The sequence below is a fragment of the Podarcis gaigeae genome (assembly GCF_964106915.1).
Source record: "Podarcis gaigeae genome assembly, chromosome: 7".
Classification (NCBI taxonomy): Eukaryota; Metazoa; Chordata; class Lepidosauria; order Squamata; family Lacertidae; genus Podarcis; species Podarcis gaigeae.
Genome location: NC_139683.1, coordinates 30,132,874 through 30,204,573, shown reverse-complemented (window position 1 = coordinate 30,204,573; position 71,700 = coordinate 30,132,874). Strand labels below are relative to the sequence as shown.

The 71,700-nt window shown below is 42.8% G+C and overlaps 2 protein-coding genes across 2 annotated transcripts; one reads left to right on the top strand and one right to left on the bottom strand.

Moving 5' to 3' along the window:
• Positions 1 to 15,013: 15,013 nt before the first annotated feature.
• Positions 15,014 to 40,555, top strand: ZBTB10 (zinc finger and BTB domain containing 10). Its single transcript, XM_083747696.1, has 5 exons — positions 15,014 to 15,994; positions 26,846 to 27,737; positions 35,192 to 35,329; positions 37,971 to 38,143; positions 39,204 to 40,555. The coding sequence occupies exons 1-5, from the start codon at positions 15,029 to 15,031 to the stop codon at positions 39,507 to 39,509; spliced, it is 2,475 nt and encodes an 824-aa protein (XP_083603822.1). The 5' UTR covers positions 15,014 to 15,028; the 3' UTR covers positions 39,510 to 40,555.
• LOC310848601 (uncharacterized protein) lies at positions 40,428 to 67,964 on the bottom strand. The gene is made up of 11 exons (XM_083747928.1): positions 67,865 to 67,964; positions 64,585 to 64,674; positions 57,916 to 57,994; positions 56,283 to 56,397; positions 54,832 to 55,016; positions 52,589 to 52,743; positions 51,979 to 52,141; positions 50,352 to 50,510; positions 48,706 to 48,873; positions 42,524 to 43,648; positions 40,428 to 42,382 (listed from the first exon to the last, which is right to left on the bottom strand). Exons 2-10 carry the CDS (start codon positions 64,668 to 64,670, stop codon positions 43,481 to 43,483), a joined length of 1,278 nt encoding a protein of 425 aa, XP_083604054.1. The 5' UTR covers positions 64,671 to 64,674; positions 67,865 to 67,964; the 3' UTR covers positions 40,428 to 42,382; positions 42,524 to 43,480.
• Positions 67,965 to 71,700: the final 3,736 nt, after the last annotated feature.

Here is a 71,700-nt window from a genome sequence, read left to right as displayed (position 1 = left end):
AAAATAAGCTTTGTGTTGAGGAGCCAGGCATTCATCTGAATGCACGTTTTGACTTGCTCCGGTTAGTCTTTCCCTCATAGTGGAGAAGTGATAAGTTTTGCTGATTAAAAAAAAAGCTACACACACACACACAATTAAGAAAATGGATTCCTCACATTTACCTGCCCAGAATCCAAGGTCACCTTTTGAAGCCCTGAGTGCCCCCAGGCAGGTGATGAGCAGAAAATGGTGGGGGGGGGGGTTTCGAATGTTTTCTCCATGCTTTCTACCACCCCTATATTCTCTTGCATGTCTTTTCAGAGTACCTTATTTTCCCATGCCTTTTAAATTCCAGCTTATTGCTACAACCTGTGCTTTTCTGATTTTACTGCTCTGCAGGTTTTGTTAGTTTGCTTGAGACTGTAGCCTTTGCATTATTGTTTGTTTGTTTGTTTGTTTGTTTGTTTGTTTCCTTCTCTGGAAATAGCAATATTGAAAAGAGGGATTTTTTCTTATTTTTAAAGGACTGTTTTAAGAGCAAGGAACGAAACAGTGGGTTGTACATAGAATCAGTGGGACCTGCACCTTGTCGTGTGGAGTGTTTCTGCTGTCCTAAGAACACACCTGCTGATCAGGCCAATAGTCCATCTGGACCAGCATCATCTTCTCACAGTAGCTAAGCCCTGGGAAGCCTGTAAACCGGACCTGAGTGCAGCAGTGTTTTGCCCACCTGCAGTTCTCAGCAGCCGACCTGCAGAGGTACGATAACTCTGACAGCAGAGATAGAACAGAACCAATCATGGCTGGTAGCTACTGAGAGTCTTACCATCCATGAATTTGTGTTGTCTTCTTCTTTGGCAATCACTTGTAGCCGAGTAAGATTGTCTTCCATGAGCACAGTTTTAACAGTGAGTCCGTAAGTGACTGTGGAGGCCAATTCTGGATCCACACTTCCTTCCACAGTGGGGACATAGGTTTCTGGGTGGGAGTTGATCACGGTGAGGGTTTGCCAAGCGTGCCTTCCTCTTAGCACGTTTCTCCCTTTCGTCCTGACTTCAAGCATCTTCAAAGCCCATGACACCTTTGGTAAAGGCTGTTCTCCAACTGGAGTGCTCGCAGGCCAGTGTTTCCTGGTTGTCAGTGTTTATACTACATTTTTTAAGAATTTGCCTTGAGAGAATCTTTGAACCTCTTTTGTTAACCGCCGGCATTACGCTTTCCATTTTTAAGTTTGAAATAGAGTAGTTGCTCTGGAAGACGATAATCAGGCATCCGCAAAACATGACCAGTCAAACGAAGTTGATGTTGAGGAATCATTGCTTCGGCACTGGTGATCTTTGCTTCTTCCAGTATGCTGGCATTAGTTCACCTGTCATCCCAACTTTTCAGAGATACCGTTGATGGAATCTTTCGAGGAGTTGGAGATGGCATTTATAAGTGGTACACATTTCACAAGAATACAGTAAGGTTGATAGTACAATAGCTTTGTAATCAAGCATTTTGGTTTCCCTGCAAATGTCCTGGTCCTCAAACACTCTGCACTTCAATCGAGCTCAGGCAATGCTAGATTTGTGTAAAAGGTAAAGGTAAAGGGACCCCTGACCATTAGGTCCAGTCGTGGCCAACTCTGGGGTTGCGGCGCTCATCTTGCTTTATTGGCCGAGGGAGCCGGCGTACAGCTTCTGCTTCCGGGTCATGTGGCCAACATGTGGCGAACCAGAGTAGCACATAGAAACACCGTTTACCTTCCCGCCGGAGCGGTACCTATTTATCTACTTGCACTTTGACATGCTTTCGAACTGCTAGGTTGGCAAGAGCAGGGACCAAGCAATGGGCGCTCAGCCCGTCGCAGGGATTCAAACCGCGAGCTTCTGATCGGCAAGTCCTAGGCTCTGTGGTTTAACCCACAGCGCCACCCGCGTCCCTCTTAAAGCCACCTGAGTTGGTGACTATCAGTACCCCCTGTGGGAACAAGTTCCATAGTTTAAGCATGTGCTGCATGAATAAATGCTTCCTTTTATCTGTCCCAAACCTTCCAACATTCAACTTTGCTGGATGTCCTCAAATTCTAGTGTTAGGAGAGAGGGTTGAACCATTTTTCTCAATGCACTTTATCCATGCTGGGTATAATTTTATAAACTTCTGCCATGCCACCTCTTCTTCTCTCGTCCAACCTTCTGCAATGCAGGAATCTCAGCTAAAGCATCCATGACAGATGGCCATCCAACCTCTGCTTTAAAATCTCCAAGGAAAGAGAGACCACAACCTTCTAAGGGAGCCCGTTCCACTGTTGCACAGCTCTTCCTGCAACCTTTCTCATGGGGTCTCTCCACCCCCTTGACCATTTTGGTTGCCCTTTTCCAGGATATTCCATTCCATTCTTCCTTCCCATCCCCAGTGTCGCACCCCCTGCCCCAACAGCAAGCCAACATTCAGTGCCCACTGAGCAGCCTCAAGCATATGGCTTTGATGATGTACTTAGTCTGGCAGAGGATGCGGTCTAAATATATTTGTTCTTTGGCAAATCATGGGCTTTTCCCATGGGCTTTTCCCAAGCTCACTGATACCATTTTGGGGACACTCAGATAACTAGGTTCATTTTTAGCATATTTGGTGATCTAATGTAGGAGGTGAGATACCAGGGGAAATTGCATATTAACCAATTCCCACCCCCCACCCCAGCCCAAGGTAAGATACTGATTAGCTTTCAGTGCTTTTGTTACTTGATAGAGCGCTGTTATGATCTTAGAAATGTAAATGAATTCCAATTAAGAACAGGAACATCTCCAGGGAAAGTTCAGTGACAGGCAACTGTAGTGCCAGGGGAGGATATAAATGATGAAAAGAGACTCACAGTCTTCAGGAAGACTGACGCGTTAGAAAACAAAAATGAAGACAATGGCTGCGTTGTGCTCTTAAGCTGGATCGAGAAGACGTTGACTCGACTTCACTTAGCAAAGTTATGGATTTAAGTTCTTAAGTAAATACTAAGGTCAAGGAGTTGTTTATACCAAAGTTCATCTTGGATCCTTGAAACCAGTTTTCAGAGCACAGAGAACAAATGTAGTATTAATTAAAATAAACCAATACCGTGCCTTCTTTTTTCTTTACTTATTTCAATGATTTATAACTGTGCCATGGGGGAATCTCTCGCAGACAACTGCAATGCCTGGAGACAGGCCGCCAAGTTGTGTATCCATAGCATTGACCAAAGGAGAAATGACCACTGGGAGGAGCACAGAGAGAAGAAATGTCATGGTTAATCTACAGCAGCGCAACCGGATGCCTTCATCTACCCCAGCTGCAATGAAACATGTCTCTCCTGTATCAGTCTCTATAGCCCCAGCAAGCACTGCAACTATCCAACAGCTTGACTTCACCCCTAAAGGCACACTCCTCCATTGTCTCCCAAGACAGACGGATGCCAGCACACATATAAACTGACCAACATGGCATTGTCTAAGTGGTGTGTATGTGCAGATTATTTCCCCCTCCTTGGTATGAAGGACCCACAACCAGCACCAAAGGCACCTGAGGGAAGGGCTTTGGGAGAACAAAAAGCGATTTCCCGGCCCACTTAAATCCTAGCACATCTCCGGTTAGAAACTGAGCACAGGCTGATGGGAAGTTGTTAGTTATATATAGCTGGAGTCTAAGCACATCCACTACCCACCAAATAGCCCAGGGAACACCATCCATTCAAGGCTGGGCTGGTTGTGGACAATTTCCAGGGGTCCCTCTTTCCTCCTCTTTACCTGGTAGAAGGTACAGGAAATCTGCATGTACCCCCAGGCGTGCCAAGTTGGGCCCAACATTGGGGGAGAGGGCCATCGCACATGCATGATGTCACACTTGCAATGCCATTCCCCCAGTCTGGACAGGCCTGCTGGGACAGTGAGAATGAATGATACAATACATGTGATTAATTATATGCATCTTTATGCGCTCTGTGCCAAGTACTTCCCCCATCTCATGTGATTGTGGGCAAGGCAGCTGCTGGTTGTCACATAACCTTAGAGGGTAGATGTAGTATACAAAGGGAAGCAAATTTTGTCCCATTGCATTAAAGACATGGGCCACTGTTGTTGCTGCTGTTTTGCCCCAGTCCTTTCCACACTTACATGGAAGTTAGACCTATTGCACTTAATTGGGCAGACTTCTGAGCAGAGAATGTGCCATGAAGCTAGTGTGAGTGCTGATATTGCTTGTGTTTTGGAATTCTGCGCTGCTTTCTCACTAATGTTTCGTCAGGAGCCAACTGGGAGAGTTCATAGCTCTGAGAAAATTATTATTATATTTATTATTTGCTGCATTTCTGTCCCACCTCTTTCTTCAAGGAGCTCGTGGAAGTGTACATGGTTCCCCCTCCTCCTGATTTAATCCCTCCTCAACAACCCCGTGAGGTGGGTTAGCCTGGGAGACCTTTACTGGCTCAAGGTCACTTGGGGAGCTCCAGTGTCTCCCAGGGCCTAGCCTTGACACTCTAACCATTACAGTGGTACCTCGGCTTACAGACGCTTCAGGTTACATACGCTTCAGCTTACAGACTCTGCTAACTCAGAAATAGTACCTCAGGTTAAGAACTTTGCTTCAGGATGAGAACAGAAATCATGCTCCAGCAGCGCCGTGGCAGTGGGAGGCCCCATTAGCTAAAGGTACCTCAGGTTAAGAACAGTTTCAGGTTAAGAACGGACCTCCAGAACAAATTAAATTCTTAACCCGAGGTACCACTGTACATCACACTGGCTCCCAAACTGTGCTTGTCTTATAAAAGGTTGAGGAGGGACGTCACGAAAGGGCAACAAATTGTTCATTATTCTATTTGATGGTGTTTGTGTTTTAACTGCTGGGTGATGGAGAGAGGGGAGCTTGTAGGATTTTCTTCTTCAGGTGTCAAGTTGGCGGGCCTTGGATACTGTGCACCTTGATTTGTTGGTGGCACTATATCCTGCTCTACCTCAGGCGGCAAAATGCCTTGGGCTGGCGCTGAAACCAAGCTCTGGGTCTCTGATTCAAAAGAGAATGAATCACATTCCAGGTTCTTAAATGGTCCTTTGTTGTTTAAGCCTCTTTTTATGTTGCTGCAGAAATAATCCATTATGCACCTAAGAAGTTTGGATATCTCCCTTTAAAAAAAAGGGGGGGAGGAGACTGTGCCAAGAAATACTGTACTTTTTACAAATAGTGTAAGTCAGTAGTATTATCATTTGTCTCTAGGTGGGGCAGTAGAGTTAAACCGAAGTGAAAGAACATTCATTCTGAAAAAGAAAGTGAGCAGCAAATGTGTCAAAAATATATTGATATTATTTCTCTGTCTGTGTGTGCATGGAGAGGAGAGCATGAGATAATATGTTTTTGTTTTTCCCCCTTTAGTTCTCAAACATTTTTGTTACTGATAAAATTATATTTACTTTTCCCCCACTAGCTAGCGTATGCGCTGGTGTTGCATGTGTAGTGTGAGATATGGTTGTCCCAGTGTCATGGAAAATTGTCCACATCGTTAATGACATTGCTTCTCTCCCCTGTAGTGCCCGTAGCACTTGTTGACCTTTAAAAGTTTGTTTTTTAAAAAATATTTATTTAGAGACTGTGTGCTTCCCCATTATCCCATGCGATCATGCCTGTGGCCTGGCCGTTGAACATGGTGTGCAATCTATTGCCAAGGCTTACTCTTCCTCTGCAGTAATATCCACCACTTAGTGAACATTTTACTTTTCTAAACATTGCTTTGACAGCTGAATCTCCCTCCTTTCAACACAGGTATGCACATGCTTTCTCAAAACATAGGAAGCTGCCTTATATCTATTTGAACCCTTGGTCTATCTACCTCACTATTTTCTACACTGACTGACAGCATTTCCCCAGGGTTTGAGAGAGAGAGAGTGTGTGTCTTCCGGCCCCATCTGGAGTTCTTGAGGGTTGAACGTGGGGACATGCTACTTGACCACTGAGCATCTTCCCTTGAACACAAGCAGGACTGTCCTCTTCCTAGCAACAAGACTGTCACCTAGACAGCCCATATTTCTTATACGGGAACAAAAAATAATATTACTAGTACTTGTTCAGCACTAGAACTAGTATAGCACAACTCTAAGAAAGAAAAATTTACTTTTATTCAGTGCAATCTTGTACGTTTCTACTTAAAAGTTCAGGTCAACATTGAGGTCAACAGGACTTACTCTTAGCTAAGTGGGCGTACGATTGCAGATGAAATCATCTAGAAAGGCCTTTGTCCTCTATTGTGCTCTGGTCAGTTCCTCTGCTTAATTTCATCTGGCCAGCCACTCCTTAACACAATAGGAGCCAATCTAGTCTAGAACACATGAGAGATCCTTCCTCTATCATACTGTGCCAGTATGCCATACACATTAAAAAGAGATATCCTAGATGTGTTTACTCAGAAGTAAGTCCCATTGGGTTCAGTTAAGTGTTTCTGGATAGCAGCCCCAATCTCTCATATGCAGTCTGTCTATACAGTAGGCATGCTGTGGAAAAATTGTGGCAAGCATGAGATAAGTGAAAGTACAAATCTGGCAAAAAAAATTTAAAAAATGAACTGACTAGGGAAATATGAGTTTTATTCACTCAAAGTTTGTGTTTTCTTTCCAGTGTGGTGCTCTTGTTGTAATGCCACTAGTTTGTCCATAAGTATAGAGTCCCATACCTGTGAAAGCCAAACTCAAAGAGATTTACATTTAGAGTCCTCAAATAAAGGTAAAAAGGTAAAGGTACCCCTGCCCGTACGGGCCAGTCTTGACAGACTCTGGGGTTGTGCGCCCATCTCACTCAAGAGGCCGGGGGCCAGCGCTGTCCGGAGACACTTCCGGGTCACGTGGCCAGCGTGACATCGCTGCTCTGGCGAGCCAGAGCCGCACACGGAAACGCCGTTTACCTTCCCGCTGGTAAGCGGTCCCTATTTATCTACTTGCACCAGAGGTGCTTTCGAACTGCTAGGTTGGCAGGCGCTGGGACCGAGCAGCGGGAGCACACCCCGCCGCAGGGATTCGAACCGCCGACCTTTCGATCGGCAAGTCCTAGGTGCTGAGGCTTTAACCCACAGCGCCACCTGCGTCCCCATGAGAGTCCTCAAATACTTGCAATTAAAAATCTGGCAGCAGGCAACAAATGGTTAGTAAGGTCTTTATCAGGTATTCCTTGGGCTTCTAAAGGAAAATAATATAACCGTGCTATTTGGTGGTCTGATTGGACCAGGCATTTCATAATCTTACTTATGGGCTGGAAAACGTTTTCCCAAAAGGGAACAATCTTTAACTTATATTAGGAAAAATTGCCCATCCCATCCTAATAGTATGCTAAAAGACATTCTGAAGTTTCTAGCAGAATTTAGTAGTGGGGGCGGGGGGGGATCTTTGCTTGGACACCAGTGTAAACAGTCTTGTAATATGGACCCATTTGCAGTGGTACCTCGGGTTACATACGCTTCAGGTTACAGACTCTGCTAACCCAGAAATAGTACCTCGGGTTAATAACAGAAATTGTGCTCTGGCGGCGCGGTGCCAGCTGGAGGCCCCATTAGCTAAAGTGGTGCTTCAGGTTAAGAACAGTTTCAGGTTGAGAACGGACCTCCAGAACGAATCAAGTACTTAACCTGAGGTACCACTGTATTATGTTACCCTGACCAACTTTTATGCCTGATCCTTTTCATGAGAGAGAACATATCTACAAGGAAGATGTCTAAGACAGCTTTCCAAATTCAGAAAATGAGGAAAAGAGGGGACTCGTCCTTTCTGCAATGCGATCAAGCAGACAAACCACAGGTAATTGAATTAATGTCAATGTTAAAAAGGGAGTGGGAAAACATCCATCAGCAGTAAACCCTGCAAAACAAGGTACATATTAACATAACAACAAAACGGGGAAGCCTTTATCACCAATGCTTAGCAAAAAATAGCACAATCCTGATCCCATTAAATTCAAAGACTAATAGGATTAAATCTAATGTATCTGACACACTTCTGCACAACAATGGTCTTTTGAAGGATTTGATGATCTACAGCCACAAACTTACATTAAACCCATCCCTTACAAGTGAATGAATCCAATGTTAATTCACTCTAGGGCATTTTCGAAACAGAGGGTTTTGAAACCAAAGGGCTGTGGCAGCCCCCATGCTGATAGCTACTGCTAGTCCATTTAGCTGTGGGGCAACAGAATCAGCACTATGTGGAATGCAGGAAGTTGCCTGGACTATTCTGCCCTTTATTGGATGACAGTTCTCCAGGGATTCAGGCAGAGGGGTGTTTCACATTGCCTGCTACCTACCTAATCCTTTGAACTAGAGATGCTAGGAACCGAACCTGGGTTCTTCCACATGCAAAGCGTTTGCTCTCCCCACTGAGCTATGGTCCTTCCCCAGTCAAGAGATTTGTGGTTTCCTGGATGTCAGACTGCAGGTTTTAGATTGCATATTTCATTATTCCACTACAGGAAACCAAAGGCTGCAAGTAAACAACAACAACCAAGCATATATGAAAGACGGATTCCACCAGACATGCTATTTTATTTCTGTATGCAGTGATATTCCTGCTTCCTGACCACTATTTTAGAATGACCACCTTCACTCTGAATAACACAGCCACAGGAAAAGCTTCACTACTTGGTTCTGTTAATTGTAGCCATAGCAGAGATTAATGTATGCAGCATAAGCAGCAGGGGGTGGGGGGGGGAAGAATTACTGCAGGACCAGTTCTTTTTCTCCATGCTATATTCTCTTGGGAGAAGAAGAAGAGGAGGAGGAGGAGGAGGAGGAGTTTGGATTTGATATCCCGTTTTATCACTACCCAAAGGAGTCTGAAAGCGGCTAACATTCTCCTTTCCCTTCCTCCCCCACAACAAACATTCTGTGACGTGAGTGGGGCTGAGAGAAGTGTGACTAGTCCAAGGTCACCCAGAAGCTGCATGTGGAGGAGTGGGGAAGCGAACCTGGTTCCCCAGGTTACGAATCTGCCGCTCATAACCACTACACCACACTGGCACACTGGGAGCACTGTGTTGCTTTTCCTGCTTCCCGTTTGGTGTTGTGATTGCTGATCTGGTCACTGGGGAGGGGCTACCTGGACAATGCAAAAGGAAGAAGAATAGTTATTCAGAAAAGAAGAGCACAAGATTCTTAAGCTAGTGGTGGTGATGGAACTCCTGTAATTCTTGATTACGCCTGGTTTTTTTTAAAAAAATCATTTTCATTCCGATTTCTTTCCTGGTCTAGCCACTGAAACTGCTTTGGTTGCTCTGGAGGATAAGCTATGTCATGAGAAGGACAAGGAGAGTGCTTCCTTGTTATTTCTCTTGGACCTCTTGGTGGCTTTTGATCCCATCCACCCTGGTAGACTTCTGGAGCAGCTATCTGTGATGTGGGATGTGGGAACAGTTCTGCAGTCTTTCCATACCTACATGGATGGACATTTCCAGAATATGGTGCTGGAACTATTGCCCTTCCAGAAGGTGGTTATGAGCGACCACAGTCTCTCTTTTTTGTCGCCCATGTTTCATGTGACCAAGGAGATGTGAATCAGTCTCATCTAGGATGGGATTGGGCTCTGCATGAAGGACCAGGCTGACAGGTTATTACAAATGGTTTCAGAGAACTAGCCCTGTGCCAACTGACCTAGACTCTCTGGGAAGGGACTACTTTGACCAGTACAGTTTTATTATGTTCTATGTGAAATGTAATATGGAGAGAGACAGGGCAATGAAGTGGTCAGACAATGGTCATTAGCCTTGATGGCTATGTTCTACCTCCTCTGAGCCACCAGACCATTTCTCCCCAACCACATCCCATGTGTGGCGCAGGATGTAGCTACAAAAGAACAACAGGGATCTTAAAGTGAGCTCCCGACTCTTCTTTTGCAAGCAGAGCCTGCTGACGGCACTGGTCACCTGATTAACACTGACAACAAGCCCCACTGGGATTGGCTGGCAAGTCCCAACTGCAGCCAAGGAAGCTCACTGTAATTCAGTTCATAGGGGCATGTTCTTCCTTTTACCCTCTCTGCCATCTATAGACTCTCCTTCCCTTGCCAAAGCCCTTGGAGCAAGAATTGCCTTTTTGTTTCTTACTAATAAGAATCATGTGATCAAGAATCATGGAAGAGGGATTCCTGTAGTTGTGAGTTAACAGGACTGCTGAGTAATAAATGGCACACTGGAGCGTAATAACTGTCCCAAAAATGCTATAGAGAGAGGGATTTTCTACTTCCAGAAATCCTGAAACGTGAGTGGAGCTGATGTAGCATTGTGGCTGAGAGAATGAGCTATGAATTAGGAGATTCCTCCTTCAAACTTGCCTCTGCCATGAACTCATTAGGCACATTTAGGCGAATCTCTGCCCTCATCCCTTCCTTATCTCCCCCGCACCAATATGCTTTAAAAAGGAGATAATACAGTGGTACCTCAGGTTAAGTACTCAATTCGTTCTGGAGGTCCATTCTTAACTGTTCTTAACCTGAAGCACCACTATAGCTAATGGGGCCTCCCACTGCTGCCGCGCCGCCGGAGCACGATTTCTGTTCTCATCCTGAAGCAAAGTTCTTAACCTGAAGCACTATTTCTGGGTTAGCGGAGTCTGTAACCTGAAGCGTATGTAACCCGAGGTACCATTGTACTGACTTGTATTGCAGAATGTTGTTAGGATTGCAACTAGATAATATCTTGAAAGCACTAAATGAATGCCAGTTATTAATAGATTGAAAAATAAGTACCGGTATTAATTTTCTTACAAACTGAAACTGGCCTACATTCATTTTTAAAAAACTCACTTCCTCATGAGTAGCCTGATATATAGAGCAATGAAAAACATCAGAGAACTTGTTTGCTAACAGCACAGTATGTATGCTTACTAAGTCTCAGTAAGTTAAATGGTGCTTATTCCAAAGAATAATTGTTCAGGAGTGCAGCCTAAATTGTTAGGATGAAATTTTTATTCTCGGCACAGCAATCTACCTTAAAACTATGGTGTTAAAGTTCATTGCAATGTCCAAAAAAGAAAAAGCTGAAAAGTTAGTGGCTGCTTAGAATCCAGTTGTGGCTTCTAATATCTGGGGAGGCATGGGAGATAGTGAGTTTGGAGTAAGTTCATGAGGTGAAACCTCCTACTCAAAATTACTTAAATTATTTGAATAGCCATTGTGTAGGAGGCCTAGCATTCCATTATAATTAATAGGCCAGCTGTTGTTCCAGGATACAGATTAGAGTACACAGGATCATCTGACTTTTTAGACCGAGGTTTTTTTCATGACCGAGGTTGAAACCAACAGGCTGACAACATGAAATTGAAGGAGAAATTCTGGGGGGAGGGGTGCCTTTGTGTTCATGAAGCAATTGTGTACATTGTGATGAAATATTGCATCCCTGGGTGTTTTGCATGGAACCGTAAAACACTCTGTAGAATGCTAAGAGAAACCATGTTTCAAATTCTAATACTGTATCTAACTTACCTGAAGAATTTTAGTGTGTTTATAAGGGTAGAATATTTAAACATTAAGATCATAATTGTGTTGACTACTATGCAGAGCATACTTTACCCCAAAATGTTTTCCCCACTTTAGAACTGCTTTCATTATAGTCATGCAGATGTATGCAGATTTAATCAGTTTTAAAAACCAAATAATCAACTAAAATGTGCATGATTACTGAACTTAGATTATTAGCAATGGTGAAAATTGCAACAAATCATGTGCCATGAAGTAAACTACTGCCTCTTGAAGATGCTCATCACAAACCAGTTAGGGCAAATCCATTATGGTTTTGAAACTGGGTGGACGGGTATCCCAGCAATAACTTCTCAGGTGTGCATGCACACCCTAGTTATTTCATCTTACACTTAACTCCACTCTCCTTGGAAGTCCATACCACAGACAGTCACTATTGAAGCCCTGTACAAAAAGACCAGCTTGGCTTCTGCTCAAGATTCCCGAAGCATGTCCTTGTATCATGCAAAAAAAGTATATTTTTCCCCTTCAAAAGTATGATTTTTCTCCATATGCATATATTTTGATTAATTTACATGAGTTCTGCCATTTCATTTCGTTATCTAAAATGTATTTAATTAGATGAATGCCCTAAGGTGGGTCATGTGTGAAGGTTGCTGACATGATATAGAAAATGTAATTGAATGTAAATCCAATTCATTTCAAAACTGAATGCACATTTTAGTCATACTATTTGTTTCATTCAATTTTCAAATACCACCACCAACAAATGATTTCCAGAATCACATGACACCCATATGTGAAGGAGCAGCTGCTCCAGTTAAGATATTTAATGAAGAATAATAGAATCATAGAACTGTAGAGTTGGAAGAGGCCCCAAGGTTCATCTAGTCCAACCCCCTGCAATGCAGGAATCTCAGCTAAAGCATCCATGACAGATGGCCATCCAAGCTCTGCTTAAAAACTTTCAAGGAAGGAGAGTCCACAACCTCTCAAGGGGAGTCCATCAGCTGTTACTGTCAGAATGTTCTTCCTGATGTTTAGTCAGAATCTCTTTTCTTGTAACTTGAAGTCATTGGTTCAAGCCCTGCCCTCCAGAGCAGAAAAAGCATGCTTGTTCCCTCTTCCATTTCACAGATGGCTAATGTTATATCTCCCCTCACTCTCCTCATTTCCAGGCTAAACATACTCAGCTCCTTCAACCATTCCTCATAAGCCTGTTTGCAGATCCTTGATCATTTTGGTTGCCTTCCTCAGCACACATTCCAAGTGTCAACATCCTTCTTAAACTGTGGTGCCCAGAACTGAACACAACATTCCAGGTGTGGTCTGACCAAGGCAGAATAGAGTGGTACTATTCTTCCCTTGATCCAGACACTATACTTCTGTTGAAGCAGCTTATCCTGTGCTTGTTTTGCTCTTTCCTTTTCCCTTAGGTCTTGTATCTATTAGATTGTGAGACTGTGGGCAGGGACTGCCTTATCTTTCCATAACTGCACCACTAGAAGGCAGGTGCTTCATAAGTGCATATTAACAATGACTATTTGAAAACAGCGTGGCTCCCCAAAGGTAATGCAAAATCCCCCCCCCCCCGCCTTGTAAGAGACTATACCTTGTCCGGAAGCCCCCCATTACAATTGCCAATATTTGTATTTATCTAACCTAATTTAATTTATTAATAATATGCCAGCTATAACCATCCATAAAGCAGAGAAAATATTTTTGGATGCGTATCTTCCTTAGAAATGTGTTATTTTTTTTAAAAAAATCTAAGTCTCTGTTTCATTGAGCAATGCCTTGGTCGGAGAAAGAAAAGTCTCATTAGAATAACCAGCAAAGCAGTATTTGGTTAGCTACTGAATGGCCCGCTTCTGTTTTCCTTTCCGCCTAGCGGGAAACTTTGGAAAACGGGCGGCTGATGCTTTGAAACATTACAACACAACGGAGCGGCGCGCGCTTTGTAACTTTTTTATCCGGCTTCTGGCAGCCTCAGCCTTATCCCAAACTTTTATTTTCACCAAAACTTCTTCATTTCCACGGGCTTCGGCACTCGCAGCCCTGCCGGGGACCCGGCTGCAGCCGCCGCCGAGGAGGCTCTCCTTCCGGCTCTCCCTCCCCCGCGCTGGCTTAGCAACCCCGTCGCAACCTCTCGGGTCGCTGGAGTGTGTCAACTCCGGTTTCGAAGGCTGCGCAGGTCGCAACACGCCCGGGAGAGAAGCGCTTCGGTTGGCGGCGAGTGACGCAACGGCCGCGCGCGCGCGCGTGTCAATAGAGCAACCCTGACTCGCAGCAGCACGTGCATGACCTTTATAATTAAATTCCCCGTTTCACAATAAGCGCAATAGAGGCACTCGGGGCGGTGCATTTGCAAAAAGTAATTATGCCGGGGCCTGGCACCGGAGCTCGCTGAGCAGCCGAGGCGTCGTAGCCCACGGGCAGCGTTTCCAAAACACTGCGCGCGTTCACACCCTCCCACACAGACCCGGCGGAGCGGCTTTCAGAGGCGGGCGCCGGGTTCAAGGGCGCAGCGAGGCTCTCCCACTGGGCACTGTGTGTGCTCTGAGGGAAGGAGATTAGCAAAGCCTGTTGTGCACTGTGTGTGTGGGGGGGGGCGCCTTGTTGTGTGAGCGCTTCTGAGGGGGGAGCGTCGTTTTCGCTTATCGCCCAGGGCGGGGTGCCGAGATGGCTCTCCAGCGAGCCGTAACCGAGGAAGGTTTCGGTGTCCTCAGGGCGGGGTGTGTGGGGAGGGAGGGAAGGGGAATCGGGGCGGGGCGCGGCGCGGCCCACGGTGTGGTGGGCGAGTCAAGATGTCCACGTCTGGGCGCTGTAGGGCGATGATGTCAAAGGGGTGGGAGTTTCGCCTCAGGAGGGTGGAGGGCCCTCCCTCAGCGAAGGGGCGGGCACAGCCGCGCCGCGTCTTTGGGGACGGAAAGGTGTTTTGTGTGGAAGGGAGTGGGAGGGGGGCGCTTTGACGACGACGACGACGAGAGGGGGACGCAGCGCACGGAAAGTCCTGCCAACTCGTGGCGAGGCGGGGCGGGCGCGCATGACGCGAGCGCGCACTAAAACCTGACACTCGCCAGCTGTTCGGGCTCCTCCTCGCCCCCTCCCTGCCCCCCTTCCTTCTCCCTCTTTCTCCTCCCCTCCCCCGCGGCGTCGGCGGCTGCTGCTGCTGCCGCCGCCGCCCCAGTGCATTGTGGGCGCAGTCCGTTGTTCATTTGCCATTCGACCTGGGCCGGGGCCTGCTGGGGCGGAAGGGCTGCTGCTGCTGCTGGGGCTGGCGGAGTCGGATCCATTGTGGGGGAGAGCGAGCGCCTGAGGAGAAGGAGGCGGCGGCGGCGGCGGCCACACGGGCTAGAGAGCGCCGGGATAAGATTTCAGCCTCCCCCCCCTCGCCCTTATTCCTTTTTTTTAATTACTCGGGAAGACTGACTGGAACCTAACCGCGAAGGCTCGCTGCCTCCGTCGTCTTTACCCGTCACCGCGGTCGCTTAGGAGGGGAGGGGGGGCGACAGTTGGGCGCGCGGCGGGAAGAGAGAGGGAGGGGGCGCGAGAGCGGTGGGGAGGCAGGCGGGCGGGGGGCGCGCGCGCGCTCGCCCGCCATGTTCGCCGAGATGAACCGCAGGACCTTGGCGTTCCGGGGGGGCGGCCTGGTCAGCGCGGCCGCCGCCGCCGCTGTTGCGGGAGGCGGCGGCCCGACGGCCAACGGGGGCGGCGGCGCGAGCGAGGCCTGGGTCCGCCAGGAGGCCGAGCAGCTGAACGGCCAGGGGGTGGAGGAGGAAGTGGAGCTGGAGACGGTGGAGTTCGATGTGCCTGAGCTGGAGGCCACGGACGCCGCCGGGAAGGACCTCCTGCTCTTGCCCACCACTCCTCCGAACTCGGTGGGCGCCGACGCGCCGGTCGCTGCTGCCCCGGTGGGCCCCATGTTCGCCGAGAGGAACCGCCGGACCTTGGCCTTCCGCGGCGGGGGCTCGGCATCGGCGAACAATGGCTGCGAGGGGGCGGCCTGGCCGCGGCGGCCGTTGAACGGGCGGGGGGCCGGCGGCGGTGGCGAGGAGGAGGACCTGGAGCTCGTGGGCGTGCTAGAGGGGAAAGACCTGGTGCAGGACGGGGGGTCGCTGAGCGACAGCAGCGAGGACGAGGAGGACGGCGAGGGGGGCAGCCTGGGCGATGGCAGCGGCGCCGAGGGCGGCAGCTGCAGCAGCAGCAGGCGGTCCGGGGGAGACGAGGCGGAGGTCAGCAGCGTGGGCGCGGGGGAGGGGGAAAGCATCCAGCACTTCCCGCTGGCGGCCCGGCCCAAGTCCCTCCTGCAGAAGCTGCACGTCTCCTTCCAGAGCGCCTGGCTCAAGGAGTTCCCGTGGCTGCAGTACTGCCAGCAAACCGGACTCGTGTCCTGTGCCTGGTGCGCCGCCGCCGCCTCCACGAACACCTCCGCGGACGGCGGCAGCAACGGCGGCGGAGGGCACGACGAGCTCTGCAAGGGCACTCGCAACTACAAGCGCGCCCTGCTTCTCAGGCACCACATCTCCACCGAGCACCGCCTGAACGAGCCTGTCACTGCTGAGCAGGTCAGTTGAATCAGGGAAGGGAGGGGGGAGCAGTGTTTTCGATGGGGGGGTGGCGGCTGGTGTGGGGGTCAGGGCTGGGGGGGGCTTCTCCTTTGGGGAGTCTCGTGCGAGGCAGCGTGCCCACGTGTGCGAGCTGCTTTAAATGGATTCTCCTCTCCCCTATAGCCTGGGTTTGAGGGCACATTGTACTTTGTTCACCTTCTGTCTCCAGTAAGCAGATTATTCTGCCTTCTGTTTTCAAGCTGACTTGTCTGTTAGTTTTGTTTAGAAGCTTTACCGACTGCCACATAACCTTTTAACATTGTGAGCTGCCATAATGTTTACCTTGTATAATAGCTTCCTGTATGGTAATTACTTGTTTCTCCAATCTATTTCTCCAATGTAAAAGATGGGAAAGACACAAGTAAGGTTCTCCTGGCCAGCAGTAACCTCTGCAGTTGATCCCTGTGGAAATGTAAAGTGCACATTTGTCTTTGTACCACCACATAGGCCCTGGATCAAGATGCATATATGATGCTTTAACACAGAGCGCCCTATGCTTCAAAAACACAAATAACCACAGTTGGAAAAATCTGTAAATGATACTGAAATTTATTTATTGCATTATATCCCACCTTTTTCTCCAAGGAGCTCAATATGATGTACATTGTTCTTTCTGCCCTCATTTAATCCCCACAACAACCCTGTGAAGTAGGTTAGGCTGAGAGGCAGTGACTGGCTCATGGTCACTTAGTGAGCTTCATGGCAGAGTGGGGATTTGAACCCTGGTCCCCCAGATCCTAGTGTAACACTGACCACTACACCACACTAGGTCTAATTGTCTGAAATGAAACTTTGAAGAGTTCTCAGTTTTGTGAAAGGTGTAATTCACCCCCACACAAAGACAGCAGATAGTTTATAAATAGTTCTGAAGGATGCTTTGAGTGGCTTTCATTATCTTCAGTGCAATGGTTATGTGTAGAATATTGATGAAACCAAGTGAGTTGCATAGAAGCTTTTATGCAGGTTTGCAATATTACATTAATTTTTTAGCCTACTCCAATAGGAATATTCTGTATTCCTAGATACTATCAAACTTTAGAAATTCCCTCAGCTTTCCGGATGTAAAACTGATACTGAAATTAGTTGCACATGACACTTTTGCATCTGCAAACCTGGATATAGATGATTAAATGTCTACATAGTATGTTTGGTTCTACATTTATTAAAATAGTGGTGAAGTAGAATTTTTTACATTTCTAGGAATTCAGAATAGCATTTCTAGTTTCATAAAAATAATTTAAGATTGGTTAGGAGAATCAGCAAAGGGATATGTGAATGAAACAGATGCCCATGTACATCTGAATCATGCGGTCATCTGATGGTTGTGCACATTCAAAGTCCCGTTATTAGACGGGACTGGAGCTAGCTTATGGCTAGTGACTTGGCCTAAGGCAAGGGTAGGAGCCCCGGGGCCTCCAGATTTTGTTGCTCCCAGTCAGTATGACGGAAGTTAAACAGCCCAGCAATCAATGTCTGAGGGCCCACAGGTCTTCCATTCCTGGCATAAGACAGCACAAAGATCTTCATAACTGAGAAACTGAAATTGGCCATGTGGAAAACAGTGTTCAAAGTTATGGCAGTTCCACTAAAACTTGCGTGCATATTACAGAATATATGTAACCACAACACAGTCTTTTCCCACCAGTCCATGTCTTGGTGTGAGTGTGCCTCTTACCTCATTTGGGTTAGTAGGGCAGTACTAGAGAGGCTGGAATGGGTATAGGGCTTGTGCATAGGCCGGCTCCAAAACATTCTCATCTGGGGGGCCCCATAAGTAGACTTTCACCCTAAGCCAGCACCTCCCCCCCAAAAAAAATCACTGGTATGTTCTTGCCTCCTTGCCAGAACCAGTGAGTGCTGGACAGATGAGCTGCATCTGACCTTTATCAACACACTCCTGCCTCTTCTCTTCTGGACCAGTTGCAATTGAAGAGGGAGCTGGGGAATGGGCAGCACATTACCTGTTGTTGACAGGTGCTGGGAATGGAGGTGGTTGTTGTGTCTGCCCCCCCCCCCCCCCAATTGGTGGAGAGATGGGAGGGAGAAATAGAGGAAGCAATACTGGCAGTTCCTTTACAACTCCAGTCTCAGGATTAGGGCAGGGAAATCTCTGTACAGGTGCCTAGAGGTAATTTATGAAGCAGAATGTAGACACCTCTGCTTTCCTGAGCTTGGAGCTGGAAATAAGGATTGTTTTCACTGTGTTTGTGCTTTGTTTTTGAAGATGCTTTCCTCAGAACAGTACAATATTTGGTACTTAAGGGGCAAGGTCATAGTAATGATGATTGGCTTTGAAGGCCAGCTTAAATTTGTGACCTTCTCTATTGACTTCTGTCTTCGTGTGCTACTTGTTCCTACTGCTTTTAGCATGGATAGTCACTTAGGCTTTAAGCACTATTGAATAAATGCCTTTTCAATGTTATAAACTTCTAGGTTTTCCTGCTTGAAACTTTTGTGCTGGAAAAAGGACAGTATGCCTTTCAAACACCCAGAGCTTGGTTTGGTGCTTTCTATGCACTGTGCATCTTTTCAGTCTTTTAACTATAGAATTCTTCCCTGTGATTAAAGGAAAGGAAATATTCACTGGTGGCTGTATTTGTATCAACTTGCTGAAAAACAGCTGAAAAACTGTTTCTCATCTGTAGCAGTACTGATCTTAATGAATAGAGTGTTGGAGACTAGTGAAAGCAATGTGTCCTACAGAGTATGTCCTTAAACATTAGCATTTCAATAGTTAACGTATTCTAATTTCTTTATAACAGCTATTGTATTTCAGCACTGAGATAGTGGTGGGTAACAGCTGTAGTTTCAAGTTTACAGGAGTCTCAGATATGGGAAGTCATTGTTCTGATTCCTTCTAAATGACTTGAATACATTTTGCTTGGGAGATATTTTCCATAAGTCTTATATCTCTTTCTTTCTATTTGAACTTTAGTGGTTATATTTTTCCCTGTAGGTAGAATATCTGGGAAGCCTAACAAATAATTTCCCCCTCAAAGTAAAACATGAGCCGCTCCAATTAGTGTAGTTGTTGCTTTCCTTATTCCATACTTAATTATGTAAAATGCAGAAGTTTTCCTCATAGCCATGCCAGTTGGGCTGATGGGAGTTGTACTCCAAGGCATTGTGAGGGCAACAGATTGAGAAAACTGGTTTAGACTCATGCAGTGGAGTATATGGGGTATAATATTTTAAATAGGCACAGGAAGCTGATCTCTCTTCAGTTTAAGGATCCCGAAAATAGATGTAGGGCGTTAGTCTCCAAATCTCTTGGGCTTGTGTCTGAAGATCTGTTTGAGGATTAGGTTGTTAAGCTAATTAAAATCCTCCCGTTTGCACATCTTATATTTCACCTTGCATTTCACAGACATTTGAGGGAGCAGCAGTATAAAATATCAATCTGAATTTTCTTGTAGAATGTATGGAATCCATTCACTTGTTTCCCTTTGTCAAATGTCTAGGTAAAAACTTTGCCTTGTCTAGAAAAGGTGATGTGTGATTATCACAACAGCACATTACAAAGAAAATTTCATTATGCTTTTTTTAAATGATGATTTTCAGTTATGAGAAGTAAGACAAGTAGGATTTCTGTTCTCTTTCCAGTGTAGCACTTGGAAAAGCGCATGGCACACTTCTGCCTGAATATGTAGGCTTTGTGCTCAGCAGGAGCTAAAGTTCTTTAACTTGAAAACTAAATGATCTTCAGCTTCTGTTACTATCATCTTTGCTTCTAAATTTCTAGTGCCTAGGGTTCATGAAGCTGTGTGTTTAGTTAGCTTAGTGTAAAGAACAGACCCAACCCCTTCCCTGTCCATGCATTGTAAACCACTTCAGAAATCAGACACGCAATAACAACAATACTTGTGAAATTGCTTGGGTGAAATCCAGTGTTGCATGGATGAACTTTCCCTTCCTCCTCTCTAGCCTGCACACACAGCAGCCCTTCCTGCTCTGGAGAGTCCCCAATTCTGTATTAGTTTGTGGGGCTGCAGGGGAGAGAAATGGTAAGTCCTACTGCTGTGGGCAGTATCCAGAGAAGTGGATTTCTGGCTGTGCAGGAAAACCTCCCTCTCCTTCCCCCCATGCATTCTCCAGATCTGTTCTGGGGGAACTCCCAGAACACATTTGGGTGCACATGGAGAGGAGAAGGAGAGGAAGTGTCATCGTGCAGCCAGAAATTCTATGGCTAATGAAACTTTGTTGGATACCATTCTCTGTTTGCAGACTGACAATTAAATGTTGACCTTTGGGTACACTAAACATAGCTGTGTTTTATTTAATTATCTATTCTATTCTATTCTATTCTGTCATCCATCATTAAATATTTCCTGGCTGGTTTTTTTTTTTAATTAAACTACAATATATAATATTTAAAAATGTCAGTAATTAATAAAATACAGCAAAAAAAACCAACTCCAGTTTTCTAGCCCAAATATGACTGAGTCACAAGGCTTGTTAGTGGCTGGAAAGCAGAGGTGTGGTATATTTATACCCTGTGCATTTCTAATGAAATTGTACACCTGTGTTTTAATATTATCTATTTTTTATGTAGATGTCTTGGCATACATATCTGGAGAGGTGCAGTGGGGTGTAGCTATCCTGTTTAGCTGAAATTCTAGGGCTCCAGTCTTGTAATTTGTCTCTTGGAAGTAAGCACCATTGAACTTACTGGGACTTGCCTCCAAGACATGTATAGGATTGTGATGTAAGTAACTGTATCACATATTAAAAAGTTAAAATGTAAACTGTAGTGGTCAACAGTGTAGTATAACTGCTAACTTCAGAAATAAAAAATAGATTTTTTAAAAATTAAAAATGTGGAAATCACAGATGAAGACCAGCACTGACATGAAATTATTTATATTGTTTCTATATAATTGGGTGTGAAGAAAATATTTCAAAATCTGCCATAGTTTTAAGTGTCAGCTCTTTGCTGGGATTGAAAATAATCCCATCAGCCTTGTTGACTGTTTACCTTTAAAACGTATGTTGACTTGAGGATTCTGAATGAAAAGGAGCATTTTGTCTTGGAGGGAAAGACTGGTAGAATAGGTTGCAACTTTTTATAGAAAAATATTAAGTATAATCAGAGTTAGAAATCCGCCAGGTGCATTTTGTGACTGGAGCAGGTCTAACTGACCACGTGGAGATCTCTGGACGCCAGATGACATCTCCATCTGGCTGGCCTCTCCAGCTTTCTTAAGCAGGTAAACAGAAGAGCTTATTTATTGTATTTATATCCCACCTTTTTCTCAAAGTAGTTCATGGTTTAAACCCTCCCCCCAGTTAATCTGTACAACAACCCTGTGAGGTAGGTTAAGAGGCTGTGACTGGCCAAAGGTCACCCAGCGAGCTTCATGACTGAGTGGGGATTTGAATCCTAAGCTCCCATGTCTTAGTCCAGCACTTTAACCCTACACCCCCCTGGCTTCCTAGGGTACTACTGCTATGGGGCAGCTATATAAATTAAACAAACAAAATGTCACTTAGAGAAGGATCTGAAATACTTTTTTGGAAGCTTGAATTTGTTTTATTCTGGATTGTTTGATTTGATGTTTTAATGTGTTGTAAACCGCTTTGAGATTTTTGCTTTAAAATATAAAGTGGTATAGAAATGAAAGGAATAATAATAATAAATTTCATTGCATGAAAAAATGGTACCTAGACATTCCATTGTGGCAACTGTAACCTAGAGTTAAGGTGCCATCTTGAGTTTCTAACCCTGTTACCAATTATAGATTTGTACCTTGCCTTTCAATTGATTAAGTTGCATAAGAAATGAACAAATGTAGGTCAGCTTGCAGAAGAAATGAGTAAATATAGGTCTTCCCAAGACCATAGGATTAGGCAGTAAATGGTAGCTCAGCGGTTTTGGCTTGCTGTTGATTTGTCTGCACATTAACCTAGGACCACTGCCTCGCTGATGTGGGGATCCAGGGCACAGCCCTTCAATGGCTGCGCTCGTTTCTCTCTGGTCGGGGACAGAGGGTGGCACTTGAGGGGGGGACTGTCGTTGTGCCACTCCTTGGTGTGTGGAGTGCCGCAGGGTGCGATACTCTCCCTGATGCTTTTCAACATCTTTATGTGCCCCCTCACACAGTTTTTCAGGTTTTTCCCCAGCAAGTTGATACAAATCAACCACCAGTGAATATTTCCAGCTGTGGTTGGATGGTTACATGGGAGCCAGTTGAAGTTAAATCCTTCGAAAACAGAGGTCCTTTGGCTGGGTCAGGACGATATGGGATTGAGGGGCCAACTCCCATCTCCTGCTGGGGCACAATTAGTGCCAGGGCCGTCTGTTAAGAGTTTGGGTGTAATCTTTGACACCTCCCTTTCTATGGAGGCGCAGGTTGCAGATATAACAAAGGCGGTATTTTTTCATCTCCGCCAAGCTAAGCGGTTGGCTCCTTACCTCTCTTGCCCTGACCTAGCCACTGTGATCCACACGACGGTCACCTCCAGGCTTGATTATTGTAACTCACTCTACGTGGGGCTGCCCTTGAGACAGACCCAGAAACTCCAGCAGGTGCAGAATGCCACGGCAAGACTCCTTACGGGGTCCTTGCCACGGGATCACATTCACCCGGTGCTATACCAGCTGCACTGGCTGCCGGTGGAGTACAGGATCAGGTTTAAGGTGCTGGTTTTAACCTTTAAAGCCCTATACGGCCTAGGACCCTTGTACCTATGCGAACGCCTCTCCTGGTATAGTCATACCTCGGGTTGCAAACGTGATCTGTGCGGGAGGCGCGTTCACAACCCGCAACGCTGCGCATGCACGTGATGCGATTCGGCACTTCTGCACATGCACGTGACATCATTTTGCGCTTCTGCACATGCATGAGCACCGAAACCCAGAAGTAACCCGTTCTGGTACTTCCGGATTCGGCACAGTCCGCAACCCGGAAATGCACAACCCACATAACCTGAGGTATGGCTGTACGTCCCACAGAGGACCTTACGGTCTTCAAATAAAAACATCTTGGAGATCCCGGGCCACAGGGAGGTTAGGCTGGCCTTGACCAGAGCTAGGGCTTTTTCTGCCGTGGCCCCGATCTGGTGGAACATTCTGTCACAAGAGACTAGGGCCCTGCAGGACTTGACATCTTTCTGCAGGGCCTGCAAGATGGAGCTGTTCTGCCAGGCCTTTGGTCAAGGCACAGCCTGACCCCCTCTCTCCTTCTGTAATCCTCATAGGACCCTAACACAATGGTTGCCATTAATTTGATTCTGAATTGATTTTAGAATGTATTTTAATTAATTGACTATGTGATTTTATGTACACTGTGCTATTTCTACTTGTTGTTAGCCGCTCTGAGCCTGGCTTTGACCGGGGAGGGCGGGATACAAATAAAAATTTATAACTACTACTACTACTACTTACTGCTTGCTGGATTCTTACAAAGAATTCTGGTATTGGGCAGTCTTTTGGTAATTGATCCAAGTTCAGACATGAGTTGACAATTTGGGATGTCCTGAGCGGTCTTCTTCTTATTCACCATTAGGCTTGCCTGCATCTTCACTAGTTAGCATTCATTATAGTTCAGCATTAGAGCTGCCATGGCATAGTGGTAGTTACTGGTAATCATAGCTTGTTTTAATACAGAGAATGAGCCAGTTTCTAATCCTATTTGGCAGTTGGGCAGGGTTCTGAGCCACTCTTACCACAAGGTATAGCCCGCCCCTTTCCAGGTGCAATCAAGATCTGCTATTGCTCTTCTCGCACCCCACAAATTGGTAATTGGTAACTAAATTTCTAGAAAATACCTTTGGCACATGAGTTTTTAAAGAAGAATTGTTTGGCATGATACTGGTTTAGAATCACTTTTTACAAAGTATAATAGAATTGTAGAGTTGGAAGGGACCTTGAGGATCATCGAGTCCAACCCCCTGCAATGCAGGAATATGCAACTGCCCCACATGGGGATAGTTCTTACATTAATAGTAACTTTTTTCAGGTGCTATATTGACACTGACATCAGGTCTTACTTGTATTTTTGTCGCATGTTCTCCAATATGTATACTGATATTTTAAAAGAAGAAATAAGGTAATCATAAAGACTTAACATGAACGATAATGCATAATAAAACCACTAAATATCTATTGCTCAAGCATGGGGCACTTTGGGAACAAGCCAAAGTCAGGTTTTGGTTGCTGAATCCTGAATTAATTGTGCTCCAATTAACAAATGCATTGCTTACATTGTCATACATTTTCAGCTATATCCTATTACCAGCTGTATCAAGTTATTAGATGATACAGCAGTTACTGTAACTGGGTTCACATCCCAGCCTCTGGCTTTATACCCATCTATCAACATGGGTTTGTGTTGCTAGAGCAACCACCAACTTCTGGTGTGTAGAGCTGCTGCACAGGACAGATTAGGCTAAAAGTGTGCATGACAAAGGTGAAATTGATGTAGCATTTTGCAGCAACTAACAGTTGCCTTCAGGTGAGTATCAAAGGCGTATGTGTGTGCTACGTTACTCTCCCCGCCCCAGTCCTCTTTCTGCCTAAGATACAAAGAGTTCTAGCCCCATTGCTTTTGAGGGAGTGTTAGTTGATACCCATAATTGTGTTAACTGAGATTATTGGTTTGGTAGGCAAAGACAGTGGAATCATCTATACTTTTTCTGGGTGTGTAACTTGTGCAAGGAAGAAAGGCACCACTGACTATTAATTTGTGGGATGGAGGATGAGGGTGAGAGGAGCTCCTCTTGTGAGGGGGCTCTGCTGTGTCAGTAAACTCTGAAACAGGCGCACCTTCAACTTTGGATCCACAGGATCAAAAGCTCCACGGATCACTAAAAGGGCTTCATCCTTGGTTACTCTAGCCTGGAGCTAGTATAGCAAAAATTAATTTAAAAACAGCAGCACATGTGCACCCTGGCCGATGTGGGTCAGCAGGGCTTTGGATGTGCCAGTGGATCTACTGCTCCACTCCTTCCTGGCTCCTTATTATAACTGCTTTGTTAATCAAGATATAAAATTGTCCTATCTATATTTATATAAATATTTCCTCTCCAATTTGTTAGATAGGACTAAGGTGGCAGGCTAGCTAAGAATTCAGCCCATAAATTTTGGAGGAAAGCTTGTGAAAAACCTTGGGTGCAGAGAGAACAGGGAATATATACTTGTTCACTGTGCTAGCTAGGAATGAAGAGAATAGGAGGCTGGAAAGAGATAGGAAAAAATGCTGTTGATTTAGAACACCTGGGAATATTGCTCTCCCCTTTTAGTAGTTCTGTTAGCTAGTATATGTGAGAATTGCTTTGTTGGTGCAAGTGAATGAGGCTTACGAGAGGCCCATTTTGGGCTCTTCTTGGTGTTCCTGTTTTGAATCCATAGTTCCTGGCTTGGAAGGGAAATATTGTAGGCTGTATCATGAGGAGTAAAGAATGGCCAATGGACTTATGCTGGGACTATCTAGAAGTGAAGCAGGGATGAGTAGACACTCCTTGCAGTGTGTGCTTGGATGAGTTTTATTTCTATAACAAAGGATTAATACCTTATTTTGAGGTCATTGGATGAAAGAACTGAGATAATGCTCATCAAATTTGCAGATGACACCAAACTTGGAGGGGTAGCTAACGGTGTTGAATAAAGAATTGGGATTCAATATGACCTTAGCAGAGTGAATGGAGAACTGGGCCCAAACCAACAATGTGAATTTCAGTAGGGACAAAAGTAAGGTTCTGCACTTAGGAAGGCAGAAGCAGTAGCACAAATATAAGATAGGGGGAGACTTGGCTTACTACAGTACATGAGAAAAGGATCTAGGTGTCTTGTGGACCACAAGCTTAACATGAGTCAACAGTGTGATTCAGCAGCAAAAAAAGCTAATGCTGTTCTAGGCTGCATCAACAGAAGTATAGAGTCCAGATCAAGGCAAGTAATAGTCCCTTTTTATTCTGCCTTGGTCACACCACACCTGGAATATCGTGTCCAATTCTGGGCACCACAGTTTAAGAAGGATGTTGACAAACTAGAATGTGCAGAGGAGGGCAATCAAGATGATCAAGGGTTCTGGAAACCAAGTCTTCTGAGGAGCTGTTCAAGGAGTTGAGTATGTTTAGCCTGGAAAAGGGGAGACTGAGAGGAGATATGTAGGCCATCTTCAAATAACTAAAGAGCTGGTGGAAGATGGAGCAAGCTTTTTTTCTCCTGCTCTGGAGGGTAGAACTCAAACCAATGGCTTCAAGTTACAAGAAAGGAGATTCCAACTAAACATCAGGAAGAACATTCTGACAGTAAGAGCTGGTGGACTCCCCTTGAGAGGTTGTGGACTCCCCTTCCTTGGAGGCTTTTAAGCAGAGCTTGGATGGCCATCTGTCATGGATGCTTTAGCTGAGATTTCTGCATTGCAGGGGGTTGAACTAGATGAACCTTGGTGGTCCCTTCCAACTTGTGATTCTAAGTGCAATTGCATTCTTCAGTGAGGGAACAGTGCCTATTTCTTCTAAGCAGCTGGAAACAGCATGAGGTTGTGTCCTTAATATAGCTTATCTGCTTGTTATCAAAGAGGCATTTCTAATCCAGTTGGTAGTAAAGTATATCACAGAGTCAAGAAATAATGAGTTGAAATAGTTGAGAATCCTTGATTTGTGTTGGCTGCATGATACCACTTTTTAAGTGTATGTTTTGTTAAACTGAATGATGGGGCGGCTGTGTGCTGAGCACTAAACAAAATACTTATTTAATTGGGAAGTTAGAAATTAAAAAAAAAATAGCCTTATTCATTTGGAACTTAAAACTAAAAAGTCAGTACTTAGATGCTAACTTCTTAATTTCTTCATTTTCAATTACAGGAATCTGAAGTAACATCGGAATTGGCTAATGAGAGAGATTGTGATTACAACATTAGGCCAAATGAGAACTCTTACTGCTATCAACTATTACAAGAACTAAATGAGCAGAGAAAAAAGGGCATTCTTTGTGATGTTCATATTGTAGTAAGTGGAAAGGTCTTCAGGGCTCACAAAAACATCCTGGTTGCAGGCAGCCGTTTCTTCAAGACTCTATATTGCTTTACAAACAAAGAAAGCCGTAACCAAACCACTGTTACCTACTTAGATGTTGTTGCTGTTCAAGGTTTCTCTGTCATCTTGGACTTCCTATATTCTGGCAACCTTGTGCTTACAAGCCAGAATGCAATTGAAGTAATGTCAGTGGCCAGCTACCTTCAAATGACAGAGGTTGTCCAATCCTGTCGCAATTTTATCAAAGATGCCTTAAATATAAGTATAAAATCAGAAGCCCCAGAAGCTGTCGTTGTGGATTACAATAGAAGGTCTGTTAGCAGGGATGGATTGTCTTCAAGGGATCAGAAAGTTGCTAGTTTTTGGGCCACACGAAATCTTACTAACTTGGCAAGCAGTATAAAAACTGAAAATGATGGCTACTGCATAGATGAGAGCCAATCTGAAAATTACCAAATGCATGATTGGGTCCAGGACAGCTCACCTGAAACGGCTGAAAATGAATCTCAAGGTGAGGGAAAGGTGTTCGTATGGAATGATATGAGCTCACAGGGACAATCGCTTCAAGAACCTGGAAAAGCAAGAAGGAAAAACCAAACTGCTAAAAGGTTTGTTTACAATATACCACCCAATAATGAAGAAACATTAGAAGAATGTGCAGCTACTCAATCATCGGTCCAATATCCAGAAGAAGACTTGCAGTTTATCAAAGAAGAAGCAGGTAAATACTAGTAGCATAGTTATCCTAAGCACCATGGTTTGTTATATTCATTGACTTGTCGTAAGTCTGTTTAGAACAACCTCTCACGTGGAGTAAAATGTGCTGTCTGGGTGTAAACTTGTTCCTCTATAACACACTTTTCCAATTTAGGCTAGTTTAATTTTAAAATTAGATTTACTTTATTGTAGCAACCGCTTTGTTCTGTGTTTTAGAAGTGATACATTTAAGGTAGTGGTGCCAAGGACTCTTAAATAATGCTTCCTTTGCTGTGCTGCTCTGAGACACTCGAGCCTTTTATAAGTAAAAGCGGGAATAGCAGTTGGTTTTATAATTTGATTTAAAATGGGCCAACCCTTAAAGGGAGATGGTGGGACAACCTGACTTTTCAGTGCCACAAAAGGTGTAGATGTTGTTTGCTTCTGAAAGGCTGCTTCCTTTCATAGTTGCCCACTGCTTCAGCATTCTTAAGTCACATAGGTAATTATTTTATATTGGTTATTAAATTTGTTTTTCCAAGATCACATATTTAAGGAGAAATTACTGGATAGGCATCTTAACACCATTTCTGTGTTTTAAATTATAATAATGGTGAAGATTTTGACTTAATGACATGACCAAGATTGTGGAGCAATTTTAAATGTTCTAGCTTTCCAGTCCTATTGTGTTTGCACTTTGTTCTGAATAGGCTACTATTTCATCATATGGGTTCCTGGCATTATAGCTCCTGACAGGGTTCACATTACCACCAAAGACCTTTTTATCTGCAGGGGTGCGGCAGGCTTATGTATTTTTCATTTTTTTGCCAATTAGAACCAGTTTCTAAGAACAAACTTTTGGCTCATGTTAGCATGTTCATTGATTTGGTGTATATTTCCTCATTAGACCAGTTACTTTCATGTCCTACAGAAGATGGAAGAGTCTGAAACACTCAGGAGTACATTGTTTTATATAACAATTATCAGGAAGCATTTGGAGCAGTGGAGTAGAAAAATCTGTAGAAAAGTTTCCAGTATCTTTTTCTCATGCAAAACGTTCTGTGTTATAAATTTTTTAGTAACATTGATTGTCTGTCAGTTGCAAGTCCAGTACAGTGGTACCTTGGTTCTCGAACTTAATCCATTCTGGGAGTCCATTTGATTCCCAAAACTGTTCAAAAACAAAGCCGCGGCTTCCAATTGGCTGCAGGAGCTTCCTGCACTCAAGTGGAAGCCCCATCTGACATTTGGTTTCTGAAAAACATTCGCAAACCAGAACACTTAGAGGTTTATGGCATTGGGAGCCAAGCTTTTCGAGTACCAAGGCACCACTGTATTAGGCAAGCTCCCCAGTTCAACATTAAACATGCTAAATTAGAATAATTTTCTAGGGCCAGAGTGGGGAACCTTGGGCCACAGGGACAAATGCAGCCTTCCAGGTCTCTGTATGTAGCTCTTGAGTCTCTGCCCAGCCACACCCCTCATTCACCCTCCTTCTCACCTTTAAGTGTTCTTGCCTAGCTTGCACGAGTCCTTGCACTCTGATAATACTTCTTCCTTGTCTGGATGGAGGATATGTAAGTGTGTTGAAACTAGCCCATTAGCCATCTGATATCTTGCAATGATCTCTAGAGCTCATGTGAAATCTTCCCTGAGCCAGGTTTTTCTGTCTTAGAAAGAGCTTTTAAGGCAAAGCTTTCCAAACTGTCCTGAAATGTTGTGTTGGCTGCACTGTCATGCAAATGCTCCCCGCTCTCCTCCTCAGGCTGGAAAGGGGTTAGTTAACCTCCAATTTGCTAGTAACACTGAATTACTGTGTTACAAAATGATGCATGTCTACAACGTGTGTCACCAACGTAAAAGGTTTGGAAAGTTCTGTTTTAAGACCTCTTCCTTGCTTACTGGGCTCTGAGAAGGTCTCACACAGGTAGCGATGGTCGTGTGGGGGCAGTTCTGGGGTCGTTCTGGCTATAGGTGATTTCGGCTTTTCGTGCAGTTCCTGGAACCTACCCCCCATGCAAATTGTGAGTCATCTGTACAACACATTTGCTCATATAGTGCTTCTCAGTACACACTCAAAATATTTACTCTTGCTAAATCCTAGGTTGACTTGCCGACTTAACTGCATGAGTATATATTCAGGCCATGATACAAACAGTCCTCAAGAATGAGACTACATTCTTCTGTCCCCTTTATGTTGGAGTATGACCTATCGGAATAGTCTATTTGTATAGTATCTGTCAGTAGCTATTTGTAGTATTGCAACAAACCGCTGTTTATTTTGCATGCCTGCAAAATAAAGATAAAATTAAATCTATCTGTTTTAAATTTAGTTGTTCAGGCTGATGAAATATTCATAGCCAGAAGGGTTCACTCGGGTTTTTAGTAGACAGGCATTTGATACCCTACCCATTTTCTATGGCTATTACATGCTGACTTATTTATTCAGACTAAATGTGTGCTAATTTTTTACCTTTTTTTTTTTTTTTGCTTTTCTTGTTCTGAAAATTGCAAAGCTCATGCAGCTGTGCCTTGAGTGTTCTGTGCATTTAAATGTTTAAATCATTTTCATTTGTACATTCACATGGATATATACAATGATGTAGGTCTTTAAGGGATTCTGTGAGAAAATTAAGCAATTGACATGTAAGATTACTTTCCATGTTGCTATTACTTTTAACTTGAATAATCCATCGTCTTGTACTTTCTTGTTCAGAGATTAGCTTAATATGCAACATCCCACGGTAATATCGGTACCATCATTCTTTCCGTGGTATCTGTCCTTAGGGTAGGTTAAAACGTTTATAGATTCCAGAACACATCAAAAATCTATGAGAAAACTTAAACATTTTTACCCACTGAGCCTGCAAACATTTCCATATCGCCACCAATAGTGACCATAAACTGAATTCTATCAGTGACCACACCTACTGAGGAAAATAATGCCTACTAATCCAGATTTCCAGCCTGAAATATGGAGGTGTAGGTGTGTTTTTTTTATAAAAAAAGAAATATGTTGAGCACAGGAGACAACTGGTATTTAGAGGAGGAATGGGATCTTGTGTCTCATTCTGCTTTGGAGAAAGTCTGAAACAGTTTCTTCTACTTTTAGTCTTTGTATCTGGTGCAAAAGGCAAGTGTTCAGGCAATGGCCATTTTACGCTTGTTCAGTGCACACATGCATTGCTGCAACCCAGAAATGGTTGGGCAAAGGGGTGGGGTGAGGGGGGGCTTCCGTGGGGGGGGCAGGAACTCAACCCCTGCACAAATTGGGGGTTGTCTGTAATTTGTTTTGTTACAAGTGTTTGGTAGCAGTAAGAGAATTGCATTCCATCAGACTTTCTACATATCTTAGCACACAGAGAGAAGAATTATTTAGAAGAAGGGAAATAGTAGCATCTCATTTTATATGTGAGAAACCCACACATTTCTTTCCGAAGAAAAATGGGCAGGACAGTGCTGACCTGAAAGCAAGGACTGATCCACAGCTAAAATTTCTGGACACCTATGTTTTCTGGTGTTTCTAAACAGGGATGACCTCTTCTTAACAATTATTAAGCCCTGGCTGGATAATTCCTACTAATATGTATTTTTGTATGAAAACTAATACATAAATCGGAATCTAATTCTGTGGTGGAGAGATGGCAGGGTCAAACCTATGCCAGTTATAGATTTGTGTGGAGATAATGTTGAAGGATGGGTTAAATGATATGAAGACTTGGAATATTTGGACTGTTGGCCTGATACCAGCTGCTGGTGCATTAGTGTCATGTTCATGGCTAGGAATGGATCATCTTGCTAACTTGGGTTGCATTGCCAACACTTTTTCTGTGTGAGACTACTGAACCTATATTGGCTAGTTCCTGTTTGGGTAAATATTCAGTGCTTAGCAAGGAGGTGATGATTGGGGTTGCTGTGATATGCAGGATACAGTTTTGTGAAGTTGGCTTTCAGTTTCAAATTAATTTTATTTTTCTAGGGATCACACTTAGAATGGAGACTCTGTTACTGATTTGTCCAGTTTGCTGCCTAACAGGCTTCTTGGCTAAATTGTTGAAGGCCTTTGTTGAAAGCCTCAGTAATTTAAATATGATATAGAGGATTTCAACAGGCTTAGATTGAACCTCAAAGAATTGATGTCTGCCTGCCATAGCAAATGAGTGTGGTGTTGCATATTGCTGAGTTTCATTTATATAAATGGGGGAGTGTCTGGGGAGACAGGGATGTAAGAATAATGCCTTCGTTATAGACAGAATGCTACCCAGTCAAGATTTGTATCTTGGACACAATTTCCCTCCTGATGGTTGTGGCTCAAATTAAACCATCTTACCTTGGAAACTTACTGTTCTAAGGAGTTTTTGTGAGCTTTTATAAATAATTTTAGTAGCCTTGTATCTCATCTGGTAAGCCTGTGGGACAGTGAATTTGATGTGGGATATTCACATGATTTCACGGAGATGCTTTCCCCTACATTTGCAGATCCAGGCAGCCCAGTGGCTTACAAGGTGCATACTCATAGTGAAGCAACATAGGTGACAACTGGTGTGCAAACTGCAGGTGATGCACTCCAAAGAGCCAATTTGAAGACCTGTGGTTTCTTCATTGCAAGACAATAAAAGACTGTATAGTCAAATTTTTCAGCACATTTTTTATCCTGAAAAAGCCCCCCTCGGCTTATACTCGAGTGAGGGTCCTTTCGGGCTGCTCCTTCCTCCTCCTCCTTTGCCGCTGTTGGTGGTGGCGGAGGAGGAACAAGCAGCCCGAAAGCAGCCCTTTTGGGCTGTTTGTTCTTCCTCCGCTGCTGCCACCACCACCAGGTTTGTGGTGTGGTGAACCGGCTTATACTCGAGTCAATAAGTTTCCCCAGTTTTTTGTGCTAAAATTAGGTGCCTCAGCTTATATTCGGGTCGGCTTATACTTGAGTATATACGGTAAGTATTTCTGTCACTGTTGCGGCAGCAAAGTACCATCTGCAGTAGCTCTTTTAATTATTAAAGAATTGTTGCCTCAATCTTGGAAAGGATAAAATAAATATATTTCAAGTTGGCAGAAACGTTTGATTTATACTGTTTGGGTAAAATCTAGACTTGCAGTATTAATCATTTTAAAAAGTTTAATCAACTAAAAGTGCCTTAATGAATCAGCAGCAGATTTTTTAAAAATATAAGTACTTATAAAAGCTTTGGATGGCAAGCACCATCTTTAAGAGGCATTATTCCTTCTCAAGGCCAAACTGCATGTGGCATTAACTCTAGAATGCAATAACATGAACATTTTTTATATATAAAAAGTACACTGCTGCAGTAGAGCCTGAGCAGTATTAAGCCATTGAAATTGGTGAACCTAAGACTTAAGTATTGATTTAAGCGGGTCTACTCTTTTAACAGTATTTTCCCACTTGATTTGGTTTACCATTGAATAGAAGTATACTCTGTTGTAGTCAATTGTAGTCCCTAGACCAGCACCTCAGGATCCTCATGCATGATTGCCATTGGAATGATGTTGCCAGGATGAAAGGGTTAAAATATAGTTGTTACCTACTACTACTATTTCTTCCTGTCCATACTATAAAGGAAGCCGAGGGCAGGTAAAAATCATCCCAGGGTAGCTAACAATGACAGTTACAAGCTTAGATTGCTGATAGAAATAGCCGAGGAAAGCAGAGCTAATCCGTTATACAGTATTGAATGTTCCTGGAACAGGACTCAGTTGCCAGAGACAGTGGAAATCAAACTTGGGACTTTGACTTGTGGATCATTAGCTTTACCATAGAATTATGCTTTCTGCTCAAGATCTTACTTGTACTGGCCAATAAGTCAAGTAGGTGTGCCTGTGGGAGTAAGAGGATTTCATATATGGTAAGACTTTTATTGACACTAGTAGCAATCAGTGTTAGAAACTGAGATATGAAAGCTAGGAGCTACATGGCACCTTAAATCTAGGTTATGGGCGCCATAACACAGTGTCTTGGCACACTTTTTTATAACAAGAATGCAAAGCTGAAAATGAATGAACTGCAGATAAAGTCTCATGTTCATTTTTCACATGGTCTAGTCCTCTGAAGACTGCAAAAAACAAAGCCATACTTCCCCTACCCACCCCCCTAATATTCTCACGAGGGTCCCTTCTCCAGTCTTCAAGGCGTGGCTGGAAGTGGGAGGCAGAAAAAGGTCCTCCTTTCCTTCCAGCAGTGGCAGTTTCAAGTCTGACATCTTAGATGCAGTACTGCACCCAGAGCTCCGAAACTCCTAACATTAGTGAAATTCTGTGTCTCAAACTGTGCCTAGAGAACAGTGGGAGTTCCGAACGCTGGTGGCAATATGTTAGGGCAGCGGCATATGGAGAGAAGATGATCCCATGCTGTTGTAGTCTGCTGCATCCTGATTGGTTCTAGGTACATTGACTTCTGAGAGCATTGTGGGAAGCTTACAGTAGCTTGTGGTGAGGGAAGGTATTTAATATAGTGATATTGCTTGGGCTGCAGGTAATGCGGTTAGATCCTGAAATGCAGCTTATTGGGCTGTGCACAAATGACCAGGTACTTTAGCTGAATGCTCAAGTGCACCCCCTTTCCCTTTGCACATTGTGTACAACCATTTTAGTAGGTGTGGCTGTTTAGGTCCAAGTTCATCTGTGGAGGCTGAGTTTCACTTATCTCCCAGGATGAATTAGTTTCAGTTGCAGATCTACTATCTGTTTGCTGCTTGGATTTTCTCTTGAATGTGGTAGGTGGGAATGACTGCTGAGGAGTTTTATTTGATAGTGTGCCTGTAATGTAAAACCACAAGTGCTTAGTGTGGTGAGGACTTCAGGAGAGAGTTTCTGTTGTTCCTGCCATATTTTAGATCCTTTTTGATAGCACCTCTTCTGCTACCAGCTTTGGGGGAGAAATGTTGGGTAAATGCAGGTCCTTCCGAAACTGTTACTACTTCCTCACTTGCTACAATTTCTATGAGTCTTTATTTTATTTGATTGCCTGTATGCAACCTGGCATGCCTTTGGGAGGAAGATCAGCATGAAAACGTAACAAATGAAAAGCTATAGGGAGTTCTTTGTCCTTGCAACCCTACCATAAAAAATGGATTGTGGAAAGTCACTTTGGTTTTGTTTTTCATCAATCTGTGCTTGCCTGCCACAATATTGTGGCAGTACAGGATGTCAGGCTGTTCCTCTGAGCGGGTAAAGAAATCTGTCTAGCCACCGACAGTGACGTACAGTTTGTTTCACTACCCACCCACCTTCACCTGTTGCAGGGTTTGTACTCACGCTTAGCTAAATGCCAGTGCATGACCACTGTGCCTGTGCAGCAGTATACAAGTCTCACGACTTCACAGTGGCTTCTGCCAAAGATAGAATTTTTTAAAAAATGTCTTCATTTAAAATAATATCTACTATTCTTTACAGGCTACTGTGTAGATAAAGTAATCATGTGTACTTAATATTTTTAATATAATTTTCTCCTATAACATCTTTCAACAGGTACCTCAAATGATTTCAAGTTTGGAATGTTTCCTGGTATCTCAAGTGATTTCAAGTTTGGATTGTTACCAGGTTCTTCAAACGATTTCAAGTATGGCTTGTTGCCTGAATCCTGGCCAAAAGAAACCTGGGAAAATGGCAAGTATTAAGTATCTATGCAATTACTCTTCTTATATTTGTGATTTCTAACTTTCACCAGGAAGCAAAATAACTGTCTTACTACAGTGGTGCCCTGGGTTACATACACTTCAGGTTACAGACTCTGCTAACCCAGAAATAGTACATCGGGTTAAGAACTTTGCTTCAGGTTGAGAACAGAAATCGCACAATGGCGGTGCAGCGGCAGTGGGAGGCCCCATTAGCTAAAGTGGTGCTTCAGGTTGAGAACAGTTTCAGGTTAAGAACAGACCTCCGGAGCGAATTAAGTACTTAACCCAAGGTACCACTGTATTAGCTTTCTCATAAACTATTTGCTCATAGACAGTTTCTATGATACTTGGGAACTTTTTTCTGTCTGTTGTTGAACTACAATGTTGCTTTAATCTTGTTCTCCATTTGAAGTCACTAGGTGGCACTGGTGACCACCAGCTCTGAAATATGGTCTCTCACAATAATATTTGGGAGTAGTCACTGCTTGCAGAAACAGCTAACACTTGCAGGAATAATTGATTAATAGTGAAAGAGCAGATAGAGATGGCCAGTGGTGAGTAGAAAAGTTTCAGTCTCTGCCCAGACAAGTGAGACAGTGGGGATGCAGATCTCCCCTCGCTTATAGGATCTGAGATGGAGCAATGGTGAGCTTGGAGACTACATGCCTGCGTGTTGTGCCCCTATGTATGTGGTATGCATGTGTAATGCTGCTCTCAGGCTGAATTGGTCAGCCATGTCTGATACACATATTCCATTCAGTTTTTAGGAAGGTGCAGGTAAAGCCCAAGAGAAGAGCATTGCATTGGTATTCTTTCATCTGATATGCAAGCCAGAACTAAAACAGGGTCAACAGATATTATTAAGTCTCCAAGTTCATAGAATTGTAGAGTTGGAAGTGACCCTGAGGGTCATCTAGTCCAACCCCCTGCAAGGCAGGAATCTTGGCTAAAGCATCCATGAGAGATGGCCATGCAATATTTGCTTAAAAACTTCCAAGGAAGGAGAGTCCACAAGCACTGGAAGGAGTCTGTTCCACTGTCAAACAGCTCTTCAGAAAGTTCTTCCTGATGTTTAGTTGGAATCCCCTTTCTTGTAACTTGAAGCCATTAGTTCCAGTGCAAGAGAAAACCTGCTTGTTTACTCTTGTGACAGCCCTTGAGATATTTGAAGATGACTATCGTATCTCCTCCCAGTCTCTTTTCCAGGTTAAACATACCCAACTACTTCAACCGCTCCTCATAAGGTTTGGTTTCCAGAACTCTTGATCATCTTGATTCCCCTCCTCTGCACATTCTAGTTTGTCAACATCCTTCTTAAATTGTCATGCCTAGAACTGTACACAGCATTCCAGGTGTGGTGTGACCAAGGCAGAATAAAGTGAGACTATTACTTGCCTTGATGTGGACTCTATACTTCTGTTGATGCAGCCTAGAATAGCATTAGGTTTTTTTTGCTGCTTCATCACACTGATGACTCACGTTAATCTTGTGGTCCACTAAGACCCCTAGATCCTTTTCACATGTACTGCTAGTAAGCCATGTGTCACCCACCTTATATTTGTGCACCTGGTTCTTCCTGCCTAAGTGCAGAACCTTACATTTGTCCCTACTGAAATTCATTTTGTTAGTTTCTGCCCAGTTCTCCAACCTGTTGTCATCTTGAATCTTGATTCTGTCTTCAGCAGCATTAGCTACCCCCTCCGAGTTTGGTGTCATCTGCAAATATGATGAGCATCCTTTCAATTCCTTCATCCGAGTCATTTATAAAGACGTTGAACAACAACAGGCCCAGGACAGAACCCCGTGACACCTCACTTGCCCTTTTTTTCCAGGTTCATAAGGAATCATTAATGAGCACTCTTTGGGTTCAGTCTATCAACCAGCTAGAAATCGCCTTAACAGCCCATTTTACCATGATATCCTGTGCAAGAACATCATGGGGGACTTTGTCAGAAATCAAGATATACTATGTCCAAAGCATTCCCTTGATCCATCAAGCCTGTAACACTCTGTATAAGAAAAAGAAATGAGACTCATCTGGTGTGACTTGTTTTTGAGAAACTCATACTGACTCTTAGTAATCAAGTTGGATAACATCTCCAGTGTCACTGAGGCACCAAAAAACAAGTGTTGTTATTGCATCCAGAATTGATGGTGGACAAAGAGTGCCTGAAGTGTGAAACTCTTCTATTTAGAGAAGGGGGAAGAAGAGAAGAGGCAAAGAAGCCAGAGAACTCCAGAGAAACCCAACTTTCTACCTAAGGGTAGATATTCAGGCCGAATTTGAGATGGTTCTCTTCTCTGGATATGTCTTGAAGATTTTTGACCCTGCCTTCTGACTTACTCCTTTCCCATCTGCTCTCCTACAGGAATAATGATAATAATAACCAACTACAAAAGATTTCAGTAACATCTGCATATTGGTCATGAAGCACTTTTTGTGTGTTGCTATATTATCGGTTGATATTTGTATGGTCACCATGTCTTTTTTCTTGTATATGATTCTTCTGCGTTTATAGGGCTGTCTTCAACTAGATGTACTCTGGGAAGACATGTTGAATCAGTGGACATGACCAACTGCTAAGTGTCAAATTGCTACTTATTAAATTTGTTTGTGTTTGGATTTTTAGGTGACTCTTCTTTAATCATGAACAAACTGAAATGTCCACACTGTAACTACGTAGCCAAATACAGAAGAACACTAAAGAGACATTTGCTCATTCATACAGGAGTGAGATCTTTCAGCTGTGACATTTGTGGAAAGCTATTTACTCGTAGAGAACATGTAAAAAGGCATTCCTTGGTATGTAACAGCTTTAAATTACTATAGTGAACTGTTGAGGAGAGCTTGGTGTGGTGGATAATAATTTTTCCTTGTCTATAATTCTTCAATCTAATGTGTTTAACAGTGTAATCCTAACCATATCTACTCAAAAGCAAGTCCTGTTGAATTCAGTGGGGCTTACTCCCCAGTAAATGGGGTTAGGGTTGCAGACTTCTGCCAAATTCACGCACAGTTGCAACATTCACTTTCTGATACCTTGAGCTTTCAGGTCATTGCCCTGTCATAATGTTTTAGAGAGTAGTGTCATAGGGTTGTCATGCAGGGCTGGGGAGAGGGAATTGTCTTTCTTCCTCTGCAGCTCTGGGGCTGGAAAGAAGGCTCAGGCTTGTGTTACTTGTCTAAAACTGTCTGAGCGTTCACTGTAGTAAGTAATATTGGTGCACACTGGCAATAAGACAGCTAAGCTGTTCTGCTTGTAATGAAATTGTGTTTTAATTACTTGTATTTCCAGAAAGTTGCTTTCTGGTTTTGATACTTTTCTAAATCACTGCCCAGGAATAGCATAGTTAAACATAAACTCTGGATTCAGTAAGGAATAGAAGTGTTTTTGTAGTTTAAGTCAGGTACCTAGTATAACAATGACAATAGCTATTGTAGTTACAGAGGTGACTCTCAACTTATATGAGAGTTATGTTATGGGGATGGTACGCAAAGCCAAAATAATGTACAGTCAAGGCACATTGGGTTCAAGGTGGGTGAGATTGCCAAAGTCTTTTCCCCATAAACTCTCCCTCTTTAAAATATTTTTTTTAAAAAAATTCCAGGCACGTAAAGCTGAATGCTTGAACGTTAAATGTACGTAAGTTTTGAGTTAACTGTACTACAGAAACACTGGTGTATTTCTGATGTCTTGTGAAATTCAACATTTTGGGTCAACTATTAATAGTTCGAGTTCATGCTTTGAAAGAGTTAATACAAAATGTGTGAAACTATAATTTGGATTAATAGCAGTGGTCAAAGCAAATTGTGATTGATATGAAACATAAGTGACTTATTGACACTGATTCCTCTTGTGCAGGTTCATAAAAAGGATAAAAAGTACAAATGTATGGTGTGTAAGAAGATTTTCATGCTAGCAGCCAGTGTTGGAATAAGACATGGATCTCGACGTTATGGTGTGTGCGTTGACTGTGCAGATAAATCTCAACCAGGAGGGCAAGAAGGAGTAGACCAGGTACAGGACACAGATTTTCCTAGAGATGAAGAGTTTGAAGAAAATGAAGTGGGGGAGGCTGACGAAGAGCTGCCTGATGATGTAGAAGAACAGAACGACCAGACTCGATGGGATGAATCTGGGGAAGTCTCTGTGCCTTTAGAAGACTGAGGTGGCTTGATCTTCTTAAGATGCTTTATTTGGACGTCACATGGATTGACCATGTTGAATTTTTGGACTGAAGGCTTGGAAACATGGTACAGGCTGGATGGAAGTTATGTTGCTGTGAAAATCGTAGGGTCAAAGCCTTAGAGCAAAAAAAGGATTATTAATTTTTTTAAGATATTTGCACAGGACTGTAAAGCATACAGCCATTTGGTTGAATTATAGAGTCCTCACATCTACAGTCAATTATCAAAAGAAATGTATTTTTTATTATTTATAGGATATAGCTATTTGGGTCCTAATCAAGCATAGTAATAACTGTGCTTGTGTTACACATCCATGTGTTCTTTAACACGAATGAAGCAAATTGCAATCTTTGGAGTTGACTCCATTGAGATTCCAATCATAGTTTGTGAACAAAATGCAGCTAATTTGGGCTAGCGGCTCATGTTTCCTCAAAGGGGATTTTGCTGCACCTCCCTTGCCTTCCCCTCAATGGTTTAAATATCAGCATCTTGATGACATGAAGCTAAGTCTTTTAGTTTTGTCAGGATGTGGTTTAGCTGACAAGTCCTGGAGAACTTAATCATTGATATTTAATTTACTGACTTTCTGGTTTTTGATATCTTGAGTTTGCATAAAGCTACTTTTCACCAAAAATACAATAATGACTTAAAGCTACAAGGAGGATTGTGATTGGAATGAAGTAAATTTCTCCTTGTCACTTAAATAACTTTATATTAGACACTTTCTGGCATGGCTACCCATGTTTTAATTTATGTTTTCTTAGCACTATTCCTATTGGCTATCATTTTTATTCACTACTGTATACCTCAGTCCATCACAAAGCATAGAGTCCTAGAATCTGAGGAGTGTCACTGAAGTAAATGTAATTGGCTTTTTTTTTTTTTTTTTTTTTGTTTGTTTAAATAGTTCAACCCAGTTTGTCTGCTTTTGTCTATTTTTGTTATGTGGAAAATTAGACATGAGGCTGTCATTTTTCTTTCTTTTTTGTGCCCCATTGCTCTTCATTAAAATGAACACAAAATGAACTTTTGCTTCTCTCCTATTTTGGGGGTTCTTTTATATACCAAACTACATTTTAATTGGCAGCTTAATTTCCTGGAACTTTTTTTTTTTAAAAAAAAATGGTATTTGTTAGTATAACTGCTAGAGCTATTTATCCCCAATGCTCTTTGCTTCTGTTTTTGGATGAGATATTGAAACTTGAATTTTTGTAGCCATAAATCTTTTCTAAACTTGTTATATTGTACCAATGATTTCAGGCCTTTTTCTGAGGGAAGGGAGGGTATTGCACCTTTTTATGCTTAGAATTCTCAATTTCAACTAGCCTGAATGCAAGTGAGCTACCTGAATGCTACCTGCATTCAATATATTTCTATGTCACAATGAATAAATATGCACAGCATTTACCATAACACATAGCTAGGCCAGTGTGATAGTACTGTATTATATAAGTTGAGGGGTCACCATATTTGAGTTTAACTTTAAAATGAGTATATTTTCCTATTTTATATCTGATAACTAAATTATGGTAGTTGTGTGGTAAACTTAATTGCTTTGACAGATGGAATCTTAATGGTGCTCCATCTGATTGAAGTAGATATATATATATATATATATATATATTTAAAGAGACGGCTTTATTATCCCTTCTTTCAATACAACAATGGCTTAATGTTAGACACTGTTTCTGCAGGATGAAACAGAGATTATATGGGTATTAAAATGTATAACCTTTTCTATCCAAAACCTTCATTGGTAGAATCCACATCACTGTAAACCTGACAGATGGGTAGCTCTTGCGTTTTACTTTTAAAAAACTGAATACATCTTATTCTCGTTCTAGACTGAAATGAGTAATGTGTAATTCTGGTGGGGTCCAAAGTAGAAAATAGTGGGCAAAGATAATATGAATGGGAAGTATTTTAAACGTTAAGTAAATGTTCTGCTCTGTGAATATGTAAGTTATAGTATAAAGATTCTTCCTCCCCATTTATTCCCCTTAAAATAGTTTACAATTGGTAGATCTATATATATATAAAAAGATATATATATATATATATCCAAAATCCACCTAAATCTGCTTTATTAGCGCATACTACTCACTTAATGCTTAAACTGGACCTGGCTTTACATTCTTAATGTATTTTACTTATTCTCTTGAAACCGAATCTCCTTTTGCTACTTAAATCATTTATGTATATCTGGTAAATTATGACCAAATTTGTTGTTAGATTGCATACAGTAAATTGAAATATACACTTGGTACACTACAGAATTGTTGTGCTTTTTGTTCGGGTTATATTTTTTGGACAAAATTTTACAGTAGACATATTTAAACTTATGTTGGCCTCAGATTAATTATTTGGATCCTTGGTCGAGTCTTTTAATAGTGTGTCTCAAAGTGTTGTCTTATGTTGTTGCTTGTTTCGAAATACGCTGTCTCTTTAGCATTGTCAGGATTATTTTATTGGAATAAGCAGCCAAAACCTGAGCATCTCAGACCTCTATGCTAGAATCTATAATTCTCTTGGTCAAGTGAAATGTTAATCAAAAAGTCATTTAGAATATGTCTAATCATTTGACTTCTGAAAAAGGTTTTCTTACTACTTTTAGAAACCAGCGCATCAGTTCTCCTCACACTTTTGGTTTTGAAGTCAATTTTAATTTTTAAATTGCTTTCTGGAAAGTGATTATACATTTAGAGTAAGGTACAAATTCTCCAAAAACTTTTGGCTCTGATCATGTATAGACATCTTGGTTTAACAACAGACAAGCTAAACACCTTTCAGTCATGTATGTCATTAGCACTTTTTGTTAGAGAAGTTTGTGTATCCAGAAATTCTATGCGTGTGCTTAAAACAGTGTTTCCCAACCTTGGGCCTCCAGATGTTTTTGGCCTACAACTCCCATCATCCCTAGCTAGCAAGACCAGTGGTCAGGGATGATGGGAATTGTAGTTCAAAAACAGCTGGAGGCCCAAGGTTGAGAAACACTGGCTTAAAACATAACCTAACGGCCACTTTTTCTAAAATTTCTATGCTCTTGTACATGGTATTACACTCAAGTCTTGTATTTCTTTGTCCATGATTATAAGCCATTTGAAGAAAAATTCTGATGGCCACTAAATGGTGGGTACATGTATACAATTATTGTTTGTGCTGTTGAAAGATCATGTCTAGAACTAGCATTGCTAAAGGGTGCCATTCATGCTCCCCTCCCCTCAGTGCAGTTATATGTTAGCACATGCCACATAACCAAAGGCCTGGTTAAAACTAACCCTCTACAGCTTCTCTAGAAAATGAAAGAATTTGATTCAGCGTATTGATTAATTCCATTGAGTACCCTGACGAAATCTACCCTCTCCAGAGTCATTTGAAATTATTTGCAGAAGAGGTAGTGTCCCAAGAGCTGCAACTCCCCTTTACCCCATTTTACATGTTTTCCAGGAACTATTGTGTGAAGACAACTTGGATATCTAACTTTTTGCTTCCTCCCTCTAGAGCAGGGTGTCATTAATTTATCGACTGCTGTCCCTTTGTCTAAGGCAATTCAGTGTGGAATCATAATCTGGATGAACGAGGTTTCTAATTTTACAATGGTAATGGAAGTTCTTACTGCCAATAAGGATACAATGCAGATTCCATTTGTTCATTTAGGACTAATGAATTCATAAAACATTTCCTGTACACTAGTTGAATGTTGGTCACTGAAAGGGCTTTAAAAAAATACCTTGATGCCATTCTCTGATTAGCTGAGGATATGCTAATGACTACTTTCTTTCTTTTTAGACTGCAACTGAGGTCTATTTTTATTCATATCTGAATATTATCTTTGTAAGAATATGGCCTAAACAAAATTTATCAAGTGGCACAACATGCAGCTTTTCAATTTGAGCAAATCTAGAAATATGAGTTAAAGTAACAGCAGAAAAGAATGACTGCTTCCCAGAGTTAGCTCATTGATGCTCTGTTTGCTGTTAATATATTGGAGAATTCTTTCCATTTTTCTTTCTGCAGAATAGATGCCGTATCGACTTGAGATTGCAAACTGTTGAGGTCACAGGACAAGCTGTTAACATGGCTGTGCAGAAAACTGAAATCCTTTTCCTTTTCAGCAATCTGGATAATGGGAAAAGACATGTTAATTTTGAAACAGCAATAAAACTCTGCTCAAAAATCAGTCTTCATCTTTGACTGCTGACTGCATATATAAATATGTATAAAATGGTTGATGAGCATTTGACTCACTGAAAAGTTTGCTTTTGCAAAAACAACAACAACATGCAGTAGTTCTAGCCCATAAGGTGGTGGTGGGGATGTTTACAGTCTTGCACTACACAATCATCTATATTGAGTGGTCAGTCCAAATGTAGTTCTTCCTAAAGCGTTCCGGGTAAGTAATTGGTGGTTCTACATAAGACACATGCCTTCCTCTCCACTAAGTATCTTGTCACTTACTACAATGTAGCACCTTAAACACAACACCAATTTGTGGCATACAATGTATCTGAAGAAGATTGCTCTCACTTTTGAAAACTTACGCTACAATAAATGTGTTCCTTTTTAAAACACTACCAGAGTTGTTGCTGACCAACATAGTTATAACTCTGGAATTTATTGCCATTGTGGACTTCAGATTTTCTTTTGGGGTGGGAGAGAACTTACCAACAATGGAGTTAGTAATTTGGACATATCTCCAAAGAACATTTAGTCTCCCAACAACTTTGTGACATAAGGGTGTGAACCAGGGGGGAAAGAGACTTGTGTCAGACTTCTCATATTGAGCGGAATTGTAGAGTTGGAAAGGACAATGAGGCACTTATCTAGTCCAATCCCCTGCAGTGCAGAAATCTTTGCCCAATGTGGGGCAAGAAGCCATCACCCTGGTGTTAAGGGTCTCATGCTCTACTGTGTAATGACATAGGTCTGGATTCCTTGCAAACGAGGCCAGTAAGACTAACCTAGGGAAAATGAGCCTTAACAGTCACTTCACAAAGGTAAATCTCTATTCTTTATCAAGGAATGCTGAATTCTGTGACTATAAGTTATGCCAATTTTATCCGGATTTTCCTAATCATGGGGAGTGGAAAAGTTAGGTACAGCACTGATGTTGATACCTCTGACACCTGGATGTCCTGTTGATTATCAGGTTTCTGAGTTTTAACCAAGTGTTGCTTACATACTTCAAAACTGGTTCAGTTTGCAGGTCCATGTAATGCAGCATTGTTTCCCATAGTGGTGTACCAGATACCTTTGGGAAGCCCGCAGCATAACATTATTTTTATGATTTACTATATGTACCGCTCCCAGTGGTTTGACTTCACCCCCAAAGGTTCACTCCTCCATTGTCTCCCAAGACATACTGATGTCAACAACTAGATATATCGGGCACTTTTTACAGTTAAGTGTCTCAAGGCAACTTACAGAATATTACAGCTAAATAAAAAAGCAATAAAACAGGTCCTAAAGTGCTTATGCAAGGTATATATAAAAAGAATAAATGCCATCCAGCCCACTTAAAAGCATCAGCCATAAAAGGATGAGCCACAATGTTCCCTGCCAAATTAATGGCCAAAGGCCTGGCTAAATAATGTTTTTGCCTGGTAGCTTTAAAGTAGACAGCCATGTTGCCTGGGAGAGTATTCCAGAAGTGGGAAGCCACCATTGGAATGGCCACTTCTGTGACATGAAGGCTTCTCCCAAGTCTTTCCCAATATCTGGTACAGAGTTGCATCTTTTCTGTGGAACTTCCAGGCTCAAAGAACCATCATGACTAAGTGGCTATTATAAACTTGATGTGATTCCTTGACAAACCATTTTGGGGCCAGAGAGATATATGAATAGATAGCCACATTTTGCATGTTTTCTGTTGAACAGCCATTTGAGGGGTGTTGGGCTTTCTCTGAGTAAGGAAATACATACGCCTTTGTCTCCACTAAAGATAGTGAAGGGGAGCTAAAACTTTTGTGAGAGCTGAGAGAGTTCTGCAAATAACAGGTTCTCTCAGTTGCCATTGATAGGGGGATCGAAACCTGTAAGTAGAAAGGAAGTAAGACAGCTCCTTCGAAAACAGACTTCTCCTACTCAATATGCTGATATATTGGAGTTTAGTTCAAGGGAGAAGGTGCAGTTCCCATTAGGGCTGTAAGGGAAAGAGTGTGCTGTGGCAGTGCAGGAATGGCAAGTCCGACAACTCTACTGCCTCCACTTTCATCCTCAACCGCCACTAGTCCCTCTGGCCTTAAGATGCTGCTGGTGCATGCTAGGTTGGCCAATGGAAAGGTCATAAACCAACTGTAACGTAATCCTGGAAGAATTTGCCAAACCTATGGTTAACTGATCTGGTGGGATGAAGTGATCAGTGTAAAATCTCATCGATGTGGTCAGGTGCAGCTGAGAGCGGGGGAGTCAGAGTGGCTTCGGCCTGTGACAGTATGGGTAAACCTTTTGCTCCTCCAGGTGTCCCATCAGCGCTAGCAAACAGCCAACAGGCAGCGATAATGGAAGTTTTTGTTCAGCAACATCTGGAAGGCCACAGGTTGCCCACATCCGTGGGATAGCTCTCGGTAGAGCATGAGACGTCATTTCAGGGTTGTTAGTTTAAGCCCCCTGTTGGGAAAAAAGATTTGGTCCTGTCCGACTCTACAGTTCTATGATTCTTTTGGGTCCATAAGGATTCCACTACCCTTGTCAGATGCCCTGTGCCAACAGTCAGTTTTGAACCTGGGATTGGGGGCCCTAGATAGGATGGAGATTTTCTTGGCATACTGTCCATGCTACTATCAAGTTTTCCTGCACAAACTGATGGGCATGGTCTTTGAGGTGGTGGTGGTGAGGACTCCCAAGGCTTTAGTCTTGGGACTTGGAACATACATGCTGAGGCTGCCTTGTCCTGTATGGCATAAGATGAATACCACACACCTCTCAATATATAGACCAGTGCATGCATCGGGACATGAACTGAACTTTTATCTTCTGTACTGGTTTAGGGGACAATGATGGGAGGAACTAGAAATGGCTCAGTAGTCACAGATTATCTGAATATTTGACCTATTAGGCACTCCTAGCCCTTGCAGGGGACGCAGGTGGGGACGCAGGTGGCGCTGTGGGTTAAAGCCTCAGCGCCTAGGACTTGCCGATCGAAAGGTCGGCGGTTCGAATCCCTGTGGCGGGGTGCGCTCCCGCTGCTCGGTCCCAGCGCTTGCCAACCTAGCAGTTCGAAAGCACCTCCGGGTGCAAGTAGATAAATAGGGACCGCTTACCAGCGGGAAGGTAAACGGCGTTTCCGTGTGCGGCTCTGGCTCGCCAGAGCAGCGATGTCACGCTGGCCACGTGACCCGGAAGTGTCTCCGGACAGCGCTGGCCCTTGGCCTCTTAAGTGAGATGGGCGCACAACCCCAGAGTCTGTCAAGACTGGCCCGTACGGGCAGGGGTACCTTTACCTTTACCTTTAGCCCTTGCAGGGATTTAGATGGGTTTCCTGCAGTTTAGCTGGTAGTTCTACTGAGGCCTGACCTCTGGGAATGGTGAGGTGACCCAGGTGATCAACAATCACTCCTAAGTATATTCACCCAAATTGTAGTGTCGCCTTGTTCTGAGCAGCTGAGGGATATGAAGCAATTGGGTTGACAACTAGAGCACAGGTGGCAAAAAAATAAAAAAAGTGTGATTAAGCTCAGGTAAGAAACTTACTCTGTGATGGTGGCAAAGATATCTTTCTTCCTGGCCACCAGGAAAGCCAGCAGAGGTTTTTCTGAGGGGTGAGAAGCCTGCTTTCTAGGCTTGTGGCATCAGCTAGAACCAGCAAAAGGCCAGCTGTGACCAACTGGCATAACATTTGGTAGGCAAGATCACTTGCATTTATTCTGACTTGGATGCCATACTTTTGATAGAGGAGTTAAAGTGGTTGGAGCCCTTTAATTGATGCTGGTTTTATATGGCTAAAATAAATTGTCCTGGCAAGTGCACAAATACAAATGCAGTGCTTTAATGACAACAGCAAGCCGTGACTTGGCAAGTTCTTATTTGCTCTTTTGCTTGCACACAGTCTCACAATTTGGTCAACATCCTCCAAAGTGAATAAATTACAGCAGCTTCCTAACAAGCACTCACACCTGGAGGTTGTTACGTTATCAGTAGGCTGGGAGAATCCTTGATAAAGTCACATGTCAGCTCCTTGCCTCTCCTCCACAATGAGATAGTTTTTGTCCTTTTATTTTCCACTTCCACCAAAGGTTCACTTACATTTTGCAACTGTAAGTATAAATTACATTAATATCCTATGGCTTTTTAAATAGGTGGGGGCGGTGGTTATTGGTTTGTTTTTGTTTTATGTATTGGGGGTTTTCATTTTGTATTTTTCTGTTGTGAACCACCCTGGGATCTTCAGATGAAGGGCAGTATACAAATTTAATATATAAAAATAATGATGATGTTGGCAAATTCTATACTCAAAGCAAGGAGAGCTCTCACATGTCTCGTCTGCCTGCTACTTTTATATTCCACACTTCAGTTTTAACTCTCACCTATATTTTTATTTAGAATGTACCTAATGCTGATATATAGCACTGCTTCACATGGGTGTAGCCAAGTTGGGGGGGGGCAAGGAGCAGCTGCCCCCCATCAAGTAAAACAATAGAAATAACTGATTGGTCAATCATGTTGGTTCTGTCCTCCCAACAAAAGTCTGGGGCCCCCCTACGCCCATGCTGTTTTATATTTTTATTTCGTAAATTGCTTTGAAAAGTTTGGTACCTTCTTTAAAGGTGGTATACAAATGTGGATTTTTTAAAGGGACATAAATAGATGCTCTCCCTGCCCCTGATATAATGCAGTTGCAATGGTATCGATAGTAGCTTTCCTTCCCTGGCAAAAAAAAGCAGTTAGGTGGGAGATTTTCCCAGAAGTGCAGCAGAGAAAGGGTTATTAAACACTCTGTGATACACCACAGTCTCAGTTCTGATTCTAACCCCCCCCCCCCCCCGGCCAGCTGCTAGGAAATACAATCACACGCCTCACAAAATGGTCTCAGTTGTGGCCTGAGGTCAATGGCCATTCCCGTGTTTTGTGCCGGTGCATGTGTTGCATGAAGAGTTAGATGGAGGTGGAAGCTCACTTGTGCTGGGAGTGCAGGCTAAAAAATAAATGCTGTTTGAGAAGTGCACAGATAAACTTACCTCTTTATGCAAGTGAGCAATGTGCTCTACCAAATGAGTCTTTTCTCTTTGCAGCTTGGAATTTTCCAGTTGAACTTTGCCACGTCTCTTTTCCAAATCTATTATCTGCGACTGAAGCAGCTGCCCATTCTGATCCATAGATTTCTTTTCTTGCTGGAGGTGAAGTACCTATTTACCAATGGCTTCTATTAGCATTGATTAATGCCTAGGCATTGCTCTAATTTTAATTCCCCCTGCCCTGGTAACTCACTGTAGCATCACAGGCTTCGTGTGCATGGGATTAAGCAAGTGTGTTTAGAAGAGAGCTGGGGCTACTGCTATAATGCCAACCTTTTCCTTAGCAATAGGGTGTTCTTTCAGGCTATTGTAACATTAGGACAGTTGCTTTTCTCTTAGGGTTGTACTCAACTAAGTTTTACTTGGAGTAGATCCATGGAAACCAATGAACTTAAGTCATAACCATTAATTTCAATGCATCTACTCTAAGTAGGGTTAACAGCGGATACAATCTTTAGTTTTGGAATATACAGCCCATTTAACTATGTAACCATTACTTAGTATGTAGAACCAATGAGCTGACCAGATACTCAGTTGCTCTAGAGGGATAGTGCATGTGGTCTGAAGCACTGTTTTCATGCATTTCCCGTTCTCCTTAAATTACCTTTCTGTAGTTAATGCAGGAAACATGCTAGGCACTGTTTGGAAATTAAGATGATGTTTCACAGCCTAAAGTGTATCTTCTGTGATGAGGTATTTTGGGCCACTTGCCTCCTGGTAGAAATCTGCATGGGATTTCAAGAGCCAGGTTCCTTACCCAGCAAGGCACAAAGCAGGTGTTGCCAATCTGTAGTCAGTCACCAGACTTACTGGTGCACAGCCAGTGGCGTAGCATGGGTTGTCAGCACCCGGGGCAAGGCAAGTAATTTGCGCCCCCTAACCCGTGGATTTTAGCACTCGAGCAGAGAGCTGTGAGTGTGAGCGTGCCCCCCCAGATGTTGCGCCCGGTGCGGCCGGCCCCCCTGACCCCCCCATGCTATGCCACTGTGCACAGCTTTCTCTAGTAAGACTGCATCATCAACATCACCATCATTGTGAGATTTCTTGCCTGTCCTTCACCAGAGAGTCCCAGGCGGGGTTACAACAATTTAGAAAAACAGTATTAAAAACTGTGGCAGTAAGCTGGTGACTGTGTAGATCAGTGTTTCCCAACCTTGGGTCTCCAGCTGTTTTTGGACTACAACTCCCATCATCCCTTGCTAGCAAGACCAATGGTCAGGGATGATGGGAATTGTAGTCCAACAGCAGCTGGAGACCCAAGGTTGGGAAACACTGGTGTAGATACACAAAATTATATTTAAAAGCAGCAAAGTGGCCCTTTGGGATAAAAGGGAAAGGACTGGTGCTGGATTCATTCCAAATTTTGTGTCAGATCAACACTATGAGTACAAAGTTTGATCCCTGGACAATATTTGGACAAATATTGTTCTAAATTGCTGCATCCAACACAATTCTATTTGGAAAGTTGCTGTTATATCGATAGTCAGGTCCTTTCTTTTCACCTTCAAAAATGTGTGAAGTGCTCTAATTGCAGCAAGCTTTACATTCTACCAATGCAGTTGACTTAAAATATATATGAGTGCAGAGACCTGCTCCTGGACCTTGGAAACTCTCTGTCTTTCGTTCTGTAGTTGTGTCTTCAAGTAGGTAAGCTCCCTCTCTAATTGCCATTCTCTGTCTCTCCCTGATGCTAGCTCAAACGCTCTTCTTGAATGGGAGGTGTTCTCATCCTCTCTCAGCTGTTTCTCCTATAACATTGATATGAGTTAAGAGTGTACATTAGCCAAAACAGTCATGCAGGTAATAAACGAGGGACATGGTACACATCCTTTTGCCTGCTATTTCTCTCCCACCTTACAGGATTGCTTCAGTAAACATGTCACATTCTTGTTCCTTTTCTTAGCCTCAAAGACCTACTGATTCCTTAAAGCTAAGAGTGTGCCGCATCACACACTGGTGAATATAGAACAGCTCCATGGGCAGAGTGCAGAAATAGCTTTCCTCATAATCTAACCCTGGGGTGGGGAGTCTGTGCCCCTCCAGATCTGTGACTACAACTCCCATCTGGCTGTTGGCCATGCTGCCTAGAACTTTTGGGAGTTAAGGGTTCAACGACATCTGGAGGACTATAGGTGCCTGCCAGGGTTCCAGTCTAAAGGAGCTGCAAGCTCTTTAAGGCTAGAGTGCCACCCATGCAGGGGCATAATGCTTTATAGTAATGCCACAGAGGCTCCATTTTGCCATCTCCTGTGAGAAGGGGGAAGAGCATGCAGATGCAGTTTGCTGTTGTTCAGTTCAGGGCAATTGTTAACCTCTCAGCGGCAAATTGCATGCCTGTGTAAATTGGTACAATCTGAAGATATATGGGACATATCATTTTGGGTGTTTTGTGCTGTAGTTGCATGTTATGGGAGAAGTCCCATGCTATCTGCTTTTAGCACTTAGCAGTCTGGGCATACTTATGCCCTGTCTTTGGGAGTTGCAATAGGTTCTCTGGTTCTGCAGTATAAACTCATTGATCTGTTGATATAGAGACTTTGCATTCAAGAGGACTACAGCCATGCAACTGCTTTGTATATGACCAGCTTTGTCCTGTTTTCTGACATTTTCTCTGCTGCTGTGCAAGCAAGTTATCTGCTTCACTGCCATTGCAGAAGCATTGATTAGTTGCCAGGTCATGCTCTAGCCAACTTGTTGAAATATTTCTTTGCTATGAGAGAGAGCACAGAGTTCTGCTGCTATTTCCAGCTACTTGGCCATAATAAGATGTATAGCAGGCACCCCCAACCTTCAGCCCTCCAGATGTTTTGGACTACAATTCCCATCATCCCTGACCACTGGTCCTGTTAGCTAGGGATCATGGGAATTGTAGGCCAAAACATCTGGAGGGCTGCAGGTTGGGGATGCCTGATGTATAGTAAGGGAAAGCTGCTACAATGCCAATCTTGGGCCATGGCAGAAATCCAGGTATAGGCTGCACTGGCCATGGGACTTGTACATCATGTTCAATGCTGGTTGTTTAGCTTCTGTAGTGAATGCATTCTAGCAAAACTATTCACATCTATTTTATTTGTTTTTGATCTGTGCCTTCCCCACCCAACCAAAAACAACAACATAAAAAGCTAATATTGAAAATCTTGTTAGCTTTTCAAATCTTTTTCTAGATAGAAATTGAAGACCAAGAACTAACACATTAGATACTAGAAAAATACTTACTCTGCTCAGCTGCCTAGTCGCTTTCAGCACTTGAGCTTGTAAGATGCCATTTTCCCTTGTCAGATGCCCACAATCTTCTGACATCTTGTCACGTAAATATTTGTCCTCATCAGCTGAAAGCTCTTTTTCCTTGAGGACTTGCCTTAATTTTTCACTCTCCTCACTAAATGCACATAATTATAAATATTGGTTCATATGGGGTATTCTCAATATATTTTTATAAATTATATATGACAATCTTATAATGCCCTTGCTGAAGACAAATCTGGGGAGTTGTATGGCCATTTCATGCACACCAGAACTGTAAGCGAAGTCTGCTTGTACTAAACAAAAATTGCTAGCCATTCATAGCTGTAGATTATTACGAACTTTAGGGAAAATCCCACCCTTCAGTTTAGTAGATCTTCAGCATCTAGTCCTCCGATATATTAGCCAAAAGTTCTAATGGTTCACCATCTCAAGCACACTGGTAAATCCTGCAAAGATGAACCACTCTTTAATAAGTTGCACAGCACGTTTTCATACACAAGTCATTGGTCACCCAAGTGAGAATTGCAGAGGCTCAATAGTTACGAAAATATTAAAAGACAGGGAGTTGTTGTCTGCCTACCTAAGTTCTTTTGCAATGTGCTGCTGGATGGACTGGGAGCCGATAAGTAATTTCTCCTCTAGTTGATGAAGTAATGCCTGCAGCTGTAGGCATTCTGATCTGCTTTCTGTGAGTTTTTGTTCTGTAGCTTGGTGCTGCTGAATCTGCAGCTGAAGCTGAATAAAGCAGACTGTGAAAGCAAACGCTGAACATTCTCTGCCCCCACCATGTTTTATTACTCTGATCATTAGAATTAATTACTACTTCTAGTGAGAAAAAGGTTCAAATACAGAAGGGTTTTCTAAGTGATCTGTTTATAGTACAATAAATTCACAGTTGCTACTCACTGGTTACACAGCGTTGAGATGACTTCCTCCAAGCAACACGCTGGTAACTGGGATATTGCATTTTCCTAGCACTGGATTTGTTTATTTTGTGCCTTAAAGGTAAAGGGACCCCTGACCGTTAGGTCCAGTCATGACCGACTCTGGGGTTGCGGGGCTCATCTCGCTTTACTGGCCGAGGGAGCCGGCATACAGCTTCTGGGTCATGTGGCCAGCATGACTAAGCCGCTTCTGGCGAACCAGAGCAGCACACGGAAATGCTGTTTACCTTCCCGCCGGAGCGGTACCTATTTATCTACTTGCACTTTGACATACTTTCGAACTGCTAGGTTGGGCAGGAGCTGGGACCGAGCAATGGGAGCTCACCCCGTCGCAGGGATTCGAACCGCCAACCTTCTGATCGGCAAGTCCTAGGCTCAGTGGTTTAACCCACAGCGCCACCCGTGTCCCCCATCTTGTGCCTTAAAGGTAAAGGTAAAGGTACCCCTGCCTGTACAGGCCAGTCTTGACAGACTCTGGGGTTGTGCGCCCATCTCACTCAAGAGGCCAGGGGCCAGCACTGTCCAAAGACCCTTCCGGGTCATGTGGCCAGCGTGACATCGCTGCTCTGGCGCGCCGGAGCTGCACACGGAAACGCCGTTTACCTTCCCGCTAGAAAGCGGTCCCTATTTATCTACTTGCACCCGAGGGTGCTTTCGAACTGCTAGGTTGGCAGGTGCTGGGACCGAGCAGCGGGAGCGCACCCCGCCGCGGGGATTCGAACTGCCGACCTTTCGATCGGCAAGCCCTAGGCGCTGAGGCTTTTACCCACAGCGCCACCCGCGTCCCACCGTGCCTTAGGAGCATGCAATTCTTCATTAGCTTCCTGCTGGAGTGACAGGTAACAACTTGCAGCCTTGGATGTGGTTGCACACCTCTCCCTCCACACCAAAAGTCTCCTCCAGTGGGTCTTGGATGAGCAGAAGTTGAGCTGCATTTTGACTTGCATTAGCAACATGCTTGAAAAGGTCTTTGCTTATGGGGATTTAGTGCACCTATTGACTAGTTGATGTGATGTGCCATTATAGTGATGGCACATAGGTATGTCCCCTCTATGCTTGCAGTAATTTTGAGCTCTTGGAATAAAAATAATGAGGATGCAGCTCTTCTGCTACATCAGTACAGTGCTCATCTGGCATTAATTTAGCGCTTTTGTTATGTGCAAGCTAAAAAGGTACATGAAAAAGCCCTTGAAGTGAATACGGCTTTCAGAATACGGTTTGAGTGAGATCCAGCAATAATACAAACAGGGGCCTGCTGGCATGACAACAGGGCTTCGGCTTGCTCTCCCCACCTCCCAGCACACCCACAAAACCTGCCCCAAAGGGCTGGAGGACTCTCTGAAGCAGAATTTGGGGGGGGGGGACATAGGGGACTGCAGTGAGGAGGAGAGAAACTGAAAGACCCATTGAACAAGTAAATTCCTTTTGTCCCAGTTGACGGACATCACTGGACGCCACTTTGTGTTGGAGTTTGTGGTAAAGAAAACAGGATGTGTTCAGGGTGTCACTTGATTTAGCTGGGTCCAGTGTTTTATCTCTTGATCATTCATATGAGGAGGAGGAGTTTGGACTTGATCTCCTGCCTTTCACTCCCCTTCAGGAGTCTCAAAGCAGCTAACAATCTCCTTTCTCTTCCTCCCCCCAAACAAACACTCTGTGAGGTGAGTGGGGCTGAGAGACTTCAAGGAAGTGTGACTAGCCCAAGGTCACCCAGCAGCTGCATGTGGAGGAGCGGGGAAGCGAACCCAGTTCACCAGACTATGAGTCCACCCCTCTTAACCACTACACTATGCTGGCTTAACAGCTTAATGTGGCAGCAATTCCTCATATCCAGAACATTTATGAAAGATGGGTTTATTGTGAAGTTAGAATAGCTCACCTGAGATTCCAAAAGATGGGCCTCATGCTCTTTTTCCTTCACTGAATTTGCAGTGAGCTGTATGTTTCTCTGAATTTTTAGCAGTTCTTCTGCCTTGTGCGAAACATTCTGAGTGGAGATGTCAGCCAGTTGCTTCAGTTTTGTAGCATCCTCTATTAAGGCCAGCTTTTCTTTAGCATTTTCATCTGCAGGAAATTATCAGGTTCACTCTAGCATTTAAAATCTTTACTATCTTCCCATAAACTTCAGTTTCTTTTTGCAGATAACTTTTCATGTGATATATGTTTTAAAAAGCACCCAGATATTCCTAAGGTAGTTTTTCTAAGAACCATGCTCAGCGGGGTATGCCCCATTCTGTCACTTGAGGTGAAACAGGAAGTGCCCCCCTTGCCTTGTCACTGCTGCCACTACCCATCTCCTCCTGCTACTGCCACTGCTTTCTCTGCCACTGCAATACACCCTGCCACAGGCAATTACAGGCAATATTGCACTGATTTTGGCCTCTGGTGGAGATGGACAGGGCAGGGCACCAAAGGGCATTCCATCTAGGGGTTTTCTGCCACCTGAGGCAGCAGTCTCACTCTGCATAATGGCTGGGCTGGCTCTGACAATACTGAACAGGAAGCATGTCCCTTTGAGCTAAGGGGGGCTTATTTCCAAATAAAGCATGCTTATGATTGGGCTGTGAGATACTCTGATGTACAGCCCAATCCACAGTTTGGCGTACAATGTCAGAACAAGCAGTACCGTATTTTAGGTTGTGGCAGCTGAAGAAGCCCAGCAAGCCTGATAACAAGGAAGCCATATACAAGTTATGCCTATTCATATACATGCAAAACCTTAAATATTTGTGTAAGCTTTCAATATCCCTAGTTCTTGAAAGAGAGCTAGGAAGATTTAAGCCAGGACTGTAAGTCAGTGTTGGGGCATGTATCAGTTTCGTTGTAAAAAGGTATTGAGGGCAGTGGTAAATTTTGCAAGGAGGGCATATTCTAGAAACTCATTCTGGAGTGAAGTTACCAGTAAAAGAGACAGACATTTGTGCCTTGATCCAGCACAGGTTGCATGGGAAAAGGGTAGTGCCACACTGTGTTGGAAAGCAATGCAGCATCTACGCTCAAGATGTGTACAGTAAGCCTGCAACTTGCACACATTTAACTTGTGCACATACAGTTTTACACGCTTGGCAACTTAAAAATAAAAATAAAAATGGAAAGGGAGCAGGCATCCCACAAATAAGACTTTGTCCATTCCAGCTGCCATTTTACCCAATGGTTAGTGCTTAAGGTGGATGAACTGAAGATCTATCCATCATTGGTATAGTTGGATGTTAGCCTCTTCCATAAGAGAAGTATCCTAGCTGTATACAAAAGCCAAGCTAGCATCAGTTCATTATTTATGAATGTATCTTGATGGTAAGAACAACAACTCATGGAACATTTCATTATTACCTGATAGTATTTGAAGTCGTCTGTATATTGCACGGATTTCAGCTTCAACTATCTTGGTGCTGTTTTCTTTCTGTACAGTTTCTATTTGGGCTGTGTTTATTGCAGTCTCTAGTTCCTTTAAAATACACACTGTAGGTTTGCATCATGCAAATACAAATGTGGAAGACAAATGTTGAAGCCAAATAACAAAAAAATATATAGTTAAGATATTACAATATCATTTGGGGCTCCACAATGAATCTACAAATGATCATATAGTCTAGAGAGCTAGATGCAAAGATTCAGCTCTGACTTTAATACATTTGTTGTGCTTGTGACTTCCAGTCCGGCATATGCATTGCTCTGTCTGGACTGAGGTAATGAGGCTGGAGGTATTTATGTATTTTTAATGAATTTTTATGCACAGTGGTGCTCTGAAAGACTGAGATTGCACATCAGTGGACAAATGGTACATGTTCAAAGTAGTTAAAATGCTGTTGCGTTGAGCATTCTGACTGCACTGAAACTTGCACCGCATCTAATCTGCAAGTAAACTTTTAAATTTCAGTTATGTGATTTCTGATTGTCTCTCCATCTAGTCAATATCTACTTGTTTTAAATACTGGTAGAAGTATTCTGCATTTTATTCCTAAGAGCTAGCTATACTGCCTTGCCAAAGTGAAAATGGCTAGAAGCATTTAGAAGGTTTAACTGGAAGATGGGTTATGTCAAGACTGCCAGGTTTATTTTGAATAGGGTATTTGGTCCATAATGGGAGGTTTTATGCTTACATCTAACACCTCTGTATACTATTAAAGGTAAACGTAAAGGTACCCCTGCCCATACGGGCCAGTCGTGTCCGACTCTAGGGTTGTGCGCCCATCTCACTTAAGAGGCCAGGGGCCAGCGCTGTCCAGAGACACTTCCGGGTCACGTGGCCAGCGTGACGAAGCTGCTCTGGCGAGCCAGCACCAGTGCAGCACACGGAAACACCGTTTACTTTCCCGCTATAAAGCGGTACCTATTTATCTACTTGCACTTAGGGGTGCTTTCGAACTGTTAGGTGGGCAGGAGCTGGGACCGAAAGACGGGAGCTCACCCCGCCGTGGGGATTCGAACCGCCGACCATGCGATCGGCAAGCCCTAGGCGCTGAGGTTTTACCCACAGCGCCACCCGCGTATACTATTAGTGTACAGTTAATACCTATTCCTAAGCGACGTTTCCTATATAAATGCAGTGACTATGCAACTGTGAGAACAAATTTCTGTGAAACAAATGTGAGCCTGACCATGCATCAAAACTAATTATTCTGTGTAGTAAAATGGACTGAAAAGACACTGATTCAAAGAACCATGTATGTATGCATGAAGTGCTTCTGTACATGCACAAAGACTTCTCATATCATTTTACTTGAGCTGGGCAGCCCCTCATGCCTTCCTAGAGCTCACACTGGAAGGGTCTCTAAGTCTACATAAAGTGGCTTTCTGGAGGACACAGGGACCTTCTGTAGGAAGGCTGTTTCAAAAAAGCCCTGTTAAAGCTGTCCAGGCCTATAGATTAGCTCCTTGAGTCCCGATGACAGTTGACAGATTACAGATTAGCAGTTGTTTACAAACAGAATTCATCCAAAGGCAAGAAAACTTTGGGAGTTACCTTTATTTTTTGCAGCATTTTTTCAGCTTCTCTGGTAACTTGGGGTTGGACGCTTGTAGCCTTTTTAGCTCTCTCCCTAGTTTACAATGGATAATTAAGGAGCATTGGTTTGAGATGTTGGAAGGTCAGTTCATATGTTTTGGAAATACCAATCACATTAACAATCCCACGCTGTATGCAAATTTGCTATCGGTTTGAGATACCCTCTAACAATTTCTGCAGTGCTAATGAATGCACCCCCCCACAAGAGAAAATAGCTGCTTTCCAATTCAGATTTTAAGAAATTTGAGGGGGGGGGGTAGCTGAGGAATGGGTACCATCCTAAAGTAAGCTCCACTGAGCCCAATGGGAGAGTTAAACATCTCCCACTCTAATCACTCACATAAATGTCTTGCTATTTTCCTAGTTTACTTAATAGGTATTAAAAGTTACATATAACCCTGAGTGAAAGGAGAGTTGTGTATCGTGAAATAGATGTTAGTCATGACATGTGGCCTTGAATAAGTCAACAAAGAGTGACTCGTGGCTGTCCTGACTGGCAAAAGCAGGAGACTGCTTTTGTGCCTCAACTAGCATAATTGACATATTTGTGTAAGAAGCCTTTCCTGGCTAGTGCCTACTTTAGCAGGTACGTAAAGGGTTAGCCTCAGAATAGCAGACACACATATAAAGGAGTATAGAAGACATAACTACTGACAATAACACTTCACGCATATGATGTACTGGCATATTCCAGGCCTGTTCTGTGCCTAGTTTTCACTAGAGGAGGGGTTCCCAAATGGTGGTCTGTGAGCTTCATTCAGCTGGTCCACAGTATGTGGTAGGTGGTACCCTCCCTGTGGAACTCCTTCTCTTCAGATGTCAAGGAAGTAAACAACTATCTGACTTCTAGAAGACATCTGAATGCAGCCCTGTATCGGGAAGTTTTCAACATTTGTTGTTTTAGTACGTTCTGATATATGCTGTGAGCTGCCCAGAGTGGCTGGTGAAACCCAGCCAGATGTGCAGGGGTAAAAATAATTATTATGTCTGCATTAAAAAACAGTACATATTTTAAATCGTATTTTAGTGCTTCTTTTATACTGCATTTTGCTGCATTACAGATTGATTTCAAATTTCAAAACAATAAAAGAGCTACAATTTTCAAAGGGGGTAAATGGCCAATTCCTCTTCCCAGGGAGCTCTGGAAACTGTGGCTCTGTGAGGGGAACAGGTTGTCTTAACTACTCTCGGCACCCTTCACAAGCTACAGTTCCCAGGAATGGCGCTTGAGAGGTGTGCAGATTTCCAGTCATTCTTTTATTAGGATAATGAAAAAGGTTCCCTGTAGGATAAAGTTAAACATAAAGAAACTGCCTTCTCTCTCCTTGCATGGCTTTCCAGTGACACTGAAAATAATTCTGGCAGATACGTTGTGGCCTGTTCCTGAATAGGCAGACAGAGACCTGACTTCAAGCTGTCAGTATAAAGAACATAAAAGGAATGCAGTACTTTGCCCCTCAAAGGATGGCCCTTCCATATTCCTGAGGTAAAGTAGAGATGAAAGACTAAGCTCTGGTTGCCAGAGATTTAATATGCTGCCAGCTAAGCTTACAGCTAAATTTCTTGTCTGAGATAAACTGATGTTAAGAGAAAGGGTTTCACAGTCTCTGTGAAGCCAAAAGCACACACAGCTGGTCGCAATTTGCCTCTCACAGAGGGAAAAGTCTGTTACTACAGTCAACCCTGCATATGTTTTTGGATGCATTCACTTATGGGATCAAGGGCCCAAAAGCAGGGTCCATTTCACATGCATCATCAAATTGTGGTAGGCATTACTCCCCCCTCTAGTAATACGCTTTTAAATATGGTTAATGCCACCATTTACTGCTTGTGGCATTAACCATATTTAAAAGTGTATGTGAAGTAACACTTTTAAATTTACCACGGGTTATTTAAGATGTGGATATTTATTTTGAATAATTTAGGCTGGAAACCTGTGCCAACTTACTTGGAACTCGGAGGGATTTACTTCTGAGTAGACATGTATAGGATTGCAGTGTCATAGAATTGTAGAGCTGGAAGGGACTCTGAGGATCATAGCCGGGTTTTTCCCTGCACACACATCCAGGGTGGATTTGATTTAAATCAAATCAGTTTAAATCATGATTCAAATCACTAGTCAGTAAGACTTGATTTAAATCATTTTTTTACAGAAAGACTCATTCTTGCTGATATAACCTTAATATTTACAACCAGATGAAGGTTTCATTTTTGGAATATTAAATTTTCTGAGTAGTTTTTACAGTTATATCAAAAGTTACTGATTTGGTTATACTATTAGAAATACATAGACAGATAACTTATTAAACCTCACAATAATTTCATAATTAACTGCTTATATTTGGACAACTTTTCTGCTGTACTTTATTGGAAGGAGAAAAATGATCATTTCCTTAATAACAATTTAAATGATTTATTTCACTAAAACGACAACGTTATAGCATATGTATCCATGTTTGTTAACTGTGGTTAAACAATTTAAAAAAACACACCTTAGACTGAATTTTAGCACACATGAAAAACTTGAAACAAATCCTTATTTCCTGATGAATAACCTTTGGACTATAATGTAACTTAAATAGAAAACTATCTTTAGAAAGATTTTCCCTTCAAAAACATTTTATTTTTAAAATCTGATTTAAGGCTTCATGCGGTCCGGCGACACCCAAGTAGGAGGCAGCTGAGTCACTGCTGAGTCGCCCCGTGTTTTCTGCCTTGTCAGCCTGGGCTCCGGCAACAAGATGAGTATTGGCGGCTTGGATCAGAATGAGGAGTTCTACCAGCAACTGTGGCTGCAGGAGCTGTACGGCAAGAAGAACGAGGAAGGCAGTAAGGACCCTTTCACATACATGGACCCAGCGGACGGGACGCAGTATGAGTGGGATTGTGACAAGAAGGCCTGGTTCCCAAAGGTTACTGAAGATTTCCTGGCAACATATCATGCTAACTACGGCTTTCCCACGGAAAGTTCAGATAATTCACCTGTATCTCTTGCAAATACTGAATCTAAAACTCCTGCAGACTCAAAGACTACCAAGGTCCAGCAGCCAACAGATCCAAAAGCATCTCAGGCAACAGATCTTCAACCGAAAGGAAAGAGAATAAAACCTGACGCAGGATGGTTTCATGTTGAAGAACAGAGAAACACGAATGTCTATGTGACAGGTTTACCACCGGACATTACAAAAGATGAGTTTGTGCAGGTTATGTCAAAATGTGGTATTGTTATGCGTGATCCGCAAACAGAGGAGCCTAAAATTAAACTTTACAAAGACAAAGAAGGAAATCTGAAAGGAGATGGGCTCTGCTGCTACTTAAAGAGAGAATCTGTTGAACTAGCATTACAACTTTTGGATGAAAATGAAATTAGAGGCTGCAAATTGCATGTGGAAGTTGCACAGTTTCAACTGAAGGGGGAGTACGATGCCAGCAGGAAGAAGAAGAAATGCAAAGACTACAAGAAGAAGCTGTCTCAACAACAAAAACTGCTGGATTGGAGACCGGAGAAGAAAGATGGCAGCGTTCGAATGCGGCACGAGCGTGTTATCATTATCAAGAACATGTTCCACCCAAGCGATTTTGAGGAAGATCCTTTAGTGCTAAATGAGATAAGAGAAGATCTTCGGACAGAATGTGAAAAGTTTGGACACGTAAAGAAAGTCATTCTATTTGATAGGCACCCAGATGGTGTTGCTTCTGTGTCATTTAAAGAAGTAGTAGAAGGAGATGTCTGCAAACAGGCACTCAATGAGCGATGGTTTGGTGGACGTCGGCTCTCTGTGGAGACCTGGGATGGTGCAACAGATTACCAGGTTGAGGAGACTTCAAGAGAAAGGGAAGAGAGACTGAAGGGTTGGCAGAAATTTTTAGGTGATCCAGATTCAGAAATGCCGAAAACAGCATGTGACACAGATTCTGGTGTCCAGCTTCCAGAAGGCGTTAAGCCATCTAAAGTTAACAGTGCATCTGAGGGTGGCCCAAAGGGTGAAGCAGCTGAGAGAGGAGATAATGGCAAGGGTACCAACGAAGATGTCACAGCATCCACAGACAGCAGTGTTGCAGGCAGCGACGAGGAAGCGGACACATCTTTAACTCATTTGTAAAAGCATCTATGTAGGGTAACCTCTAAACCTCAGTTATCCTGTGCTTCAAAGTAACTGCAGGCAGCATTCAAATGAATATGTATGCATTACCCTATTGAGATATCAGTGTGTTTTTGAGGTGTTTCATTAAAAGTAACATTTAATGATCATCTTTAAAAACATATGTTCATTTCTGCTGCTGTCCAAGCTGTGTGTATGTGTCCATAAGTTGCCAAGAGCCTGCCGAATTGAGCAGCTGTCTTGCATTATATCTTTGCTTTGCCAGTGTTCGAAGTCCGTAAGTGTACGCAGGTACAAACATGCGGTTCCTATTAACTACACAAGGACCTTTAGAATTAGAGGTATGAATGCTTATAATTTTTAGCTCCCAATTTTCTAAATGCCCCAATCTTTGGGTGTTCCAGTACTTATTTGGATGAGCTGGATTTCCTGATACTACACACTTTTAAAATAGCAGATCACTGAGATTATATTACAGTATTGGCACCCTGTGCATGTAGCTGGGGAGTGGGAAAAATAATTATCACCTGCAATTAATAAAGATAAATGTTCTGAAAGTGCTCTCCTTGGATGCAAAGTTTTAGATGACTGAAGATCCCCATTCATTTTAAATCCTGATGAGATTAGATGACAAATAGGAAAAATGTGTAAATAAGACTAACTCTGATCTCTGTTTTTAAGTTTTTGATGATGACTTCATATTGGAAGCAAAGCAAGAGCTTGTGTGGTGGAAATGTGATATTTTTCAAATTACTGTGTTCAAATGTAGTTTGGTTTCAGGCATTTGTCAAGGGTGATAAGCATATGGAGCCTGTTCTTTTTGTATACTTGGTTTGACTACAGGAGACTACAAATGAAATTGTTTTGAGATTCCCTCTCAAAATTGTTGCTCAAATTTTTAAAGGCAGGCGTTTGTTTACAGATACAAGCCATTCAGAACTAGCAAACATTTGTCTTCAGGTTTTAAATGTACCTGCCTTTCCAAATGTTGAATATAAAATTATTTTCCACTATCATTTTTAACAAGATCTATCAAATCAACTGCACTAAAAACCACCAAACAGTTACTATTTTTAAGCTCAGATCAGACATAATGAGAAACCATGAACTTCCATGATGAGAATGAGCAGCAGTGGGCATCTTCCTCTTAATATTTTATATTTGGGAATATGGGATTGTGTTTAAAAAAATTAGAGAGATTAAATTTGCATCACACTCAAAAAAAAATCCAATTTAAATAAAAAAAGATTTAAATAAAAAAGATTTGATTTTTTTATTTTTAAAAATTTCTTTGATTTTTATCCACCCTGCACACATCTCATTCAAAAGTAGTCAAAGCCTAAAAATGGAAGGATGGAGGCTCAAGCTTTCCTCAAAGGTATCACTTCAGTGCTGTCCAAACTTTTTTCAAAGACGGCCAGATTTAATGAAGTGAAGGGCCGTGAGGGCCAACCAAAGGGCCGACCAAAGTTGTTGACCTTTTTTTTTTTGGATTGAAGTTGTTGCGCTTTTTAATGATTTTACCCCAAAGTTGTTGAGGGTTTCTTAGGATTTCACCCCAGGAAATAAACTGCCACAGAGGCTGGATTGAACCAACCAGCGGGCCAAATAAGGCCCCCAGAACAGACTTTGGACATGCCTGTATTACTTAAAAACCCCATGTCCAAATTTCAGGAACCCAAGGCACTCTTCCGTATTGCCACTTTACAACATCCACAATGAGGGATCTTGTATTCTCATCTGATTCTGAGCCCTGTTCAGCTTTCTTTTCATTTCCTGATTACTAGATTTCAGAGGAGAGCATGCTTTCTGGAGTGGCTCTATGTCAGGCTTCCTCAACCTCGGCTCTCCAGATGTTTTTGGGCTACAACTCCCATGATCCCTAGCTAGCAGGACCAGTAGTCAGGGATGATGGGAAATGTAGTCCCAAAACATCTGGAGGGCCGAGGTTGAGGAAGCCTGCTCTATATAATATTGGGGCTGAACCAAAGAACTGAGCTGCTTGAGGAGGGAAATCCAAGCTGACCACCTTTCTACAATCCCACATACCATGTGAGTTACAATCCAGCAGGAAGTTGTCTTTTCCATTCCTCTCACAACAAATAGACACCATGGCTATTCATACACAAGAATGGATGGCCCGATGGTATGACTTAGTCTAAGACAGCTTCCAATGTTCCTAACTCTACCTAGCTGAAGCTGCTACCTCTCCAAACATACAGCAAAAATCGTGTTCAGGTTACAGCAAGGAAAATTGCAAATTTGTATACTGTCCTATTAACAGAAGATATGACACGTGTTTTCTAAATAAAGGAACATGCAAATATTTTTGAACAAGTAAAAAAACAAAAAAGGCTTACTGATGTATAAATAAAACCAATGAATGACAGTTTTCCAAAAAAAAAGAAAGACTGCGATTCACAATATTCCAGTTTCCTAAATATTGTTTGTGGGGTGAGTGTGTGTGAACAGTTCAGAGTTTTCATAGCTACTTCTACTAAAACAGTATTACTTCAAAGGATATAGATATGACGTCTCACATTCCAGTAAGCAGACTTGTTTTTGCAAATTCTTTATGTACTCTGCTTCAATCGCGCCCAGAGAGTCCATTGTGCTGGTGGGGGGGGGGTGTGTAAAGGTGAAACAAAGCATAATTTGAAAGAAGCACAGGTAAGGAAAAAGCAGTGGGTGGTATCATCCCATCAGTGCAAGAATTTCCATTTGAGTAATGAGACTCCTCCCCTCCCATGCTCCTCAGATCTGGTCCAGAGGTTTAAGGGAACTCCCAGAACAGATTTAGGGGGCACACAGGACAGCACATTTTTAACATACAAAGGGGGGGAGTTCCTCCCTAGTCCTCCTGAATTCCCCCTCTTCCCAGTTATGCCTTTTCAGTTCTGCTTGGTCCTGGCTTACATCTGGACAAAACAAAATGCAGATTTCAATTCTGTTTGTGTTCTCCTCTAGACTCTATGATTTAGGATTTGTCCCTCGGTTTTAAACAAATCCTGTGCCTGCGTAGCCCATATGGCATAAATGGGCCTGTTACTTTAAGGAGATTCAAGCATTCAAGCTCTTGGGTATGGACTTGGGTGGGAGGAGGGGAGGCTGGGCATTGGCTGTGAAGACCTGGTAAGGCAAATCGGAATCATTCTTCAATGAAGTAATTGTGACCCTGCATTATCTTATACTGGATGACATAGAGATAAATATTACAACACAGACAGTTACAGCACAGCTAGTTAAAGCACAGCTAAACATCGCTCTGAATAGGATCGGTCCAGCCTATTATGATCCCTGGCCTGCTGTTGTCCACTTTTTTTCCAACCAGGGACAGGAGACAATGTCAGCCTGTTCTAGAGATTTATGTTAAGCGGGACCTTTGGAGTTCTTTATATTTTTAGTTAGATTTTAAATGCCAAGTTTCTTTACGTTGCAATAATTCACTATTAAAGTACATGCTTCATGGCATTAATTTAATGAAGATTCAGAATCCCCTTCTACGTTATTCTATAGTGTCCATGCTGAGAGCCAGCATGGTGTAGTGGTTAAGAGCAATAGATAATCTGGTGAACCGGGTTTGCGTCTCCGCTCCTCCACATGCAGCTGCTGGGTGACCTTGGGCCAGTCACACTTCTCTGAAGTCTCTCAGCCCCACTCACCTCACAGAGTGTTTGTTGTGGGGGAGGAAGGGAAAGGAGAATGTTAGCCGCTTTGAGACTCCTGAAGGGGAGTGATAAAGCGGGATATCAAATCCAAATTCTTCTTCTTCCTCCTCCTCCTTTGGAGTTGATTCCTGCCAGTGAAATTTCATTTTATAAAGGCTTGAAATTGGGGGAATGCAGAGGGAGTCGCAGTGTGCAAGCAGAAGTCCTTGTGCTGACAGGAGGCTTCCTTTAGATGCAACCCGCTTTTTATTAATTTTTACACCATCTGCAATCTTAGGAGTTTTGTAAAAGCTTCCAAATCAATTTATATTGCCTTTCTTCCCCCAGCCCCCAGTGTCACATTAAAAAATGGCAAGCCAAATGTCAAAGATATTATTAATTAATTAAATTAAATTAAATTAAAATTTGTATACCACCTTGCATTATTGTCAGGGGAAAAAAACTTACTTCCAGGAAGAAAGGTAACAAAATTCAAGGTGGGGATTTTTTTTAATAAAAAAAAAATTGAAGCCAAGAGACAGGTCTGTTGTTTGTTTGATTTTAGCTATTTTAGTAAGTTTACATCCCACTTTATCTTCAAAAAGAAACCAAAGTGGTTAACAATAAGGAGAGGATACCAAAGACCAATATACAAAAATTAATCAAACTAATGTGAAGAGGAGTGATGTGCATTTGTGTGTTTATTAAGCAAGTTGAAAGAGATGACTGCAGGGTCATGCAAGAAAAAAAATAACGACATGTTGCATATTGTATAATGAGGCCATCCCCATCTTCCAGTGTAGATTGGGATCCTGAAATTCAGCAGTTTTCCCATTCAGTGGCAACAACATGTGCTTGTTGTAGCAAAGCTGATATCGTAGTAATAGCCAGTAATTGTTTTCAGAGTGCTACAGTGGGCATTTTTGCTGAACTCTAAATGAGCCAGATCAAAAATAGATTTGGGTGGAATGTTCATGTTATCTTGTTGAAGCGTTGTCTTATCTTTATATTCCAGGTAGGGTGGATAACAATCTTTAATGTATTAATGATGCTGCAAAATGCAGGGTTGCAGTCACTACTAGCCTGAGGCTTCCCTCATAGGTCTCAAGGTAACTGCTTTATTTTATACTCACATAGAATCAGGTAGAAATCAGCTTCTTTGCCAGAGACTGAAATGTTACAAGTATATTTAAGCATTTTCAATAGTAAATACAGATAAAATGTCTAACTCAAAGGAACCCCTATTCTCACCTCCCACCTCTCCATCTGTATATATTATTCACACTGAAGCAAGTTATTAGACCAATATTGTATAAATATTGAGATCAGTTGTAGGCATTAAGCGATATCATGTTCACTCTAATAGTCTTGATTATTTAAAGCTAGTCCAAGTCCGGTATAATGTAATGGGTAATTGTGTGTGTGTGTGTGTGTGTTTTGGGACACCTTTGCTTCTACCTGCTGTGCAAATTCTCCACTCAGCATGATTGGAGAACTGGTTAGAAGCAAATCCTATAATCTATATTGGGGGGGGGGGGAATGAAGGTATTATTATGACTGCATGACCATTCCTTTAGAATTTGCTCTTACCTTGCAATTAGGAAGCATTGTTGATGCGATTATAATTACTGTTGGGGTGAGAAGCTGAAATGACTGTTTTGTTTTAATTAAAAATGTATTAAAAACATGGTCCGCTAAAAAGACCAGCTGCATAAAAGTTTAATGTGTTAGGCAAGAGCCACTGTGCCCACTTTCCCTGGTCCAACTGAACCCACTGGAACTCGTGGCTGAGTAGACAGGCATTGGATTGCACTCTTCATCATTTAGCCACGAGATATGCCTTTAAAACCATTTCAGCTTTGCCAACAATGCTACTGGCTAGGTGGGTTGGTGATGTCACATTTACAGCTGGGAAACTGAGGCAGCAAGCTAAAGAAATGATTTAGAAGATTTCTCTGATGTCCGACTTGAGGGGGATGGGAAAACGACCCTCAAGAGTTAAAGAGGCGTGTGGACCTTTCAGCTTCGCTTTCTGCTGGCCAGTCTCTGGAAAACCCATCCAAACTCCTTGCCCCGCGGGGAGGTCGCTCCCTTAGAGCCAATCCTCTCTATATGCAGAGTATTCAGATGCAGATCAGCCCTGCCAGATACACTTACCTGCTCACATCGATGACTCCTACGAGGGCGAAGCTACTAAACGCTGTGAAGCCCAACTCTTGGTCCAAGTTCAGCGCTGTTTGCTTGCTTGGCTTCTGCCGCTGCTATAGAAACCTTCCCTCCTCCTCCTCTTCCTCCTGCGCAGACTCTTTGAGAGGCTCGTCAATGCAGACGCTGTCCTCTTCTAACTCCCTGGTTCCCAAACTTTTCAAGCCGCCCCCCTCCCCCCGTTACACAAACAGCCCGCAACCCTTCCCTATAAAGAAACCACCATTATTCAGAATAGTGGGTTGCACGACTCACTAAAGAAGATAATAATACAATGAAATGCAAAACAGGAACTATCAATTGCACATTAATTCAAAATCCAGTTAAAACTAGTGTTATTCAACAGAACAGATGAACTTTACCTAGCGATACCAGCTTTTTTAAAAAAAATATATCAAGATAAGGATAGAAATATAACTGAAAAAGAGAGGGGGGGTTATTGGTTAGTTTTTTTGTTCTTGTTTTTATCATGTATTTTGTGTTTTTATATTCTTACCTTGTGAACTGCCCTGATACCTGCTGATGAAGGATGGTATGCAAATTTAATAAATGATGATAATAATAATAATAATAATAATAATAATAATAATAATAATACATGCTTATGATTGCTGTAAAAAGATGCAAACATCTGGCTTGAGATTTCCATCATGTTTATCATTCTCTGTTTTCCCTTCCAGACTGGTTAAGAGCTTTGATGCACTTGACAGCTTGCATTAGTTCTTTGTGACTGTTTAATTACGCCAAATAAAAGCATTAACTGCTTTTATTACTAGAATAATGTGCATATTTTAATTGTTACAAATTATACTTATTAGTCATTTTAAAAAGAAAAGTAAAAACAAAGAGACTTACAACGTAATACCAAAATGAAAGCCAATATTAAAGTGAAACGAAATAAAAGCAAAAAACATTCAAGAGGGCTCACTTTAGAATATGACAGTGGAATTTTATGCTATTTTAAAACTGTGATGTGCAACTCCATAACATTTTTCTATAAGAGGAACTTTCTTTTGGAGTTGGGAAAAGCAAGCCGCCCTACACAAAATTAGACCATTGGACTGCCCAAGTCAGTATTGTCTAAAGTGATTGACAGCTCCTCTCCAGGGAACCGTTCCCTGCCCTGGGGATGGCAGGGATCAAACCTGGGGCCTTCTGCATGCAAAAGAGATGCTGAATTGCCCACTTAAGATCAGTGACAAAAGGCCTACAGGAACACAACTTGTTTCCAACTGATCAAGTTGTTTGCATGGTTTACATTGGCATTGGGTGGCAAGCAGGATTCTTGCACCTTCCACAGCTGTGTGGCAGGCAGAAATTCAACAGGTTAATCCTGTTTTGGTATGGAAACTCAAGGGGAAAACCTCTATTTGTTGATACTCTGTCACACATATTATTATTTGTGTGTGACCCCTCCACCTCACTTGTAAAAGAGGCCATAAATTTGCACATGGTATGTCTTCTTTTTGCAAGTGGGGTGGAGTATGCCATCCACAATAGGGTTCCAGGCCCAGAAAAGCCTATTCCTACCCATTGTTCCCCAAGCTGTTGTTGTTTAGTCGTTTGGTCGTGTCCGACTGTTCACTCCTGTCTTCCACTGCCTCCCGCAGTTTGGTCAAACTCATGCTGGTAGCTTCAAGAACACTGTCCAACCATCTCGTCCTCTGTCGTCCCCTTCTCCTTGTGCCCTCAGTCCTTCTGAACATTAGGGACTTTTCCGGGGAGTCTTCTCTTCTCATGTGGTGGCCAAAGTATTGGAGCCTCAGCTTCAGGATCTGTCCTTCCAGTGAGCACTCAGGGCTGATTTCCTTAAGAATGGATAGGTTTGATCTTCTTGCAGTCCATGGGACTCTCAAGAGTCTCCTCCAGCACTATAATTCAAAAGCATCAATTCTTTGGCGATCAGCCTTCTTTATGGTCCAGCTCTCACTTCCATACATCACTACTGGGAAACCATAACTTTAACTATATGGACCTTTGTCGGCAAGGTGATGTCTCTGCTTTTTAAGATGCTGTCTAGGTTTGTCATAAACGTAAGTAAACGCTTTGCTGTTGAAAAGCATTTTGAAAGTGCTGCATCTGTTTCCAGCTTCACATTCCTCTTCTGGTGAGCGTTTGTGTCGAAAGGTGCCCAGGGTATCTAAGAATAATGGAAGTAAAATGTAAAACCTTCTAATGTTGTGGAACATAGTGCCATGTGCCTCTCACTCCCTTCCTCTCCTGCTAGAAGGAAGCCCCAGAAGAAACCTGGGGCCAAGGCTTCAGCAAGTTTATTGTCCACAAGGCATTTGGCTGGCCTATGAAGGAGCTTTGTGGGTAGTAGAAAAAGGGGCCCTGTTTCCCCTTTGTGTCATTACAGCACAGCACAAGGAGATACAGCAACGCGGTTAAATATAGGTCTCAGCAGCAGGCAGGGCAGTGTTGATCTCACTCTGCTTTAGCTGCGGTAAAGCTCTAGATAGTATTGGTCTGCTAGGCTGCAGTGCAAACGGGGCATGCTCTTCCACTTTTCTGAAGTGATTAGTGGTTTGAATTCCAGCCCAGGTTACCTAACCCCTCACATGACTTCAGGGGATTTTGGCTCCTTTTCTCCATTTTACTGTCTTTGCTGTTTTGGAGGCTGCTGTTGCAGCAGCGCTGAATTTCTCAGTGACATCTGCAGCTGTGACCCCTGCAGTGAGAATCCACTAATTCCTTCCATCTGTCTAGATGGGCCACTACAGCAATGGCTGCAATGTTTCAAGAGCTGAGTGCTGAGAATTTCCCCATTGGAGCCTCTACTTGAGCCATCCAGTCTAAGCAGGAATATGTGATCCGCCTTCAAAAAGTGGTGCATCTTTCTTTCTGCACCTTCCCTCTGTGGATCAATGCAGCCCCTGGGAGTTTTGCACAAGAATTGGGACCTGTTCTCTGTGCAAATGATTACAGGACAGAGCTAAAGGGCCAGTGGGGCAGGGTGGGAGGAGGAGGAGACTTGACCTTTTGTTCTATTATTAACATTTCCCCCTGCAAGCTTTCCCTTTTTTGTTTTCTGTTTTGCATTAGTTAGCAGCCTTTCCCTAGGTTCAAGGTATTTTACATAATAAAACTATGCAGCCATCCTAATCTGAAAAGACATGTGTTACACCCTATCTAAAAATCTTACCACAGGTGGGAGAATCTCAAAGGGGAAACCCATAGCCTTAGGGCAACAATTCTTTTAGGCTCCTCCTAAAATAGTGTTATTCAGGCAGGTCTTTGAAATGTTAATTTATTCTTGCCAGCCAGTATTTATTGATGTTTTTACCAATGTTTTCATTGATCTTCTTATAATTTTTGTATGTTGAGGGGTTTTTTTTTTTGACACTGTGGTTGATAAATATTTAAACAAAGAAATTACTTTTAGCTGCAGGGCTTCTAATCTCACAGGGAAAGTAGCACATAAAAGTTTCTGGGAAGGCAACAGTAGCAGGGCAAGGAGAAAGGCACTGCCTACCCACAAAGCGGGACAATTTGTTGTGATTTACATCTTCTCCTCACACCAGATATGTATATTGACCCCCATAGAGGCATTGGCTGTCAGTGTGCAGCTGCCAGACTAGAAGTCAAGATGTGAAACTCAAAAAACTGGAATCTGTGGTGGAATGCAAAAAAAGCTTGCTCACCCATTAGCTTGTATCTGTGCCCAGTGTATCGCCACACATGTAAGTGTTCTTGTGAATAAGTGTTACTTACCGAGTTGTACAGCTCAAACATTTGGTGCACAAATTGTACATATGTTTTGCACGATGGATAAACTTGTTGCCACT

What these genes read in the sequence shown, in the direction of transcription:
- ZBTB10 (XM_083747696.1), top strand. Translation starts at nt 15,029, where the DNA reads ATGTTCGCCGAGATGAACCGCAGGACCTTGGCGTTCCGGGGGGGCGGC. An exon ending in GTTTATCAAAGAAGAAGCAG is followed by an intron (nt 27,738 to 35,191) that starts GTAAATACTAGT and finishes ATCTTTCAACAG; the next exon opens with GTACCTCAAATGATTTCAAG. An exon ending in ATGTAAAAAGGCATTCCTTG is followed by an intron (nt 38,144 to 39,203) that starts GTATGTAACAGC and finishes CCTCTTGTGCAG; the next exon opens with GTTCATAAAAAGGATAAAAA.
- LOC310848601 (XM_083747928.1), bottom strand. Translation starts at nt 64,670, where the DNA reads ATGGACTCTCTGGGCGCGATTGAAGCAGAGTACATAAAGAATTTGCAA. An exon ending in GAATGTGAGACGTCATATCT is followed by an intron (nt 57,995 to 64,584) that starts ATATCCTTTGAA and finishes TCCATTGTAAAC; the next exon opens with TAGGGAGAGAGCTAAAAAGG. An exon ending in CGACTAGGCAGCTGAGCAGA is followed by an intron (nt 50,511 to 51,978) that starts GTAAGTATTTTT and finishes TCAATGTTATAG; the next exon opens with GAGAAACAGCTGAGAGAGGA.